General features: G+C 38.5%; 1 protein-coding gene and 1 pseudogene across 3 annotated transcripts; one reads left to right on the forward strand and one right to left on the reverse strand.

The window, feature by feature from the left end:
• Nucleotides 1–12,703: 12,703 nt before the first annotated feature.
• Nucleotides 12,704–16,218, reverse strand: LOC307053186 (SIN3-HDAC complex-associated factor-like; annotated as a pseudogene). Its single transcript has 2 exons — nt 16,212–16,218; nt 12,704–13,443 (listed from the first exon to the last, which is right to left on the reverse strand). The product of its transcript is annotated as an SIN3-HDAC complex-associated factor-like (transcript).
• Nucleotides 16,219–16,696: 478 nt separating this feature from the next.
• On the forward strand, nt 16,697–53,927 carry SLC25A36 (solute carrier family 25 member 36; the record flags this gene model as incomplete). 2 transcript variants are annotated; one of them, XM_079704937.1, is made up of 7 exons in its annotated part: nt 16,697–16,783; nt 34,080–34,244; nt 38,200–38,277; nt 40,338–40,438; nt 48,476–48,542; nt 51,431–51,720; nt 53,734–53,927. In XM_079704937.1, the coding sequence occupies exons 1-7, from the start codon at nt 16,743–16,745 to the stop codon at nt 53,925–53,927; spliced, it is 936 nt and encodes a 311-aa protein (XP_079561063.1). In that variant the 5' UTR covers nt 16,697–16,742. The 2 variants fall into 2 exon arrangements, with proteins under 2 accessions (XP_079561063.1, XP_079561064.1); XM_079704938.1 differs by having other exon boundaries at nt 53,737–53,927.
• Nucleotides 53,928–72,089: the final 18,162 nt, after the last annotated feature.

Genomic DNA, 72,089 nt, shown 5'->3' on the forward strand with positions numbered 1-72,089 from the left:
CACCCACTTTTTGATCCTTATGGTCAGTCTTGGAACTGTCATGGCGCCTGTGGATGTGTCATTTAGTGTGCTGATGTGTTACAGTGAGCATATACTCTGAGGCTCAAGGTCTAGTGGAAGTCGACTTGTCTGCCATCTTGGACCCATTTGGTTCTACTCAGTTTATGTCATGTTCTTGGGCTAGTCATTCTTTCAAAGGTTGTGCCCTGCCCCCTTCCCTCCTACTTCAGCTGTACCGTTTTGCATTTTCATCAGGAATGAATGAGAGTTCCTGTTGATCGACATCCTCATCAACATTTGGTATTGCCAGTGTTTTGGATTTTGACCATTCTAATAGGTGTGTAGTGGTATCTCATTGTTTAATTTGCATTTCCCTGATGACATATGTTGTTGAACATGCCTATTTGCTATCTGTATATCTTCTTCAGTGAAGTGTCTGTTCAGATCTCTTGCCCATGTTTTAATTGGATTGTTCATTTTCTTATTTTTGAGTTTTAAGAGTTCTTTGTATATTTTGGATAACAGTCCTTTAAAAGATATGTGTTTTGCAAATATTTTCTCCTGAACTGTGGTTTGTCTTCTCACTCTCTTGACTTGGCTTACCTTTCTGTATTTAAATATATCTGGAATTTAATTTTATCTAAGGAGTGAGATTGGAAGCCCAAGTTTTGTTTGTTGCAAATGGGATAATCTAGTAATCCCAACATGTTTTATCAAATAATTCATTTTCCCCACTAATCTGCAATGCCACTTTTATACCAAATTCTCATATGTATCTGGATCTAAAAAACAGAATGGTTTTTAAAGTCTGTGTCTAATGGCTACTTAAAACAAGTAGCCTATATATAACCTAAAACTTCTTCAAATGTGACAAAGTACCTAAGTCATTTTCATGCATGTGTTCACCATTTCCTGTTCTTTATTGGAAACGGTGGTTGTATAAACTACATTGGGCTGGAATTTGCCCAGGGACAAATCAGGGGCTCCCTGAGAACACAGACCATGAGCCTGGGAGCTCCCTGACCCGTCTGTTTTCTCAGACTGGTCATTCCCTAAGGGCAGCAATCCAGTTACCTACTTTATCAGCAGGTCAAACACAGTAACATGTTTCCTCCTACTTGGGGGGAAAAGACCCTTTTGCTACTATTATGATGAGGATGCCCCGGGGCAGAGGCTGTACCATCTCTGAAAATCACTGGATACCCACCCCACATACTGGCCACTCCCTTCTTCTTGTTAACTGTTTATTAGACCTGCTCCTAGCCCTGGGGACACCCGAAGAGAAGGTGGCAGTGTGTGCTGTGGGCTGAGTAAAAATAAAGACCACCTCTGTTGGGTGTCCATTGCTGACAATCCTCCCAGCAAGCAGAAAACCACTTGGGGGGTGGAGGGTGGCCTAAGCTCAGGTCCACGTCCCCTTCTCAGTGGTCCACGCTGGAAGAGGAGGTCTTCAGCTTGACCTTGCGATGTCCCACACCCCACCTCCTCCTGGACGGCTGCTCCCCCAGCATTGCCAGCTGCCGACCTTCCCACCCTGGGCTTCTCCCTCCCTTTCTCTCCCTTTGAATATTTTGTTTTCCTTTTCAGAAGAGAGGATCATGAGATAGAGCTCAGCTCTGGAAACAGAATTCGGAGGGTGGGGATGAGGGGAGGGCTCAGTACTTCCCTTTTTTATTTATTTTTTTTCTTTTTGGTGCGGGATAGTTCCCCAACCAGGGACTGAACCTGCTCCCCCTGCAGTGGAAGCAGTCTTTTTTTTTTTTTTTTTTACATCTTTATTGGAGTGTAATTGCTTTACAGTGGTGTGTTAGCCAAGTGAATCAGTTATACATATACATATGTTCCCCATATCTCTTCCCTCTTGCGTCTCCCTCCCTCCCACCCTCCCTATCCCACCCCTCTAGGTGGTCACAAAGCACCGAGCTGATCTCCCCGTGCTATGCGGCTGCTTCCCACTATCTATTTTACGTTTGGTAGTGTATATATGTCCATGCCTCTCTCTCACTTTGACACAGCTTACACTTCCCCCTCCCCATATCCTCAAGTCCATTCTCTAGTAGGTCTGTGTCTTTATTCCTGTCTTACCCCTAGGTTCTTCATGACATTTTTTTTCTTAGATTCCATATATATGTGTTAGCATACGGTATTTGTCTTTCTCTTTCTGACTTACTTCACTCTGTATGACAGACTCTAGGTCCACCCACCTCACTACAAATAACTCAATTTCGTTTCTTTTTATGGCTGAGTAATATTCCATTGTATATATGTGCCACATCTTCTTTTTCTCTTTTTCTTTTTTTTTCTCTCTTTTTTTTTTTTTTTACTTTTTTCCACATCTTCTTTATCCATTCATCCGATGATGGATACTTAGGTTGTTTCCATCTCCTGGCTATTGTAAATAGAGCTGCAATGAACATTTTGGTACATGACTCCTTTTGAATTATGGTTTTCTCAGGGTATATGCCCAGTATTGGGATTGCTGGGTCATATGGTAGTTCTATTTGTAGTTTTTTAAGGAATCTCCATACTGTTCTCCATAGTGGCTGTACCAATTCACATTCCCACCAGCAGTGCAAGAGTGTTCCCTTTTCTCCACACCCTCTCCAGCATTTATTGTTTCTAGATTTTTTGATGATGGCCAGTGGCCATTCTGACTGGTGTGAGATGATATCTCATTGTAGTTTTGATTTGCGTTTCTCTAATGATTAATGATGTTGAGCATTCTTTCATGTGTTTGTTGGCAACCTGTATCTCTTCTTCAGAGAAATGTCTATTTAGGTCTTCTGCCCATTTTTGGATTGGGTTGTTTGTTTTTTTGTTATTGAGCTGCATGAGCTGCCTGTAAATTTGGGAGATTAATCCTTTGTCAGTTGCTTCATTTGCAAATATTTTCTCCATTCTGAGGGTTGTCTTTTGGTCTTGTTTATGGTTTCCTTTGCTGTTCAAAAGCTTTTAAGGTTCATTAGGTCCCATTTGTTTATTTTTGTTTTTATTTCCATTTCTCTAGGAGGTGGGTCAAAAAGGATCTTGCTGTGATGTATGTCACAGAGTGTTCTGCCTATGTTTTCCTCTAAGAGTTTGATAGTTTCTGGCCTAACATTTAGGTCTTTAATCCATTTTGAGCTTATTTTTGTGTATGGTGTTAGGGAGTGTTCTAACCTCATACTTTTATATGTACCTGTCCAGTTTTCCCAGCACCACTTATTGAAGAGGCTGTCCTTTCTCCACTGTACCTTCCTGCCTCCTTTATCAAAGATAAGGTGACCATATGTGCATGGGTTTATCCCTGGGCTTTCTATCCTGTTCCATTGATCTATATTTTTGTTTTTGTGCCAGTACCATACTGTCTTGATTACTGTAGCTTTGTAGTATAGTCTGAAGTCAGGAAGCCTGATTCCTCCAGCTGCAGTTTTCGTTCTCAAAGTTGCTTTGGCTATTCGGGGTCTTTCGTGTTTCCATACAAATTGTGAAATTTCTTGTTCTAGTTCTGTAAAAAATGTTGTTGGTAATTTGATAGGGATTGCACTGAATCTGTAGATTGCTTTGGGTAGTATAGTCATTTTCACAATGTTGATTCTTCCAATCCAAGAACATGGTATATCGCTCCTTCTATTTGTATCATCTTTAATTTCTTTCATCAGTGTCTTATAATTTTCTGCATACAGGTCTTTTGTCTCCTTAGGTTTATTCCTAGACATTTTATTCTTTTTGTTGCAATGGTAAATGGGAGTGTTTTCTTGATTTCACTTTCAAATTTTTCATCATTAGTGTATAGGAATGCCAGAGATTTCTGAGCATTAATTTTGTATCCTGCTACTTTACCAAATTCATTGATTAGCTCTAGTAGTTTTCTGGTAGCATCTTTAGGATTCTCTATGTATAGTATCATGTCATCTGCAAACAGTGACAGCTTTACTTCTTCTTTTCTGATCTGATTCCTTTTATTACCTTTTCTTCACTGATTGCTGTGGCTAAAACTTCCAAAGCTATGTTGAATAAGAGTGGTGTTCCTGATCTTAGTGGAAATGCTTTCAGTTTTTCACCATTGAGGATGATGTTGGCTGTGGGTTTGTCATATATGGCCTTTATTATGTTGAGGAAAGTTCCCTCTATGCCTACTTTCTGCAGGGTTCTTATCATAAATGGGTGTTGAATTTTGTCAAAAGCTTTCTCTGCATCTATTGAGATTATCATATGGTTTTTCTCCTTCAATTTGTTAATATGGTGTATCATGTTGATTGATTTGCATATATTGAAGAATCCTTGCATTCCTGGAATAAACCCCACTTGATCATGGTGTATGATCCTTTTAATGTGCTGTTGGATTCTGTTTGCTAATATTTTGTTGAGGATTTTTGCATCTATATTCATCAGTGATATTGGCCTCTAGTTTTCTTTCTTTGTGACATCCTTGTCTGGTTTTGGTATCAGGGTGATGGAAGCACAGTCTTAAATACTGGACTGCCATGGATGTCCCAGGTTCAGTACTTTGAAGACTGCCCTAAGTCAAAGTTACTCACTGCTTACTAAACCTTGTGTTAGCAGGAGCTCATGATTAATATTTCACAGAAAACAAATGAATAAAACATGCCACTAAATGTTCCTTTTTAGCAGCTCTATCTCATTAAAGGCCTGCGCGGCAGGTCTGTGAGACTCCCTCTGCTGGCAGATCTGAGATGGGCTCAGCAGCTCAGAGAAGGTAAAGGAGCCAGCAGCCCTCCTCCGAGCCCCACAGTGAGCAGTGAGCAAAGCATCTTGGGAGGGACCAGAGCAGGGGTAAAAACAGGGTACTGGGGGTTCAAGGGTGCATTTCCAGCTCTGATGCTCACCCGTGGTTTCACTAGAGCTTGTGTTTCCTCATCTCTACAATGATGGTGGTAACTCCCTCAAGGGGTTGTCATGAAGATGAGATGAAACTACACGTAAAGCAAGTATCCATCACATAGTCAAGGCTCAATGAATAGCACCAATCAAATTATCCAAGACTCATTGGAATAACTTTGCTCTATTCGTGGAAAGTGTTCTTAAATTAGCAACTTCTACTCACCCTGATGATGAATCTTGGTTGAAAACTACATTTTAATGAAAGGTATCATGGACCTTCTTCATTCTCCCCATTCACCTACTCTCCCCCGCACCCCAGCCTACTCATTACTCCTCTGAGAGTGCGCACTCAGTCCAAGCCACCAACTGCAACAGCCCCCTAAGGCATTTCCTGTTTCCTTTCTTGCCCTCCTTCCACCCAGCCTCCACACATTACCAGAGTGATCTTTTGAAATTGAAAACTGGGTCCCTTAACAGATACACACTACTATATATAAAATAGATAAACAACAAGGACCTACTGTGTACCACAGGGAACTATATTCAATATCTTATAATAACCTATAAGGGAAAAGAATCTAAAAAAGAATACATAAATAAATATATATATATATATGTAACTGAATCACTTTGCTGTACACCTGAAACGAACACAACATTGTACATTAACTATACTTCAATTAAAAAATGGTTAAGAGAAAAACAGAAATAAAATACAACTGATGTTTCAAAATAATCTATATAGCTTTCAGTAAGAAAATTATTCAGTGTATATTGATTGTGTGCTTAGTTTAGGGCAATTACTTTAGGAGGCATAATTGAAATGATCATGATGTAAGGTGAGTATTGATATTTCAATTCTACATTTGAAATAGCTGAATGTCACAGACGGTTAATTAACGTGCTTGATATCACAAAGTGGCAGAAGTATAATTCAAACCCAGATTTTTCTAATTCCAAAGTCTGTATCTTTATTATTTCCCTAACCAAGTGGCTCTATTTGTAAGTTTGCAGGGTGGGGCAATGGGGCAGGGGAAAGTTACATAAAAGATAGGAAACTGACTATTCAACTAAAATGCAGCCTTTGACTCTGAGCCAAAAGAAAGAAAGGAAAAGAAAACTGGGCCCTTGCACTAGGGTGCTTAAAAGCCTCCAGTGGGTTTTCCTCTCACTTAGAATATGCAGACAAAAAAATGTCGCCTGCCATATCAGTAAACAAAGGATGTTGCAGCCATCAAGCCAGCAGCCACTACCCCCAATTGTGTACCCTGAGGGGATTCAGGATGGAAAAAAACAGGAGACTGGCCCTAGATAGTTAAGGTGCTTATCAAAGGAATGATTTCAATCAGCCCAGATTCTTGCATCTTCCCATACACAGGAAAGTGCTAAATTCATTAAGATGCCCGGTTTTCTTTCATTAGCAGTCATCTTTTGATGTTTGACTACCTGTTTTTTGTTTGTTTGAACTCCTGCATATCCTGGCCCCTCCCTTATCTTTTCGGAGCAGTTCCTCAGAACTATCCGAGAGGCTGAATCCCCAGGCTCACGTCCTCAGTAAGGCTGCTGAATAAAACATAATTCTCAACTTTTAGGTTGTGCTTTTTTTTTTTTTCCCCCGGTCGCCAGACCTACAAGTGCCGGCATGAGCTGGCTCCTGTCCACCTGTCCAACTCCCCCCGCAACCTGTCTTGTCTTGATCCCTCTGCTCTGCCACACTGCCTTCCTTTTTCCTTAAACTCACTCAGAGCCTTTTCACTTGCTCTGCCTAGAAATGCACTTCACCCCTGTTACCGGCTGAATCGTGTCCTCCCAAAATGCTTATGTTGAGGTCCTAACCTCCAGTACCTCGGAATGTGACTGGATTTGGAGATAGGGCCTTTGAAGAGGAAATTAAGGTAAAATGAGGTCATGTGGGTGGGTGGCCCTAATCCAATAGGACGGGTATCCTTATTAGAGGAGATCAGAACAAGGACACACACGGACTGAGATACATTCATACGAGGACACGATGAGAAGGTGGCCATCTGCAAGCCAAGGAGACGCCTCAGAAGAAACCAAACCTGCCAGAACCTTGATCGTGGACTTCGAGCCTCCAGGACTGTGAGAAAATAAATTTCTGTTGTTTAAGCCACCCAGTCTGTGGTATTTCCTTATGGCAGCCCTAGGGAACTAATACAACCCCCATCCTCACACAGCTGGTTCTTTTTTATCCTTCTCAGCAGTCAACCGAAAAGCCATGTCCCCAGAGAGTATGTCCATCACCACTCAGTCTAAACTACATCTTCCCATCCCTTAATTTTCTTCATGGTAAAATAGTTCCACAGCATGAAATTATTTGATTTGTTGACCAGCGTATTGTCTGTTGTAAAGGGGAATATAAACTCTGTGAGAGCTGCCACCTTGTCCGTCTCGTTGCTCTGCTAGGACAGTACCTGGCCCAGGGTAGGCACGTGGAAAATATTTATTTAATGTCCACGATGCCAAGTGCCCAAGAGGCTACACAGACAAATATGAAATGGTTCCCAACCTGGGGAAGTGTGGGGCCCACGGTTGGCCAGGAATCCTGGCTCTCAGGGAGTGCACGAGCCTGCGGGGTGGACAGGGCATGGTCTGGAGAGGCCAGCACAGAGCTGTGCAAGCACACAGCAGAGGACGGAGGTGTTGGGACATTTCTGAAAGCCCAGAGGAGTGAAGCAACTGTGTGAACGTGGGCAATGCCAGCAGTTCAGTTGGCTTAGAGGGACCTGCGCTTCTAGGAAGGGGTAGGAGAGTGGGGGCGGTAGACAGGGACTTCAGCATTAAGTGCCAAGCTAGGGGCATTGAACTTTCTTCGCTCTCCTTTCGCCTCCGTCTCACTCTCTTCCTCCTTCTCTGTCTCTCTGTCTATCTCTCTGTCTCTCTCTCTCTCTTTGCCTCTCTCTGTCTCTGTCTCTGTCCCTCTCGTTTTTCTTCCTCTTCATCTTCATCTCCTCTCTCCCCCCTCCCTCCCTCCCTCCCTTCCCCTTTTCTTTTTTTTTCTTTTTTTTTTAAATAAATTTATTTATTTTTGGCTGCATCGGGTCTTCATTGCTGCGCGCGAGCTTCTCATTGCGGTGGCTTCTCTTGTTGCGGAGCACAGGCTCTAGGTGCGTGGGCTTCAGTAGCTGTGGCTCGCAGCCTCAACAGCTGTGGCTCACAGGCTCAGTAGTTGTAATGCACAGGCTTAGTTGCTCCGCGGCAGGTGGGATCTTCCCAGGCCAGGGATCAAACCCGTATCCCCTGCATTGGCAGGCGGATTCTTAACCACTGTGCCACCAGGGAAGTCCCCCCTTTTCTTATAAGTAGAAAAAAATACAGAAATCCAACCTTATAGGTGTGCTGTGAGAACAGAATGATATAATACATGTAAAAGCATCCACCAACGTGTCAGATCCCTAACTGATAAAAATTTGTTGAATAAAAGTTAGTTGCATAACTGTAATAAATAACTGCATAAACTGTAATAACTATCTAGGGGACCGTACATCCAAAAGCACAGAATGCTTCCAGCTTTTTTCCATCCTGAATTCCCCTCACGGCACACTGGCACTGTGGGTTGTGACTTAATTCTCTGTAGAAGGGGATGATGAGCAATGCTCTTTGTTCTTTTTGTTTACAGTTTTATATATTTTGCCTGGATTTTCATATTTCTGATCCTTGTTACTCCATTTTGTTTGAAAGTGAAAGTCTTACAGAGCCAAAATTATGGAAAAGCTGGGAAAACAACTTTAAGTATTTCCTAATCAATGAAAAGAGGAAAAACAGTTTCGCTGTGGCCAAGAAATTGGATGGCGATGGTTTCACGGACATCCTGAAAGAAGACATTAAGGGATTAATTGAGGAGCAGAGAGAAACACAAAGTAAAAGAAGTTCTTGGCACCTCATACTTCTGGGAGATTTAAAGGCTTTTCCAAGGTAATTCTGACTACAGGCTGTGGGGCTTTCCCCGACACTGATCTTTGACCCTAACTCCAAGGTCAGTGAGACTTCCCAGTCCTGTTTTCTGTTTCTCTTCTGTTCACCCAACTACTAAGCAGGGTAAGAGGGCATGGCCTGAGGTCAAGGATGGAGAAGGTGGAAAGCTGCTGAAGCAGTTCTGGGGTGGGGCGTGAGGGGGACCCCGACTCAAGGGAATCGGCCACCTATGAAATAAAACTGTTATCACCCTCTTCGCCACCAAATATTTGCCAAGTGCTGCTTTGCACAGCATTGCTGCCAAACCAGAAGTCTATCCTTTTAACTTTTGGCCATTGACTCTGGGTATTGACCCAGTGCCAACTTCTTGCCAGGTACTGTTCAGGGGAGAAAAAAATCAACGATGCTTTTTGGCTTTGGGGGTTGAAAGACCCAAACCAGCACACATGGAACCGTTAAAGAACACGCCAAGGGTGAATTCTAGTTTTCATTTACAGACTTAAAAGGCCCACAGGGTACCCAGCACAATGAATGAACAGACTCCACCACCATCATGGTACTTTGTGGTGAAATTTCCCAAAACCAGGGATAAAAGAAAGATCCTAAAAGGTTAAAATAGCAAAAAAACATGTTCTATATAAAGACCAGAGCTACAAATGGAGTCAAGCTTCTCAATATGAGCTCTGGATGCTAGAAACCAATGGGGCAGTGACTTCAAAAGTCAGAGTGGGGGAACTTCCCTGGTGGTGCAGTGGTTAAGAATCCACCTGCCAGTGCAGGGGACACAAGTTCGAGTCCTGGTCCGGGAAGATCCCACATGCCATGGAGCAACTAAGCCCGTGCGCCACAACTACTGAGCCTGCGCTCTAGAGCCCGCGAGCCAAAACTACCGAAGCCCGCGCGCCTAGAGCCCATGCTCTGCAACAAGAGAAGCCACCACAATGAGAAGCCCGCACACCACAACGAAGAGTAGCCCCCACTCGTCCCAACTAGAGAAAGCCCGTGCGCAGCAACGAAGACCCAATGCAGCCAAAAACAAATAAATAAAATAAATAAATTTATTTTTTTAGATGTATAACTAAATCACTTTGCTGTACAGCAGAAATTAGCACAACATTGTAAATCAACTATACTTCAATAAAAAAAAAACAGAAAAAAAAAAAAAAAAAAGCAGGGACCCTTGGTAAGGCCCTTAGATGGTTTCTTAAATGGGAGGCAGGGCACAACTTTTGCATTACCACACACCGTTGAGGTCCCAGGCATTGTCCACACAAAAGTGTGTTACACCCTATCTCAACAAAATCTATGCATTTCTTTGCAAGGTGTCACTACCCTTCTAATACTCCTGTCCTGGAGGGTAGGAAAAGTCGTATTTTGTTTTCTGGGTTTTTTCTCCAAGCCACCTGGGACACATTCCTAAATTGCTCCCTGGTGGACAGTGTTTCCAACAAGCTAACTGAATCCTTCTGGGGGAAATCCATTTTTTACCAGCTCCTTATATATTTCCAGTGCGAGCTCTGCTTATCACCTGTGTATCTAAGGAGAGCCTTTAACCATGACTGAATTGAAATGTGACACAGAGTAACTGGTGTTGCTGATGGGAGAGGTGGCTCAATGGGACATGAAACCTGCATTTGGGAGCCACTGCCCTCATGGCTCCATCTGGGGCTCAGATATAAGTATACATTTCGTCCTCCGGGCACCACATCTCCTTAAGTTCTCTCAAAAGCCCCCCTCCCCCACCCCCACCCCTTTTTTTTTTTGAAACTATAGCTAATTTCTCATTCCAATGAACAATTGAGATGGTGTAGAACAGAGGATGAGAGTACAGATTCTGTAGCCCGACTCCCTAGGTTTCCATCCCAACTCAGCTACGTGCTCGTTGAGTCACCTTGACAAATCCTCTAACCCCTCTGTATCTCAGTCTCCTGGTCTATAAAATGTCCTTCATTGGGTTCTACAGTTAAAATACATGAAAAGTGCTTCCAACAAGGCCTGGCACATGGTGAGTACTGTACACATCTGAAGCTCTTTGAGATGATTACCATGAAGGCATCAAGTACCCAGGAGGACGCTTACCCAACTCTTACCAATGATGTCCTCTGAGGAGTAGGATTTAGGAAGGGAGGCTGAAGTGACGATTTTAATTTCTAACTCATGCACTTCTGTATTGTTTGAATGTATTACTTTCTATTAAAAGCAAAATAAGAAAAAACATTTAATGGCATCTGGCTGAGAATATAAAACAATCTCTCCAAACCTCCCACTAAAAGCTAAAAAGACACAAAGATTTTTTTAAAAACCTTACCCAAATATTTAAAACTAATGTTGCCAATCTAGAGCCCATATGAATTTTCTGTACCTACAAGACCAACAAAGGCTAAGTGGGGGAAAAATGGCATCGGTTGTCCATCTGTGCTCCACTTCCCAACAAATAGCTATTAAGAACTTTTCTTCAGCCCATAGCAATTAAAAAAAAATTTTAGTAGAATTTTACTTTAATATAAAATGAAAAAAACCCACAAAACCCCAAAGCCCTAATACGTTAAAACAAGTCAAACAATCATTCTCCACAGATAAAGCCTTCGCAAAGGTCAACTGAAGAGCTAAAAGTGAATTGTGCAGATTTTCAAGGAAGTCACCAGTCATGTAACATAAACAAATTATGTACACACTTGCAAGCCCTCTAAGAAATGTGCCCCAAGAAGTATTAACTTTGTTTTTTCGTGTGCCATCCTGAAGACTTGCACATTTTATTTTTCAGATAATTTAACATTTTTAATAGAGTGTGTTCTGTACCAAGTGGTAGTGCTTTGGTACTATTCATATAGGACTGCTTATCCTAAAGAGTTGACATTTCCCCAAGAGGAGCTTCTGCTTTAGAAGTTTCATATAAATTAAAATCTTTATCAAACATCAATATGGAGGGAGGTGACACAGGATGCAACATATACAGTCAAGTTACCTCTGTATATTTAGAAATTACTCTTTCAAGATATTCACATCATAGAGCTTAGTCTGTTCTGCTTAATATTCAGTAGTACAGGTTTGAATCATCAGAACCTTGGCAAGACCTTAATATTTCAAAGTTATTAACAACTATAGGGGCAAGTCCATGTTTACTGAGTTATGACAAATTTATTATAACGAAGGAAAACAAGTATAGCCAGCCATCTTAAAAAAATGCTCTAACCACTGCTTCTGAATATAGAAAGACTAAAACTACATACATTTATCATACAACAAATCCCATCTCTGTCCCCCAAATTCCCCTAATTTCATTCATTAGAAGGGGATTTTTTTTAAATAAATGGATACTAGGAAAGCCCAAGGGGATTTTTAAAAAAGACTTAAAAGCACTTTACAGCCGCATTCAGCTTTCCTATGAAATACTCAGCATCTTAAATATTGGGTTGGCCAAAAGGTTCGTTTGGGTTTTTCCATGACATCGTACAGAAAAAACCCAACCGAACGTTTTGGCCAACCCGATATTATGTACACTTTTTTTTTCTTTTAGTAAGCTAGACACTGGCTTCAGAGTTTGTGGAACTGAAGGAAAAATAACCCAGTCAAAACTATCCTAAGGGCTTCCCTGGTGGCGCAGTGGTTAAGAATCCACCTGCCAAGGCAGGGGACACAGGTTCGAGCCCTGGTCCGGGAAGATCCCATATGCCACGGAGCAACTAAGTCCATGAGAGCCTCCGCTCCGCAAGAAGAGAAGCCACTGCAATGAGAAGCCCACGCACCACAATGAAGACCCAACGCAGCCAAAAATAGATAAATAAAATAAATTAATTTAAAAAAAAACTCTATTAAAAAAAAACTATTCTAGAAATCGTCATTTGGCAGAATAGCAGGTATCCAAGTTAAAAATGGGAGGGTCATTTTGTTGCTTTGTTTTCCAAAATTTAAATTGTTTTTTGTTTCCTTTCTACATAAACCTCAGTCACCACGCCTGAGTGGAGATGGGCAGAGGCTCTGGCCCCTGCGCCTCCAGCTTCTCAGCAGCTGCTTTCTTATTGCTGCAGCAAGACTTGAATAGATGTGTGTCAGATGAGGACTTCCCCAAGACAGCCTTTATAGATAATGCCACAGCATATTTTCTGTCTTATCCAGTATGTGAGATCCAAAATGGAAAACACTGGCGTTCTGTTAGAGCCAGAAGCTGTCTCTGTATCCGAGCCATCATCTGACTGGTTACTATAACAAGGAGATTGAGCTGGAAAGGCACTTGAGGTGGTACTGTGAGCATCAGAATTACGACGTTTAAATTCCTTTGGCAGTTTGCTGATCTGGTTGCTTTTTAGCCTGTTTCCAGATAGAGTTTTCACTTTCTCTGGTTTCAGTGTAGTTTTTAGACTGGGTCCTGCCCTTGCATCTACCACGTGATTCCAGTTTTGTTTTTTGGTTTTTTTTTTTTTTGAGTCTGCTGGTAATTTCTTCCATCTTTTCACAGCAGGACACGGGCATTACAGATGTCTCCTGATCAAGTCTCATGTAACCGAAAGCAGCTCTGGAAGTCCTTTTCATAGAGTTTACTGTCAGTGAATCGAGAACTGGAGGATTTAGCTCTGCAAATACAGCCGCCCTCTATACTTTGGTATATCTTTGGCTTGTGAAAACCAAACACCTCTTCTCCTGGGCAATAGTCTTCCAAAAGCAGCCGATGCACATGCAATAACGTTCCTGAAGTGTGGAGTGCAGGAGTGCATGCCAAACCAATCCCCCTCCAATCGCTCCCTCCTCAACTGCCATGTCTAAAACGATTGTCTCCTGCAGTTCAGCAGCAATTAAAGTTTGAGGTTAGTACCAATCAGGAAATAAAGTAGCAGTCCCCTCTACTTCACAATGAGCTTATTTGTTTGTTTTGAGCCAAGCAACCAGTTGTGGCCACCCACAGTTTCCCCATCAGTTTCTCTTCCTACATTCAGTTAAAAACTACAGCTCCCAGAAGACCCCTCGGTAGGAATGGGGGTCTGGAAGAGGTACAGGTGTGCCTGACACTAAAGCAAGGTCGTTTAGCCCCACCCACCCGGCCTTAATATCATTCTGGAAAAGCACCTACAAGCTTGTTTGTTTAAGGGGCAAGGGTTCAAGAAACCTCATCTTGCGCTGGTCCTGAAGGAATCACTTGAAGACATTAGCCAACAGCAATGAGGAAGGAAAATTATAAAAGAGCTGGCAGATGACACAGTACAGTGGAACCTCAACAAACATGACAGCCAACTAACCCTGGAATCCCCACAACAATGAAGGCATCATCAACCACACCCCAGTGGGCAGCCCCAGGGGCTACCGGATGGAATGTGCAGGGGGCAGAGTCTCCTTCCACGATGCCATCTGAATGAGGTTCCAAAGTAAACGGTCACATTATGAATTGCTATTGCTCTTACGGGAATAATTTACTCCACATAAGAACTTGGGCTCCCTCCTTACCAGTTTCAGAAGCTTCATTAAATGTAATTACCACAGCATTCACTATGCCAAAAACATGGAGCTACAGCCATTGTCTTAAAAGAAATACATCTAAAATGGTGCAGGCACTTTGGAAAACAGTCTGGCAGTTACTCCAAAGGTTAAACGTTGAATTATCATATGACCCAGCAATGACACTCTCAAGTATATTCCCAAGAGAAGTGAAAACGTATCTGCATGCTAAAACTTGTACACAAATATTCATGGCAGGATTATCCATGACAGCCAAAACGTGGAAACAATCCAAATGGCCATCAATTGAGAATGGATAAACAAAATGTGATATAGTCATATGACAGACTATTATTCAGTCATAAAAGGGAATGAAGTACTTGATGTGGGCTGCAACATGAATGAACCTTGAAAACATTATGCTTAGTGAAAGAAACCAGACACAAAAGGCCACATATTGTATAAGTCTATTTATATGAAAAGTCCAGATTAGGCAAATACATAGAAAGTAGACTAGTGGTTGGCAGAGGATAGGGAGAGAGGAGAATGGGAGTGGCTGATAACAAGTGTGGGGTTTCTTTTTGGGTGAGGAAAGTGTTCTGGAATTAGGTAGTGGTGATGGCTCTACAACCATCAGAATATACTAAAAACCACTAAACTGTACACTATACATAGGTGAATTTTATGGCATGTGAAAGATCCTTCAATAAAACTGCTGTAAAAAAAGATAGAACTAACACCCCCACACACACCAAAAGTTAATACAAGGGTTTGGGGGAAGTATGGCCAGGGTGTCAATTTTTATTTCTACTTTTTGGAGTTTCATTTGTTTGTTTTTTTCAAAATTTCCCTCTCTAATGTGCAGCTATTACTTCACTAACTGAAGCTCTGGGATCAGAGAGATTCTGCTGGATTCAAATCCAGTCTCTTTCTGAATGAACTGGATAATCTTGGGCAAGTCAATTATTCTAAATCTCAGTCTCCTCATGAAAAATTGGGGGAATAATATCAATGGCCTCATAGGGCAGTTGTGTAAGAGAATGCTGTAGATCAGAGCCTGGCATATTAGTAAGTGCTCAAGCAATATTAGCTGCTGCCAGTTTTGCTATTAAGAATACAATGCAGTAAAATAATATTACTAATTATCGTAGGTAGCACTTACATAGCACTGTCTGTGGTGCTTTACATAATTTTAAGGTGTTTAGTCCCCACAACTGCCTTGTGAGGTAGGTATTCTTGTGCCCATTTTACAGATGAGCATTTACTGTGGAGTGGATGCACACTTGCCAGTGACATGCAGTCTGTACATTTTGTGGGCATTTAGGAGCAGGTAATGAGCATAGAGAGCTAAGGCAATCAGGGAGGACTTCGTGAAGGAAATGGCCCTGGAAGGAAAGGAAGGTGAGCCCTGGATAACCCCACATGGGTGGGAAAGTGTAGCGAGGACCCTGCCGGTGAAATGGAAGTTACCAAACAAAGAGGCGGGAAATATCAACATTTGTTCATTGTGGGTGATGAATACAGATTATGTTAGATTATTTCCTGCACTTCTGCACCTTAGAAATAATTACTAATTAACAAAAATTTTAAATATTTAATCATGTTGTAGAGGGATAAAACATTTTCTTTCCCCCAGTCTTTGACTTTCTTGTATATACATACAAGAAAAAACTTGCTGGTTAGAAAAATGAGTAAATGCCAGTTTTCTTTATTCTTTCTAAAATAAAGAATATTTATTCTACACTAATCGTATACTACACTAAGCATTGTCTGTAAACACCGTACTGTTGTTTGTGATCCTGTACGAGTGTCTACAAGCCTTTCCATGCACTGAGTGCTACTCTGAGGTAGACACCAGGAAGCATAAATGCTGGGTCATAGATCCAATTATTAAAACGTGAATCAAGCAGGGGCCAACGGGAAATTTCACAATTTTGCTGTGAACGTCAAACAGCTCTAAAAAAAAATAGTCTAAAAAAAGTACATCAGAGTCTGGGCAGACTCGTGTCCCAACTCCTCTTGCTTACCGGGCATCCAGGTCGTTTCTCACGTGGCGTGAAGTTCGAATCCGCTTGTCTGCGCGGGCCCAGGCGGCACCCGGTGCAGCCCTCGGGGCGGGAGGACTAGGTGCGAGGACCTGGTGACCCACTACCCTCCGGGCACGCGCTCTTGCCCCGCCTCCCAGCCCCTTCCATTGAGAAACCCCTTAGCGATCACGTGAAAGAGGCATGCCGGCTGCTTGACGTCACGCAGTGCGTACCAATGGTAGCTTCTGTTTATATCGCGGGGGGGGGGGGGAGGGTCGGAATATTCACGCCCCCGCTGCCACCGAGTTGCCCTCTAGCGCGGGTGGTGAAAACCTAGCCAGGGTGGGAGGCGGCGTGGCTGCAGCGCGGCGGGGAGGGCCGCGCTGGTCGCCTTCTGCAGCCGCGTCTCCGTCAGTTCCCGTCGCCGTCACTGGAGCGCCGTGAGGCTCCAGTCCGGGGCGGAAGCTGCGGCCGTCGCGGCGGCCGGATCCGCGTCCCGCCTCAGCGCCCGGAGGACATGCGGGAGAGAGAATGAGCCAGAGGGACACGCTGGTGCATCTGTTTGCCGGAGGGTACGTCCCAGGAGGGGCTTGCAGACTGGGGCTGAGGGCGGCGCTGGGCTGAGGCCGAGGGCCGTGGCCTGAGACGCGGGCGAGAAGGGAGAAGGGGCTTCAGCCCCGGGGACCGAGAGAGTGAGGCCTGGGCGGGGAGGGGTGAGGGGACTGGAGCCGGGGGAGCTGAGGGAACCCATGGGACTGAGGCCGAGGCGGGGAGGGGTGGGAGGGCGAAGCCGGCAGGACGTCAGGCTTTGGGCCCGCGGAACCGGAGCGAGGCCTAGAGAGTGGCCGGCGGGGCTGGTGTCCACGCAGGCCCAGTCCACGCGCCGCGGCCTAGCGGACGTCGGGGATGCGGGGCCATGGAAGGCCAGTAACTGCAAGCCTCACGTAGGTTGCTTGGCCGGGGCGGCGTGGTGGGGGGGGCGGGTAAAGCGGGAAGTGCGGAGGCCGAGGACAAAATGGGCGCCGGGCCTCCTCCTCCTTCCGTCCCTGGCGCGCGGGCTGCGGGGCTGCCTCACGTCGCTCACGCCCCGCCTCGGATCTCCGGCAGCTGATTTCCGGGCCCTCCTCGGCCCCGGTGGGTCATCTGGGGGCTTCCGGCGCCAGCTGGAAGGCTTTGGGGTTCAGTCGCCCGCAATAGCTGTAGGTTTCTAGGTCTTGGAAATTTTCCTTTCTCCAGGTTGCGAGATGCGCTACAAAGCGATAGTGCTTCTAGGGTCGGATTCTATTCCTGAGAACCAGGCGTCTTGCACACCCGCTGCTTTTCGTTTGCTTAAAAGGAGAAAGTGGAGGGTAGGGGAGAGGTCAGAAGCTTTGGCAGTAGTTACTGTGCGTACAAGATTAAGACTAAACTTGAAGTCTCAGTCCCCTGATTGCCAACTTGAGTGCTACAGATCTTTTGTTCACCCAGTTTAGTCTCCTTTTTAGGTGGTTCTTTCCAAATTATTTGGAGAGTCGTAGCAATTTTAAATTTAGGAGTTACTTCTTATCTGTAGGATCATAGTCGTATCAAAAATGGCTACGGTGAATTATGCTGAGGCTCTTTGCTGCCATTATGACCATATAAAGTCGCATCCCTTTAAAGCATACAGTTTTTTTTAAATCGACTACTTTAAGAATATTAAAGTAATACACAGGCGGTTCTATTCACAGTGGCTTGATTGGAGTTAAACGTGTGGACTCTATTGCCAGTGATGACAGTACTTTCCTTGAGTTGGCACATTCATTGAACAAACATTTATTATACACCAATTATGGGCCAGGCACTGTTCTGACATTAAAATACTTTTCATTTAATACTGTTCATTTATTCGTGAGGGTTTAGACAGGGTTTGCTTTCTATATTTCTGATACGTAAGAATAATCTTGGCAAATTAAATCATTTTTTAAAAACCATTAGCCATGTAGATGTTCTTATAAAGATGTCTTGTGCAAATAATTGGGTTCCCTCCTGTAATTAGATCATAAGGTAATTTTTGAAAGTTAGGAGACCACACATCTACCTCTGGCCACTATTTTGAGCAAAAAATGGACACACTCTTTGATTTTAATTCATCTTCATCTGTAGAATGAGGAAGTCGTACTAAATGATCTCTAAGGCCCTATTCTAGGTCCTAACATTTTTATTGCTCTGCATTCAAGATTCAGATGTCAAGTTTTGTTAAAAATAGGGCATATTTATTTGAAATGTTAGCTTGATTGCACTAACTTCCCAGTTTGGATTAGGATCATCATCCACGTTGTCGTTAGTAATGCATGTCAAGGCCCTTATGGTTAGTGTTTTCTTTAAAAACAGAAATGGGGCATTTTTGCAGCATCTAAACCCAAATAGATTTAGGAGCCCCCTACCCCCCAAAAAAGAACCTAGCATATGCAGGTTTTTTAGAGTATTAAATGAAGTACTTGTTTATAGGTCCTGACACAAGATAGGTACTCAGCCTTATAAATTTTCTTCTTTTGCATCCCATCTCGATTTCATGTTTATATGTGGTCTCATAAGTCATTTCAGTAAAACTTGGCTTACCTTTTTTAGAGAAACAGTAGAACTAGGAAGGATGGTAAAGATCATCTGGTTTAGCCCCTTCAAAATATGGGAAAATACCAAGGTATAAAAAATTTCTTACCCAACATTAAACAGCTTTTCATACATGTAAAATGAGAGTTAAAATAATCTCTGAAGAACCTCCCAGCTCTATATTAAATGAAATCATTTAGAATAGATTATGAAATTTCTATTTCTGTATGAAATTTCTATAGAATATTCTGGAAATCTGTATGCTAAGCATTATGGAAATGCAAACTGAGTTGTGGGTAACATTGTTCTTAATTGAAAATGTCTAGTATATCTCAAAGTTGCATATTTAGGCAATCATTTTTTGGACGTTCTTCATAGAAAACTAGATTTCATTTTTTTATCATGATAGAATTATGTAAATTAGGAGTTAGGAAACTTATATTTTACTTTAATAATAACAAGATAGAGAAAAGGCGAGAGATCTTTTTATTAGCCGTTGTGCAAGAACCAATAACCTTTCACAGTGGCATTTAATCTTTAGACAAAAATTGTCTTAAGATGGAGCCTTTGGATTGTTTTCCTGATGGTTATAATTGTATTTATTCAAATATGTGTTTATCAGGATCTCACATTTCTAGTAGCCTTATAGATGTATTATTAAATCAGGAAAACTTGAAACAGACTAGCACTGGACCTTGGGTCTGGGTGACCGACTCACATGCATAACTCGTGCTTTCTTTAACACACCCTTTGGTCCCATTATGTTTTTGTCAGGGTTAATATTCAGAGTTTGTAAGGTCATCGGTTAGGTTGATTGAGTTACGGAGGCTACTCACAACTGCCCAAAAAGGGTGTAAATATGATTTAATTTTAGCTATGCTTTTAATAACACTATATGTTTAGGTATGAAGACATAAGCAGTATGTTTTTAAATTCTTTGATAGATCTACATTGTTCAGTTGTGTGTCAGCTGCATATGTCCACCAAGAGGCAGTTTGGGCTTTTTTCCATTCGAGAGAGAGAGATTGCCTCAAATGAGAGGAATAAACCTTCAACCTTTAAGTGGATGAATTTCCTTCCTTTGTAGCTCCTGTGACAGTGAGAGCTTAATACATATAGTTAGTAATTTCAGATTATCTAAGAAATGGTTTATTTTTATATCCTGGAATTAATCAATCCATTCATTTATCAAACCATTTATTTTTCATTTATTCAGTAAGAAACTCCGTTTGGGTGTCAGATCTACGTTGATTCTGTAGAAATTTTGTCATAATATTTGTTAAATTACTTGCACCTGTTTCCTTGTAAAATCAGGGCAGAAGTAGACTACTTAAAAGTATAATGTGGTTTATTTACACTTTGTCTACATTTTTTATTAGCCTTATTTCCATAATTTTTATAACCTTTTCTTTTTTTTCTTTTTAAAAATACATTTTAATTCTTACTAATAGATTGCAAGACTAAGGTAATTTGCTTATCCTGATGTATTCTCAAACTTATTTTCCTGTAAGGGGATTAGTGTAGTATAGCATTGTGGGTCAGGGACGCCTGGGAGTTTCCAAGACCTTTTTGGTGGTCTGAGACGTTAAAGCTCTTCTCATAAAAATACTAACACATATTTGCCTTTTCACTATGTTGACATTTGGACTGATGGTGCAAAAACAATGACTGGTGACGCTTCTGTTACCTTAGCATACATCAAGGCAGCATCACCAGACTGTGCTAGTAGTCACTAGCACTTGCAATTTAAAAACACAGAGTCTCTTAAGAATGTTCTTGAAGCAGTAAAAATTAGTGTTTTAAATCTTGATTCTTGGGATTTCCCTGGTGGTCCCGTGGTTAAGACTCCACGCTTCCACTGCAGGGAACGTGGGTTCAGTCCCTGGTCAAGGAACTAAGATCCCACATGCCACGTGGCACGGCCCCCCCAAAAAAAATCTTGACTCTTGAGTACACATCTTCATTTCATATTCTGTTTGGCAAATGGGAAACATGAGTAAAGCATTTCTACAATTGTTTCAGCCTCACGCTGAACTAGCCTCTTTTTTCATGAGAACCACTCTTGAAAGAACAGTTGATAGACTATGACAATTCAGACTTGAATATTTGGCAGACATTTTCTCAAAAAATGAAAGAAGTGGGCCTGTTGCTTCAAGGAAAACCACAACAAATGATAACATTTGTTGCCATATGATAAAATTTGAGTTTTCAAGCAAAAATTAGAATTTTTGAAATCTTTTTTTTTTAATCGTTTATTTATTTATTTATGGCTGCGTTGGGTCTTCGTTGCTGGACGCGGGCTTTCTCTAGTTTCAGTGCGCAAGGGCTGCTCTTCATTGTGTTGCGCGGGCTTCTCATTGCTGTGGCTTCTCCCGTTGCTGAGCATGGGCTCTAGGCACATGGGCTTCAGTAGTTGTGGCTCGCGGGCTCTAGAGTGCAGGCTCAGTAGTTGTGGTGCACGGCTTAGTTGCTCTGCAGCATGTGGGATCTTCCGGGACCAGGGCTCAAACCCATGTCCCCTGCATTGGCAGGTGGATTCTTAACCACTGCGCCACCAGGGAAGTCCCTTGAAATCTTGAATAGATAGAAAATGTAATTGTATCACAAAACGTACCTACACTTGGAAGACCTGTATAATCCAGTGAACCAGTAGTTTTCAAATAACCAATGCATGATGTTATAGAGTAGTGCATAGGTAAAAGATTCAGAATGTAAAATAAAACAATGGATTTTAATGTAACAATATGAAAAGTTTATTGGTATAGTTCAGATTCCATATTGCAGCTAATTTCAAGAGCCTACCACATGCCCAGTTTTAATGTAATATTGAAAAATATCCATAGTTATCTGAAAGGGGGCGTTGAATTGTTACACTAAGTAAATTATATCATTAATTAAAAGGTTTCAGTGCCATGGTTGGGAAAAAAGTGGAGTGGGATAAAGGAGAATAATGGGGGTGCACTGTAGTTCTAAGTAGGAGGATAATAGAGTCTTTTTGAGAAGGTGACTTTTGAACAAAGACCTGGAGAGGAGAGAGTTAACTATTCAGAGGGAACAGGCAGTGAAAAGACCCTAAGTAGGGTAGGAGCACTGAAATGAGGCAAGTATAGCCAGAGTAGTAGGCCATTGTTAGGCCATTGAAGATCTTTGGCTTTTCTGAAATGGGAAAAGTCATTGCAGGAGTCTTAAAGCCAAATTCTGGTCGCACCATGCTTAGAACAGACTGTACGTAGGGGCAGGGCCAGAAGTAGGGAAATGATTTGGCTACTGGAGTAATCAAAGTGCGAGGTAACGGTTCTTCAGAGAAGGTTGTAATGTACTGTATGTGGTGTGTGCAGAAGAGTCAAGAATAACTCCAAGGTTTTTAGTTCAGGCACCTAGAGGGAGGGAATTGCTGTTAGAAGTAGGGAAATGATTTGGCTACTGGAGTAATCAAAGCGAGAGGTAACGGTTCTTCAGAGAAGGTTGTAATGTACTGTATGTGGTGTGTGCAGAAGAGTCAAGAATAACTCCAAGGTTTTTAATTCAGGCACCTAGAGGGAGGGAATTGCTGTTAACTGAGATGGGAAGGTTGTGGATGGCATAAGGTTGGGGTGGGGGAAGATCAGTATGTAGTTCCATTTAAGACGAAAATTTGAGAAGTAGAGAAGTCCAAAAGCCAGTTGTTTAGGTGGATGGTTGTATTAGGTAACTCCAGGAAGGAGCTCTGGACTAGAGATAACACATTTAATAGTTAATGGAACATAGATGATGCCATGAGCCTAGACGAGGTCACTAAGGGAGTGAATATAGAGCAGAAGAGAGGAAATTTCAGCAAGAGATCAGAAGAAGAGCAGGAACCACAAAGTAGACTTAAAAAGTGACCAAGGGGCTTCCCTGGTGGCGCAGTGGTTGAGAGTCCGCCTGCCAACGCAGGGGACACGGGTTCGTGCCCCGGTCCGGGAAGATCCCACATGCCGCGGAGTGGCTGGGCCCGTGAGCCATGGCCGCTGAGCCTGTGCGTCCGGAGCCTGTGCTCCGCAACGGGAGAGGCCACAGCAGTGGGAGGCCTGCATATCGCAAAAAAGAAAAAAAAAGTGACCAAGAAAATGTGTTCTGAAAATACAAATATACAGTATTTAGGAAGGACATATGTTATTGTCCATTAAGATGAGGTCTGAGAGCTATTAATTATTGAATTTAACAATTGTGGAGACCTTTGGTTACCTTGATCAGCAGTTTCCAAGGCAGAGCAAGGGGAGGGAAATCTGATGGGAGTGGTGAGAAATTAGAGACAGTAAATAGGATTTTGAGATTTGTTGCAAAGGGGGATCAAAGAAACAAAGCAGTAATTTGGGTGTGGGGGAGTTACTTTTACTAAAACTACCACATACCCTCAGCATATTTTGCTTCTGTAGTGAATTTTAGTCCTGATATCATTGTTTTTCCTTACATTAAAGACTATACATCTACATCTTGGGCTGTATGATAACGGCTTTCCTCTGTGTTTCCATGTTTATCAAAGTTGTTGGTTAACATTTTCTTTTTTTTCAGTTTAGCAGTGTTTTGATTTTGCTTTAGCATTTCAAATAAGCCTAGCTTGTTAATTGTTTTCCTGCATGAGAAACACTACATGTACCCCCCCCAGCCAAATACCATTATTTTCAACCACTCTTATATCTGACTTTTCATAAGTTAGTCTGTCAAGTATGTAGAATATGTCCTTCATTCTTCAAGAATTTGTTTCTTGCCCGAACATTAAAGCTTCAGAAGAAATAACCTCTACAAATATACTATCAGAGAAACAATCTTTAGTAAGACTTCGTAAATGATTTTTATGGAATTTCAGAGACAGGCTACATGTTTTGAGATTGCAAAACTCTATAGCTAACATTTCTTTTTTTTTTTTTTAACTTTTTAAAATATTTGTTTATCTAATTTTGGCTGTGTCGGGTCTTAGTTGCAGCAAGAGGGCTCTTCATTGCTGCACGCGGTCTTCTCTCTAATTGTGGCGCCCAGTCTCCAGAGCATGTGGGCTCAGGAGTTGCAGCACGCGGCTTAGTTGCCCCGTGGCATATGGGATCTTAGTTCCCTGACCAGGGATTGAACCCTTGTTCCCTGCATTGGAAAGCAGATTCTTAACCACTGGACCACTAGGGAAGTCCCTCTAGCTAACATTTTAATGAATCTCTTTCTTAGCGGTATTTCTTAATTTGTGTAATGCCCTAATTAGGAAATTACAGGGGAGTGTTACCTGCAGCAGAAAAATGACAAAATATTTTAACGTATTCACTTTGCTTTACAAAGCTAGACACTGCAGTTGTCTGACAAAATAGTTTTGTTTAATGTTAACAGAAATATATTTCTAAAGTACCTACATATACATATATATGTGTGTATATACATACACACACATACACACAAATATTGTGGACCCAATCAGAATAGATTTTGTCCATTTATAAATTAACCTTGCCTATTCAAAACAAGTGTCCTGATCCATACATGCCCAAAAGGTCAGAATCAAAGATATATGTGTAACAGCCACAGTCTTAGAATCCCGTTTCTTTTCCTTGAGCCATCCTTTCCTTAGCAGAAACCTGGGGCACCTTAAATTACTCCATAGGTGTGGCTAGTAAAGTTCTCTAAAGCCAGGGGAACTGAATCTAGTGGTTCAGGCCCTTGGGGTTATCCTGCTGATCAGGTTTTGCATTTGCACTGACCTAGGGATTTATGACTCTTGGTATCATGGCTGAACTGATCTGCTTGTTACTCATGTTTACTTAGTGAACAATTTCTTTTTCCCCTTCCCTATCTTCCCCCAGCCTCCCACATTTCTGATTCTTGTGTTGCTGTAACTTGGGTGAGGGAGAGTATTTTAGGGCCCTCAGAGTTCTTTCTCTTTCTTAAAGATCTATTTTCCCAGATTTTTTTGTTTTGTTTTTTTAACCAGTTTCTTTGTTACATTGTGCCTAGCTTCAAAAAAAAAAAAAATTTCCATTCTAAGCAGCTTTTAGCCATTGCTTTACTCAAGGGATCCATAGCCCTTGAGTAGTCAGAACCCCTGGCATGTCAAAAAATGTTACCTTCATTATATACAGTAAACAAGTAGAAGCAACACTTGAAAGTTCTGAGACATTTACACTCCCAAATTAGCATAGGCTAAAAATGTGTCTACATTCCAGTAAATTCCTGGGGTGACTTGATTTACTTATTGTATAATTTCTCAAACATGAAAATAGAATAGTTTTAAATGTCTTGTAAAGGTGTTTCGTGATAACCATGTTAAACAATTCTTAAATATTCTCTAAAATCAATGCATAGTTATATGATAACCTGACTCTCACCAAGCAGCCTTGGCCTCATATCTTTAAAAGGTATGACATTTGCCTTTGAAACTTTAAAATTAGCATTGATCCAAATAGTTTTACGAAGAATACATAGTTGAGATTTTCTAACGTGGATATACCAAGGGTATAGGGACATTTAACAGTTTTATTTGATTCATAACCTTAGAAACCCCCTTTCTAGATTTTTTTTTTTTAAACAGGATCTTTTTTTTTTTTTTTTTTTTTTGGCTGCATTGGGTCTTCATTGCTGTGTGTGGGCTTTCTCTAGTTATGGCGAACGGGGGCTACTCTTAGTTGCCGTGCACGGGCCTCTCATTGCGGTGGCTTCTCTTGTTGTGGAGCACGGGCTCTAGGTGCATGGGCTTCGGTAGTTGTGGCACGCGGGCTCAGTAGTTGTGGCTCACCGGCTTAGTTGCTCCACAGCATGTGGGATCTTACCAGGTCAGGGCTCGAACCCGTGTCCCCTGCACTGGCAGGCGGATTCTTAACCACTGCGCCACCAGGGCAGTCCCCTTTCTAGATTTTTGATGTTACAGAATAACACATTTATATGCTCTTCTGCAATCAAACTTGGCTGTTCTATCCTTGGAATTCTTTGCTCATCAAAGCATTTAAAGCAAATGAGTGAGAGACTTTGTAACTTTTTCTTTTAACAGTAAAGCATCCAATTTAGTACTTTCGTTAGTAGCAAATTACTTTGGTGACACCTTGCAATTGATCTTGACACATTGGCCACATCACTGGATCAGAAGGGACTCAGGACCAGCTAGAAGGCTAGAAATAAAATGAGGCCCTGCTTTAAGGCACTTGCAGTGGGGATGGTGAGGGGAAATATAAGAGGAAGTTTAGAATGTAGAACCAGTGAGACTTGAGGATAGTCGGATATCAGAAGGCCTCTTTATCCTTTGATCTCCCTTCAAACTGATGATTGTTAGCCTCCAGTACCACAAGAGCATGCTTGGTGTGTTAAACTCTAATAATTAGAATTAGAGCAGAGGCCAGTATGGTTGGAACAGAGTGAGTGAGAAGGTGGATAGTAGATGAGATCAGGAGGAATCAGGGAAGATCAGATTGTGTTAGATCCTGTAGGCCATTGTGAGGACTTGGGTTTTATTCTGAATGACACAGGAAGTCTTTGGAAAGCTTTGAGCAGAGGAGTGACTTGATCTGACAAGATTTTAATACAGTCACTCTTATGTATTGAAGATACATTGGAGGGAATGGGGTAAGGGTAGAGGAAGAGGGACACTAATTAGGAGGTTACTGCAGTGACCTCGACAAAATGTTGTGGCTTCGACCAGGGTGGAAATGGTGAGCGGTGGTCAAGATTCTGGATTTATTTTGGAGTTCTGAGTCAAAGACACTGGCGCAAATACATCATTTTCTCATGGAGTCCATTGGGTCCCAGAAACATCCACCACATTCTCCAGTTAAAAACCCGTGCTGTTTTTAAAGGATACTTACTGCTAAAATTATGATTAAACATTTATTTAAAGAAATGTATATGTATAGTTTTTAAAAAAGCTGCTGAAAGACAATAAAAACCAACGTTTCCCTGCTCCCTTCCCCCGTGTCTCCTTACCAGTGGGAACTTCTTATTTTATCTGCTTAATAGTTAGGTTTGGCATAGAACTCTAGAATAAGTAATTTTCTGCAGTTGTTGAGTAATGTGATGCTATTATGACTTTTCCTGTGTATGCGACCTTTTGTTCTTTCTAGAAATTCATGAGATCTTTGTCTCCAGTATTATGAAAGATGGCAGTATTGTAACTTGATGTGGGTTTTTTGCATCCATTGTACCCATTAAACCTGAGCTCACAGTTTGAGTTCATGTTCTTCAGAAAATTAGGCTTTTGCCCTGGAATACAGTTTTACCCATGGTGGGGAGGAAGAGAATACCACCTGGGTATCCTAGCTTTGCTACATTACCTGTCAGCCAGTCCTTCTGTTTTAAATTCTTAGCCTTCAGCTTGAGTACTTGGTGCCCTTAGTCATTAGGCCTGTTGTAAGGAGTTCAGCAGGGCAAAACTGTTTGCTTCTCTTTGGTATTTCCTTCTGCAAGCCTTTCTTCCTCTTTTCCAAGGCAGTTAATCCTTCCCATTTGCTTCATTGCTTGAAATCGTGTTAATTTCTCCTCTCTTTGTCCTTGTGGCATTTTCCTTTAGACAGTGAGATTCTTGACATGGTGAAGGGATAAACTAATGTAATTAATCCTGCTTTCATACATAGAGATTTTTAAATGTTTATTGACAACAGTAGTTTTGTTCTCTACATCAGTTATGATGATTTCAGTGTACAAAATAATTACTTTAAAATGACTAAGATAAAAGCAGCATGAGAAACACTGGAGTGTCACTCCTGTACTACATACCTATTGCATTTTATAATGTAAAACTGCTTCAGGACAGTGTAAGTGCTTGTGTATACACCCACTTACACCGCCCTCCCCCCACAGCTCTGTACAGTTTAGATCGTCATGTATTTTATTTATTGAAGTGGTTTTTTTAGGAATCATAGTATATGTCTGTGCTCTGCCATAAAGTATTTGTAAGAGTTCTGTTAAAAAATTTAGTTGCTATAATCAGTAATAGATGCTGACAACTTCAGTAGCTAATGCTTATTGAGTACTTTCTATGTGTCACATCATGGGTTATATCATGTATCGTATATTATCCTTACAACAAGCCTGTGAGGCATAGATACTGTTCTTCCCTGGTAGGTTGGCTGGTTGGTTTCTTTGTGTAATGTGTTTATTCTCTCAGAACCAGGAATGACTGAGTATGATATAGGTAGTCATTCCTGTGAATGTGATAACTTTGCTTTTTGCTTGTTTTTATTTATTTTAATTATGGAAGTAATTTATGTTCATTGTGAAAACCAAGGACATATTCTTTAGGTGTTACAGAATATAAATTTGCATGTTTATTACAAATTTGGGGTCTATTGGGTTTTATGTTCAATAAGCTTACAAAGTAAATATATTAAACAGCTTTCAAAAAGCTAGGCAAATTTGAATTAAAAACAAATATGAGTTACTATAAATAAATCACTACTATAGTGTGAATACAGTGTGGTCTACCATGTAGGCTCTCTTGAGTTCTGCAGTATATACTAAAGTGTATACTGTGATTCATATCTCTTACTACTTAGCCTCAACAATTAACATAAATAAACTATGGCTTTGTTTTTAAGATTCTCCTTGGGCCTTATATATAATTAGGTTGTTTTTTGTTTTTTGGGTTTTTTTTAAGATGTTGGGGGTAGGAGTTTATTAATTTATTAATTTATTTTTGCTGTGTTGGGTCTTCTTTTCTGTGCGAGGGCTTTCTCTAGTTGTGGCAAGCAGGGGCCACTCTTCATCGCGGTGCGCGGGCCTCTCACTATCACAGCCTCTCTTGTTGCGGAGCACAGGCTCCAGACGCGCAAGCTCAGTAGTTGTGGCTCACGGGCCTAGTTGCTCCGCGGCATGTGGGATCTTCCCAGACCAGGGCTCGAACCCGTGTCCCCTGCATTAGCCGGCAGATATTCTCAGCCACTGCGCCACCAGGGAAGCCCTATAATTAGGTTTTTAAGCCTATTTCATAGCTATTTAAAAATATCAGTTTGTGATTCATTGAGTGTAGAAGTCTCCCTTGGCTTGCTTAATTTTGTTTCAAATCTTTTATGGCCCTACTATTTGTCTAATTGACCCTTGATTTCTGAAAATATAATCATGGTTTTGATCTTTTATTTTGGGGATTAAATTTTTCAATTTCCTATTTAAAGTCGTAAGTGGAATTTTTGAGAAATACTAATTTTTTGGTTTCCTAGTACATATAAAGGTTTGCTTATACTATACTTTACTGTAGTCTATTAAGTGTTCAATAGCATTATGTCTAAAAAAAACAACGTATATACCTTAATTTAAAAACACAGATGACCCGGGAACTTCCCTGGTGGCACAGTGGTTAAGAATCCACCTGCCAATTCAGGGGACACAGGTTCGATCCCTGGTCCGGGAAGATACCACGTGCCGCGAAGCAACTAAGCCCACGTGCCGCAACTACTGAGCCTGCGCTTTAGAGCCCGCGAGCCACAACTACTGAGCCCAAGCACCACAACTACTGAAGCCTGCGTGCCTAGAGCCCGTGCTCCACAATAAGAGAAGCCACCGCAGTAAGGGAAGCCACCGCAATGAGAAGCCCACACACCACAACAAAGAGTAGCCCCCGCTCGCCGCAACTAGAGAAAGCCCGCGCACAGCAACAAAGACGCAACGCAGCCAAAAATAAAATAAATAAGTAAATAAATTTATATAAAAATACAGATGACCCTTGAACAACATGGGTTTGAACTGCACAGGTTCACTTATAGGCAGATTTTTTCAGTAAATGCATACCATAGGACTACACAGCCCATGGTTGGTTGAATCCACAAATGTGGAACCACGGATACAGGAGGGCTGACTATATAGTTATACGTGGATTTTTGACTGTGCAGAGGATCGCCACCCCTAACCCCCAAGTTATTCAAGGATCAAATGTACTTGATTGCTGGGAATTCCCTGGCTGTCCAGTGGTTGGAACTCCGCGCTTCCACTGCAGGTGGCATGGGTTTGATCCCTGGTTGGGGAACTAAGATCCTGCAAGCCATGAGGCGCTGCCAAAAAAAACAAAGAAAAACAAATGTATTGATACTTGATTGCTACAAAATGTTAACCATCATCTAACAACACAGCGTTGCCACAGACCTTCAAGTTATAAAAAAAATGCAGTACTTGTGAGGCACAATAAAATGATGTATGCCTATACTGTAATCAAAACATAGGACATTTCTGTTATCCCAGGAATTTCTCCATGCCCTTTGCTGTCAGTTATTCCCACCTCAGCTGCCTCTTGGTGACCACTGATCTTACTTCTGTTCTAGTTTTTTTGCCTTTTACAGAATGTCATAAAAATGAAAATGTTATAAAATGAAAGCCTTTTGTGCTGGTTTTTTTCAGTTAGCATAATGTTTTTGAGATTCATCCAGGTTGCTGCTTTTTATTACAGAGCAGTAATCCATTGTATGAATAGACCACAGTCTGTTTATCCTTCATCGGTTGATGGACATTTTGGTTATTTCCAGTTTCTGGCTATTAAGAGTAAAGCTGCTGTAAACGTTCATGGACAGGTTTTGTGTGGACATATACAGGCATAGCACGTTTTATTGCACTTGGCTTTATTGTATTTTGAAGATAATGCCTTTTTTAAAAAAAAAACAAAGGTTTGTGGCAACCCTGTGTTGAGCAAGCCTATCAGAGCAATTTTCCCAACAGCATTTTTATTTCTTTGCTCATACCCTTTTTCTGTCCTGTCACATTTTCCCACGATTTTCCATTCTTCATCAAACCTAGCATAAAAATGCTCAGTTTTAGCCACTTCTTAGGGTCTTCGTTTTCTTATAAAGTTTTCCACATAAAACTTACATTAAATAAAGTATATGCTTTTCTCTTTTTTTTAAATTGAAGTATAGTTGATTTACAATGTTGTGTTAGTTTCTGGTGTTCGGCAAAGTGATTGTTATTTATATATATATCCTTTTCAGATTCTTTCCCATTATAGTTTATTACAAGATATTGAATATAGTTCCCTGTGCTGTACAGTAGAACCTTGTTGTTTATTTTATATATACTGGTTTGTGTCTGCTAATCCCAAACTCTAATTTATCCCTCACTCTCCCTTTCCCCTTTGGTAACCATAAGTTTGTTTGTAAGTTCATTTGTAGCATTTTTTTTAGATTCCACATAAAAGTGATATCATATATTTGTCTTTCTGTCTGACTTCCTTCACTTAGTATGATAATCTCTAGGTCCATCCAGTGTTGCTGCAGATGGCATTATTTCATTTTTTTTCATGGCTGAGTAACATTCCATTGTGTATATAATACCACATCTTCTTTATCCATTCATCTGTTTATGGACATTTAGGTTGCTTCCATGTCTTAGCTATTGTAAATAGTACTGCTATGAACACTGGGTGCATGTATCTTTTTGAATTAGAGTTTTCTCCAGATACATGCCCAAGAGTGGAATTGCTAGATCATATGGTAACTCTATTTTTAGTTTTTTAAGAATCTCCATACTGTTCTCCATAGTGGCTGCACCAATTTACATACCCACCAACAATGTAGGAGGGTTCCCTTTTCTCCACACCCTCTCCAGCATATATTATTTGTAGACTTTTTGATGATAGCCATTCTGACTGGTGCAAGGTGATAACCTCATGGTAATTTTGATTTGCATTTCTCTGTTAAGTAGTGGTGTTGAGCTTCTTTTCATGTGCCTGTTGGCCCTCTGTATGTCTTTGGAGAAATGTCTATTTAGGTCTTCTGCCCATTTTTTGATTAGGTTGTTTTTTTTGATACTGAGTTGTATGAGCTATTTGTACATTTTGGAAATTAATACCTTGTCAGTTGCATCATGTGAAAGTATTTTCTCCCATTTCTGTAGGTTGTCTTTTCATTTTGTTTATGGTTTCCTTTGCTGCGCAAAAGCTTATGAATTTGCTATTATATATAGAATGGATAAACAACAAGGTCCTACTCTTATAGTACAGGGAACTGTATTTAATATCCTGTGATAAACCATAATGAAAAAGAATATGAAAAAGAATGTAAATATATATGTATGACTGAATCACTTTGCTGTACAGTAAAAATCAGTACAACATTGTAAATCAACTATATGTCAATAAAATAAATTTAAAAAAGAAACTCATCTGTTTTTTCAAAGCAAAAAACTTATGTTTGATCAGCATTTTTAAAAATTAAGATGTACTTTTTTTAGACATAATGCTATTATTGCACACTTAATATACTACAGTATAGTGTAAACATAACTTTTATATGCACTAAAAAAGCAAAAAATTCATGTGACTCAATTTACTGTGGTAGTCACTGTATTGAGATGGTCTGGAACTGAATCTGCAATCTCTCTAAAGTATGCCTGTATGTGTGATTTTTCCCAGGTCAACACCTTGGGAGTGGGATTGCAGGGATGTACAGCAGTAATATGTTTAACTTTGTAAGAAACCAGACATTTTCTCAAACTGTAACTTTTTTTTTTTTTCTCCGAAATCTACCATTTTGCGGGAATTCCCGGTGTTCCACTGGTTAGGACTCTGCACTTTCACTGCTGGGCCGGGGTTCAATCCCTGGTTGGGGAACTAAGATCCTGCAAGCCACACAGTGTGGCCCCCCCAAAAAAAAACAATCTGCCATTTTGCATTCCCACCAGCAGTGTTTGAGGTTTCTGGTTGCTCTGTATCAACACTTGTTATTGTCAATCTTTTTAATTTTATCCATTAGTGGATGTGCAGTGTACCTCACTGAGGTTTTAATTTGCATTTTCCTGATGAAAAATGATTTTGAAAAATCTTTCTGTGTTTATTTGTATCCATATATCTTTGTTGAAGTATCTGTTCATCTTTTTTTAGTTGTTTTTATTTTTGAGTTTCTGAATATAAGCATTTACAAGATAAGTGTTTTGCAAATAGTTCTCTCAGACTGTGGTTTATTTTTTCATTTTCTTAAGTTTCTTCCAGAGTGTGGAATTTTTAAACTTTGGTGAAGTCCAATTTATCAGTTTTTTTCTTTTATGATTCATGCGTTTGCTTTTTGTTGTTCAATCTAAGAAATGTGTGCCTAACCCAAAGTCAAAAAGATTTTTCTCCAAATGTTTCCTTCTAAAAGTTTTGTATAGTCCATTTTGAGTTACTTTTTAAAATATGATATGAGGTAAGAATCAAGTTTTATTTTACATGTGGATGTTCTCTGTTTTTCATTTGTTGTGTTAATTTTTCGCTTTTATTGCATAAAGTTTGTTTCAATTTTATTTTCTTGATGGCATGTACTGTTAAATTAATATGAAATACTCTTATTAATGATTTCTTATCTTAACTTTTTTTGGAATGGTATCGTTTTCATGCCTACTTTCCTTTTATTATATCTTTTGTATATACACATTTTTAAAATTCCATATGTAGAATTGTTTAGTATCTTTCTGTGGTGGGCTGTTTTTCTTCTTGCTCTAATGCCTGTTTTGGAGGTCCAGGTTACTTCTGACTCAGTCTGCTTTTCTCTTTCAATGCAGTAAGAGGTCTCTTGAGTGATTTTCCTCCGGTTAGAAAACAGTTCTCAGAACTCCATTGAGTAGCTATTAATGCTTTAAGAGAAAATTATTTTACAGTCTTGCATTTAAAAAGAATAATTACTAAAGAAAACAAAACAAAAAAAGAATAATTACTCAGCCTGTCTCTCATATACCTTTAAAAAGTTTAAATAATATCATTTAAGAGCTTTTATTTTGTTGTTGTTTTGGTGATCAGTCCTTATATTTAAATTGGATTCTTCTAGCTAAGCCTACCTACTTTGCACAGATTCCCACATGATGAGCCTAACATACAGATTTTGAGACTCAAATTCCTTATTTATTTGTAGGTGAAATGCCTCTGAGTATTTGGATATTTAAAATAAGGGGACATGTATGATTATCCATCAGTGGTTTATTTCGTATTGCTCTCAAGACCATTTCTTGAATTTTGAAAGATAGGATAGGAGTTTGAAAAATAGGTTATACGTCAAATAATGGTCTAGGTTTCAACACACGTAATATCTGGGCAAGGAGGACCAAATAAAGCCCTAGAACAGTGTTTAAAAGCTATGATGTGACGTACCAGTAAATTTCAGTAGTAATACCCACTGTTTGGAATCTTCAACTAATTATTCTTGCTAGGTAGATATTAATCTCAGTTACTTTTAACTACTAAAGGTGTTTGTATACAGTCAAATAAGTGAAACATTTAAAAAATTATTTCGTCCTCTAAAATCAAAAATCGTAAATTTTAGTACCTTCGCAAAGCCCCAGTTGTTCATTTGTTTCACAGCTCTGCGCATGTGTACTAATTTGTGAATTAAGTAGATAAGTTTTGTTCTTTGCATTTTTTTGTAGATGTGGTGGTACGGTGGGAGCTATTCTGACATGTCCACTGGAAGTTGTAAAAACACGGCTGCAGTCATCTTCTGTGACACTTTATATCTCTGAAGTTCAGCTGAACACCATGGCTGGAGCCAGTGTCAATCGAGTAGTGTCTCCTGGACCTCTCCATTGTCTAAAGTGAGAGCACAGTATTCATGAATTTTTTCTGTCGGCTTTACCTTAATGATGCCCATGTTTGTTTATTTATATTCTGCCATATTTAAAAAGGTTTTTACAAACTTAATGACAGAATTACTCCCATAAATTCAGTAGAAACAATAATCCCTAATGGACAGGAACAGTAAGTTGGATAATATAAAATGTAATATCATTTCCAAATCATGTGTATTTGGAGTATTTTTCTACATTTATCCAGTGGATTTATTTTCTCAAGACATTATAGGTATTTTGCTTTGTTTAAATAAATTCATTTATTTTTGAAATGTGATCATGTTAAATGCTAACTCTATGTGTATTTTTAATTTTCAAAGTGCTCACACAAGTAAGTACATCCAATTAATGTCAGTCTGATTTTTATATAACCTAAATATAACTAAGATTTAAAGCAGAGTTCTACTGATTTTAAAATGTACTTCAGTGTTCGGCATTTCTTAATGGCTTGAAAAAGATGTGTTTTTACATTTTACCATACTTCATTGTGTTACAAATTAGATTTGAAATTTCAAAACTATTGAAATTGAGTTTTATATGTTTAAACTTAGGTATGTAACTGAATGCCTTGTGTGTCTGTCTTATCAGCTCAGTTGGGACATAATCTATTTGAGCTTAGTTCAGTAGTGTTTATTTTGTAGTAGCAAGTAAACTCATACTGTGTGTTTTTCACTACCAAAAGATTTCATCACTCTTCTTTTTTCAAATTTACTTAAGTACATGAGTAGGTAGAATAAAATTGTTAACAATTTGGGGTTAAAATGCCATTGTTGTAGATATATACTTCTATCTGCTTAATAATAGAGTATTTTAATATCATGACTTTGACAGTTATTACCGAATGTAATGCTCCTCTTCTTAAAATTCTTCCTTTGACCTTTGTGACAATACTATATTTTTTTTATTCTATTTTTCAGTGGTTTTGCCTTCTCTGACTTTCCTCAGAGGAACTGTAGGAATCCCTCTGGGTTCTGTTTTAATTTCTCATTTAAGAGACAGTTTAATGTTTCACCTGTCATCGGTATCCAGATGGCTTCCAACTCTGCATTCTCTTGCCTTAAATTCTCTTGACTCTTATTCCCATTTTTTCCCTACTCTGGGGCTCTGTCCTAATCAATCTGTTTCATGGTTTCTTCCTTTGGTTTTTAATTTCCCAACATCTCTTGAGAGATAATTTACATACCATAAAATTCACCCATTTAAAGTGTACAATTCAGTTGTTTTTAGTATATTCACAGAGTTGTTCAAACCATCACCACACTCTAAATTTAGAACATATTCATCACCACCACAAAAAGAAGCCCTTTCCTGTTAGCAGTCACTCCTGTTTTCTCCTCTTCCTCTCCCCCTAGCCCTAGGCAACAACTACTAATCTACTTTCTGTCATTATAGATTTGTATATTCAGGACATTTTACATAAATGAAATTAAATAGTATGTGGTCTTTTACTGGTTTCTTTCATTTAGTATGTTTTCAAGGTTCATCTATGTTGTAACAAATATCTTTTTATTGCCAAATATTCCATTGTATAGGTGCGTACCACATTTTATTTATCCACCCATTGGTTGATGAACCATTTGCATTGTCTCCCCTTTTGGGGTATTATGAGTAATGCCGTTATAGGAACATGTTTTATTTTTCTGGGGGATATACTAGGAGTGGAATCGCTGGGTTGTATGGTAACTATATTTAACACCTTAGGGAACTGCCAGACTGTTTTCCAAAGCGGATACATCATTTTACATTCCCACCACCAATGAATGAGATTTCCAGTTCCTTGCCAAAAAATAATAAAGTATAAAATAAAATTCCTCACCAACCTTTGTTTTACTCCATCTGTCTTTCTGATTATAGCCATCCTAGTGGCTATGAAGTGTTTCATGGCTTCTTAACCAGGAACTTTGGGAATTCCCCCCAGGCTTTGTCAATTTCTTAGGGGCTCTTGGATGAGCTTCAAGAGGTCTGTAAATTAGGTGAAATTGTATGCAAAATTGTGAGTGTTTGCAAATGTGTTTTTTTTTAAAGGACACTTACCTTCCTTTACTTCTCAAAGAGATTATTAACAGAAAGGGCTAGCAAACACGGAAATTTTCAAAATGTGCTCTACAATTTCTCATTCTTAATTCTGCTTCTGTCTAATCTAGTTTTATCAAAAGTGCTTCTGGGGACTTCCCTGGTGGTCCTCTGCGCTCCCAGCTCAGGGGGCCTGGGTTCGATCCCTGGTCAGGGAACTAGATCCCGCATGCATGCTGCAGTGAAGATCCTGTGTGCCGCAACTAACACCTGGCACAGCCAAATAAATAAATAAATTTTCTTTCTCTCTTTCTTTCTTTTTTAAGTGCTTCTGTATCACCTGTGTCAGTCATCTGGTGGCGTGGTAAAAATGTAGATTGCTGGGCACTGTCCTGTACCTATTGAATCAAGAATACTTTGAGGGTGGGATCTAAGAAATTCGCATTTTGAACAAATGTTCCACTAATAATGGTAATAGTAAGAGTTATCAAGTGCTTACTGTGAGCCAGGCACTCTTTTAAGCTCTCTCTTTTTTTTTTGCAACGAGCGGGGGCTACTCTTCATTGCGGTGCGCAGGCTTCTCTTTGCGATGGCTTGTTATGGAGCACAGGCTCTAGGCACATGGGCTTCAGTAGTTGTGGTGCTCGGGCTCAGTAGTTGTGGCCCACGGGCTCTAGAGCTCAGGCTCAGTAGTTGTGGCGCACGGTCTTAGTTGCTCTGTGGCATGTGGGATCTTCCCGGACCAGGGCTCAAACCCATGTCGCCTGCACTGGCAGGCGGAATCTTAACCACTACGCCACCAGGGAAGTCTTAAGCTGTTTTTTTAATTAACTTATTTATTCCTTATAGTAACCACCACCCTACCTGCCCCCTTCCCCCAAAAGTACTGTTTTTCTCTGTTTACTGCTGATGAAAATTAAGGATAAGAGAAAAGTCATTACTTACCAAAATTGAGCTCTTTATATTGGGAAGTCCGTCCCCACAGTTCAGGCCCTTAATTAACCATTCTGCTCAGCTGCCTTTGAAGAGCTCATTCTTAAGTATATAGGTGCTTCAGAACCACTGGCCCAGTCTGTTAAGTCTGAATTAAAATACTTACTCTTCCTCAATCTTTGTTTCTTACTCCAAAACTTCATTTAATAACTCACCTTCAGAAAGCCTTCCATGACTTGGACATGCCTCTGTTCCTTTTCCTACTGGGCATATATATCTAGCTTGTATAGTATTTGCTTACTGATATGGTCTGTTAAATTATTTATTTCAATATCATTCTTTTTTCCACGACTGGATAGCAAACTTCTCAGTGGCAGGGGCCTTACCCTCTTTTCTGTCTCCTTACTCTGCTTAGTCTTTATACAGTACCTATTCAATATAGTAAATGTTAACTAAGTAGAGGAAGAAATAGTAGCAGACTAACCATTTTAGTACCCTAAAGGATGTTAGGGTGATACATTTTGCCATGGCATTTCACTGGAATGGTTGGATAAGATAATGCTGCAGTATGAGGGAGTTGTCCAATATCAAGGAAAGGACCTCAAATTCTAGGAGGGAACTACATTTCTAATTGGGAATTGAATTTGCTGGTAAAGGTAGTAAAATGGAGGAGATTGAACGTAAGAGTAGCATGATCATATGAAAATAAATGTAGAAATCTATATTGATAATTATGTCTTGAAAACTTTGAGGAAAGAATCTGAAAGGTGTTCTTTTTATTATTGCTACAAAATCTGTTATCAATCTTTATTAATTTATACTTTGTCAAGAAAAACAGATTTTTATAAGTGAGCAACACTGACAAAAGAGTATTTATAACATAGTGCAAACATGGGGAATTTAGACTCTACATTTGCTATATAAATAAAGTAGCACACTTTGAAGGACATTTCTAAATACTATTTTTCTCTTTCAGGGTGATCTTGGAAAAAGAAGGGCCTCGTTCCCTGTTTAGAGGATTAGGCCCCAATTTAGTGGGGGTGGCCCCTTCCAGGTAAAAAAAAATTCATTTAAGTTAATCAAATTGTGGCAGTCTTTCTTGTTTCAAGCTTCATGAGGGGGGATCCTGAAGAGAAATCAAGATAAAGCACTCTGGTATAACTAATGGGTAGCAGTAGCCATCTGAAAGGATAGGCAGATTGTACCGTGTGCAGGTGCTGAGGACCTCTTAGTGAGAGCATTGTGAAGCGGTTTTTGCACCAAGTTCAAGAAACCAAGAAGGCCTTCATACATTCACTTGTCATTTTTCTATGATTTCTTTTTATCTTAGATTGACTTCTTCCATGATAGAACACTGCAGAGTTCACATTCAGAGTGAAAATGTGTACCCAGCTCTCTGTATTCAAACAGTGTAGTAGATCCATATCTTATTTATTGGGTTTCAACTTTTTATGGGCTCTTTCTTTTTTTAAAATGATCCAAAATTTCATTCTTATTGTAAAGACTAAAAAAAGTGTAAAGCTTGACATGTTACCTTAAACCATCACCTCTCACTGTGTGCACCTGTCCACACAGTTACTCCTCTTCCCTCCCCGTACATAACCACCATTATAGTCTTCCATTAATTTTTCTGGCTTATGCACATAAAAAGCATAATATGTAGACTTAGTATTATTTACGTAAGTTGAATCATATTTCACCAAATTTGTTTTGAAGCTCTTTCCATGAAAATAAGTGAAGCTTTTAAAAATTGTATAGTATGACTGATCCCTTATTGATAAACCTTTAGATTTATTTCCAGATTTTTGCTGTTAAAAACAATGGTTTTGTGAACATAGCTGTACCTTTATCCTTGAGTATTTAAGCAAGTATTTTTCTTTAGGATAGTTAACGAAAAGTAGAATTTCTGGATAAAAGGGCGTATGAACATTTAAACTTAGTGAACATTGCTCAATTGCCTTCTGAAAAGGCATGCCATCTTTTTATTCTCAGATAGTGAATTAGTTGCTCTTTATCCACATATTACCAATGTTGGCTACTATCCATGTCTTTTAGTACTTGCCAAATAGACTAAACATGATTTTTCACTGTTTTATTTTTAAGTATACATTTGTTTTATTTTGGTGCTTTCATATCCTCCTTCCTGTAATTATTTGTCATTTGTATCTCTCTTCTGTGAATTACCTATGTATATTCCTTGCCCATTTTCTCATTAGGATGCTTTTTTTTCTTATTCATTGCTAGTAATGCATTATTTATTCCCCTTGCTAATTTGTTATCATTCAATGTATCCTTTTTTTTTCTTTTTCATGAAGTAGGATGTTTCATTTTCAGTCATATTAACTTCCTTTTTTTCTTAAGCACATTAAAAAAGCACAGCAGTGATACTCTCCCCATTTTTACTTGTTTGTTTACTCTTTCCCTTATTGGACAGATAATCAGGATTGTTGGGCAATAGCAGGATATTTGATACAGCAAACAAGTAACTCAGTGCCTGGAAAGCTAAACAGTGAGGAGGTAGTTGGGATGCATGACGTCACAGTCAATGAGTTAACAGGGAAAATATTTACAAATTTAATGGAATGTTTACAAATGTTAGAAAACAAGATCTGACCTGATGGGACTGATTTCTTTTGCAATTGTTCTTTTAAAGGGTGCTGTGAACTACTCTTTGTGTAGTATAGGTTGGTATATAGCACAGTATCTCAAAATTGTTTAACATATACTTTGATCACTTGAGTCAGTTCTACCTTCCTCTCTTCAAAAAAACATAAAGTACTCATATCACGTTTCCTTAACTCAAGTGTATTTAACTTAGCCTTATTAGCATTATAGAGGCCTGCCAAAGTCTTATACTTTTTCAGTTAGTTGCTGTCAAATTATTGGGGTAGGACTATCTGAGGATGCTTTATCTTTAATGAGTTGATACAAAAAGTACTTCATGGTCTTCATGAAAAAATATGTATGTGATGTTACATGAAAATGTAAATAAAAACTAAGGCATTATGTTTTTATATTTCTGGACTCTGGAATAATAAAGATCAATTTATATGTCTTTTAAATCTTATGAATTAAGCAATATGTTTATTGACAAAATTTAAATCTTTATTTTAGAGCAATATACTTTGCTGCTTATTCAAACTGCAAGGAAAAGTTGAATGGTTTATTTGATCCTGATTCTACCCAGGTACACATGATTTCAGCTGCAGTGGCAGGTATGAGTATATGATATTAAAAAACAAAAAATTTTCTGACACCTAGAGACTTAGTATTGAATTTTGATGAATTTAACCTTGTAAAGTTAAGGCAGTTAATGTGCTTTTCATTGATTAGCATCTGTAAACATGATTTTTACATTTATTAGTATACAATAAATTTGATTAGGTGGTATATGTAAAATCTGTTGTCAACTGGCATTTTTGTATTTAGGAGTTTGTGATAGCATGCAGGTAATATAATATTTACATTGTCTTGTGTAGTCCACTGAATATTTAGTGATCACTTTTAACAGTTTTAAGAATCCAACCATAATTACACTTACAAGTTACAGAGCTGTAATTTACTCTTTTCTCCTCAATTTCTGTTAGTGCCTTTTCCCTTTTTGCTGCATGTTTTGGCTTCTGTCTGAAATGTGCCGGCAGTTCTTGGTAAAGTATTCATTTTGTCCTGTGCTCAAATGCTGAAATTTTTGTGAGTGATATATTATTGATAATTCAGAGTTATTGTAACATATGTATTGAAAAATATGTTTATCATTCCACATAAATCGCACTAAGATAACACTCAAAATGTAGGCACCAGATATGTGTACATGCTTGCTCTAGAAATGTTTCCAGGAACTCTTGTATCATCATTGATGAGACTATATGATTCTGAATTAAAACAACTAGTCCTGGGCCTCTGCACTGCCTTAAAGATAAGCTGGGAGATTGGTTTGACTAGTGCGGTTCTGGAATCATTTGCTGCCCTGCATGTTAGACAAAGCCATGACCTTTGGTTCTCATTAAAAAAATTCTCTATAGTTTTCTGAGATTTGTTGTATATTTAACCATGTCTCACATTTCCAAAATATGCTGTGACTTTATAAAGCAAATTATAACTACTTTTGTCAACTGTTGATCAGTATATTGAGTTTCAATTAGATGCTTAATAATGAGTGCCTTAAACTGTTAACCATTTTCTGTTTAGAAATAAATGGATCAATTTCCACCACTTACTTAATGAACTAAGAGTAAGTTTGAAATACTAATTTCTGAAAGGTCAATAGCCATATAATAAATCTAGCATGTACCTTAAAAATTATTTTCATGGCTTTTTATATTTAGTAATTGTTGACTGACTCATTGAAGTTTTAAAGCTGGAAGGTAAAGCTTTAAAGGTCAAGGTGGTGAAATACTCTTTACCAATGAAGAGAGATCTTGGGCAAGTTAGGTAATTTATGTGAATCTCCATTACCTTATTCTTGTAATGAGTGGGTTGCTCTACATAGGTTTATGTTTTGAGAATTAGTTCTTTAATACCACAGAGATCATCTAGTTTCAACTAGAATTTTTTAATGTACTTTTACAGATGTTGAATACAACTAGGTATGATTTTTCCCTCTACAAATTTGAGTGTAAAGTTAGTGGCTAATTTCAGACTACATAACCACTGTATTAGGGTCTTTAAGAATATATTTCTGGATTACCAGTGTTCATGTTTTTGTTTCTTAACCCCAGAAAATTGTAAAGAAATGTTAATCTTTCTTTTTTGAAAGAATTGATGCCAAGAAAGTAGGTAAGCAATTATTTTAAGTTGAGGATAGTTATATATTCAGTATTACAAATTTAGAGTTTCAGAATATCTTAATTCCCACTGGAACATCTTTTTTCATTGGCATATCTAATCAGAATTTATTACTGTATTTGTATCACATTGCAGAGAATTTCAGTGCAATTGTCATTTTGTACTTTTTTTCTCAAATGTGTACAAATGTTAACTCATAGTTTTCAGTTTTTATTTATACATTGATACTATTTCCCAACTTGAATTTCTTGAATTTTGGTAAATTGATAGTCTTATACTTGTTCAGAGAGTCTTGCACTATTCATTTATTGTGTAATTTGAAAATACTTCTTCCATTTGTTTGCAGTTAGATTTTTCTGAGAACTATGCCTTCAGAGCTTCCTTGCACTATTCATGAGCAATAACATTTAGCTTTGCAGTTTTTATACATAGCTACATGGTTTGTGAAACTGAATGGTCCCATGCAGACTTGTTAAGGTAGCCTTTTGCTCCCTTCATTCTTGTAAGAATCTAGACCAGACTGCATTGGTTTTTCTTCAGGATAATTTTTAGAGGTCTTCAAAATATGAATTGGGGGTGCAAAGTGCTTAGAGGCAGTCATGTGAAAACTTGTTTTCTAACTGGCTATTCAAAAAAAAATGCTAACCTTGTCACTTTATCATCAAAAATGCACTAAAATACACCATTAATGATAGTGTCTGCAAGATTTTGCCACATCAAATAGCACATGCATTAAGCTTTAATAACATACCTTGTATGTAGTTTTTATTCCAAGTAACCTCAATTCAGTTGCATTTTGTATTTTATTAATATGAACTTGAGTGTTTTAGATACTAAACCTTTTTAATTAAAAGGACAGTTTGTTTAAAGGCCATCTTATTTTCTTTTGTTTTAGTATTTCAAGGGAATAGTATAAGAATTTGTAAACCTCTCAATTTGAGCTATGAATTTTCATACATTGAAAAATTTTTTTCCAGTTGTGAGGCTATTTAATCAAATCAAGTAATGGTGACTCTGTTTTACCTGCCTTCCCCCCACCCCCTCCCCGTATGACATTTGCCAGACTAAGCGTGTCTTAGCTATTGAGGGTATTTATTTTCTTGAGAGTTTCTGTGTGTTTTTGTTAAAATGAATTTGCGTATCCCTCTGTATACACCTGGACACAGGCGTGTATACAAAAAAAAATAGTATTACATTTCTTCTTTATAGTAACTCCCAATTTTCAAAAGTTTTTATCTGGGTTGTATATACTTTTCTATACAACAGTACAGATTTAAAAGAAATGAATTTTGGTTTTTATTGGATTATATATTCACACAGTGATTGCTTAATTTTTTCAATACCAACAATGTAATTGTTTAACATTTACTACATACCTAGTGGGTTTTATTTGCTTATAGCATTCACTGTTATTTTTCAGGATACATTTTCTATTTGACTTATTATTAAAGGTTAAATTTTTACTCATTAAGTAGAAATTTTGTCTTGCATTATAAAATATTCTTTTAAATAATTTGTCCATGGCAGTTTATTAAATAGCCAAATGGATGGCTAGACGTTTTATGTGTTTGTATGTAAACATTCTTCCTGTTTTTTATTTTGTAGAGCACAAGAAACTGAATACAAAATAATCCAAAATATTTCATAAAAATGGATGTGCAATATTACTGATCATAGTGCAAAAGGTGAAAGGTACTATTGTAGCCACCTATACTTTATTTTTTTTAAAAAATTATAGTTACAAAATGAAGTTACTTGAATTTTCTATTTTTGTTTTATTTATTTATTTATTTATTTTAATTTTGATATTAATTCTTTTGGCCGTGCTGCGCAGCTTGCAGGATCTTAGTTCCCCCACCAAGGATTTAACCCGGGCCCACAGCAGTGAATATGTCAGTCCTAGCCACTGGACCACCAGGGAACTCCCCTGTTTTTGTTTTTTTAGATTTACTAAGTAGGCTGATTGTTAAGGAATAGAAAGTTGTGATTTCATCTCTGAGCATGGTAGATAATGGTAGGAAAATGGGGTATGATAATCCCCTCTAAATATTTTCTTAGATTCCCCTTTGACAAGGTTAGCATTTTTTCTTTAAGGCAAAATTGATCTTCTTTTAGGTAAGTATTTGGACTCTGAAACTGCTACAGATGGCAGAATTTTCAGTACTCGGTACTTTTTAAAAAAAATTATGGCCCATTCTTATATTCCTTTCTTTTTCTTTTTTAACTTAAAATTTTCAAAAAGTTAGATCTCACAGTAAATATTTCTCAAACCCTTCCAGTGGGATTCATTTTGTACACATGTTTCTGATGAGGTCACTGCTTGTTGTTATGATACAGAAAAGCCTGTGTCTATTTTAGGCATTTACTGTACATTTCTCCCGAGAAAAGAGTGAGATCGTGTCATCTCATGCTCCCCATCCGCAGGTCACTTCCTGTAGAAATATGGACTAACTTAAACCTCGTGAGTACTGATCTGAGCATCTCTTGCAGCCTCTAGTTATAAGAAACACACCCTGGGAATTTATAATAGCTGTGGAATTAATAGAAGGCGGGAAATGAATTTTTATTTCCTGAATTTGTGTGTGCATTATCTGAGTATTTTATAAAACTTTAATTCTGATTCCTTTATAATATTCCTTCTAGAAGGAAAAATTGGGTAACTTTTCAGTTATCGTGTACTAAAAGCTTGGGGTCGTTAGCTTGGCCATAGTAGCCTTGACCTCCAAAGAATTCCTTAGCAGTATTTAAGATTTACATAGCTATAAATGGTATCATGCCGTCCAACAGCTTTTAGAAAAAACAGTAGTTCTCTTCGCTTAGCATAATGTATTTTAAAAGTCTAATACAGTGCTTTCTATTCTCTTGTCTGTTGATACTTGCCTTTCTGCCTTCTTGCAAAAACATTGATCTTAATACCTACCATTACTTTCCAAATATGGGACAAGAATATATGGGATCTTGTTTGTTTTAGTTTTAATTAGGTTTTGGGGGGGTTTTTTAGTAGTTTTAATATATTTTTCTTAGAAGGTTAGGTGGGCTTTGTTCTTACAGAAGTTAATTGAAATAAAAAGTACTGAAAATGCAATACTACAGGTATCACTCACTTAATGAAATAGACATTTTCAGCAAGTTTACTGTAACCAGGATTTCTGTTAATCTGGTTTTTAATTGGTTTACATTATCAAATGGAATATTAGATGAAACAAAACTTTAAAAATTGCATTTTAAACTTTTTTTTTTAACTTTCTAATAAATCATTAACTGTACTACTAATAGTATGGCCAGTATACTGCCATTTTGCTTTAACTAACTGTGGAGCAGCAACATTAATTCTTCTTAACCTACAAATAGATTCTTCATATACTTCTAAATAGTTTTAATGTTTAATGGGGTACTCAGAATATTAATATGAAATAGCATATTATCAAACTGTCACAAAATTTAAATGTCAAAATAAAAAGTAAGAGGAAGTTTCTAAATTTCAGGGGCACCATCCCCAGTCTCTTTGTTTGTCTTAAAAGGAGTAGGAAGATATGTTTAACTTTGACTGTTGGTCAACTTCAAACTGCCTTAACCATATATCATTCTAAGCTAGTAATAAATTTTTATTTCTTCCTGCTTGTTTCATGTTTTGAATTAATAGATTATATTTTTCTAGATTTAATTAGCCTAATACTGTCTCCATACGTTTATAATTAGAGTGTCTTTGGTTAAGAGGATGTAATAGCATAAAACCCAAGGACCAGAACTGGTAAAGGACCAGTAGCTAAAAACCTGTGGATTATGCCTTGATTCTTTTGTCTAACTTAATGGTTTGCTAGCAGTTAGGCTAGTGTCTTTATTAAGAACTAGCTTGTTACTGGGAGAGTTGAGCCTCAACTGTAGTAAGCACAAGCTGTATAGATATAAGATGATGACATTCTCTCACTTACCTAAATTTTAATGTGTCATGTTCCATAGGTCAATCTGTGTCTGGAAATGAATTTTAGTTAAGTGAGAAATACCTGTTGTTTGCTTCGTGTTTAGTTTATTAACATGTACAGAGCATTATGGGTATTTAAATTTTTATTCCTAGTAATATTTATAAATATGTATTGTAATATTTTAAAGTTTACACATACGGGGGTTTTTTCAGCCTCTAATTGAGGAATTTGAGACTTGGAAGAGTGTTAATAAGCTTGGGTCCTAAGCTTATATTTTTAGACATAGAACTTTTATTTTCTTAAAAAAGAAAGCTTTGATGCTCATCTTCTTTTCAAGTAAAGTATAATGAATGAGATTTTTATCTAGACAGACTGCTTTTTTAAAAGTTGGATATAAGCATTCCCAGTTTTAGGCTTTCAAAATTTAAAAAAAGCAAATGTTTTTTTTCCTAAATTTTCCACATAATAATACAAACCATTGTGAGTAATGCAGAGTGTTTTGTTAGTTTGTGCTGCTAAGCAGCTTTTTACTAATAAACTCCTAATATTACTGTATAGTTATAGACATTTAGCTAATGCACATATTTAAGTTTAAAATAAAGAATCATTAAATTAGGCTTATGACCAGAATTCTGATGTCAGGTGCACATTTGCTTTAGAATATAATTTGAATATCTTTAGTTTGACATTTTCACTGAGAAGAATGGGGTTCAAGAGAAAAAAAAATTGAACTCCATAACTTTATTCTCAGTTAAGCCAACATGCAAGAAAAATCTTTTCCAAACAAAATATTTAAACTGATCTGGTTTCATATTTTTCTTCTCTTTCCTTTTCTCAAGAATATGTGCATGAAAAGAACCTTTTATTTGAAACATCTTCCTGACACCCTGTCCAACACATTAAATTTTTATTATTTTAGTACTGGCTGATGCTTACAACATTGTCAGTCCCTTTCTAGTTTTATATTATGTATGTATGTAGTATTAAAAGCACTTGAGAAATGGAGACTATATAATCATTACAAAATTATTGAAGGAGTTACTAAACCAAACTTATTTCAGTTATTTTGCTTGATAATAGAGTCAGTTTGAGCATCTCTTTGTGAAACATCTGGCTGTTTCCACAGTATTAATATAGTGGATTAAGGGAGTAAATTTTGAGTTAGCTGATTATCTGACATTATAGAAGGGAAAAGAACCTGTGAGACTAAATTCTACTTTGTAAACAATTTAGTAAAATTATTTTGCCTTTGTAGATATACCCATACTAACTTTGAAAGCGAAAAAAGGTTTATGATTAGTTCTCCACTATACGTTAACTAAAAAAACAAATTACTCCTAAGTGTACCACAGCATTTTTGTTCCTGAAAGTACTTTACTAATATTAAGTGTGCTGGTTATATTTCAAAACCTTTCTAAAAATAATGTGCTTGACCCGCTAGTATTTGACAGCAAGTATTAAAAATTAAGATCCTTAGACATTTCTACATGTAAGTTTTCACTGAATTTAAAGGCCACATGAATAAATGTAGGTTGATGTAAGTTCTGTCAAGTTTGTGTAGTGATCTTAAGTGTTCACAAGTATTATATGAAAATCCTGTTTTGTATAGATGAAGCAATCTTCATAAAATTCCATCATCAAGATTGCATTTCATGTGCTGCTATTTTCCCACAACGCTAGGAAGATAGCAAGTAAAAGGTGTGCACTAGCCTAGAAACATACTGTTCCAGAGATCTTACTTTACTACCTGGAATGAGCCATCTTAGGGGACCACCCTTCTGCACTGATAGTTACTAAATAGTACTTTAGTTTTAAAGTAAGATAGAACTACCTTCTACCTTAAGTTTCTCTCTTCAGTGTCTATAAAAGTAAGAGGGAAGTTCTGATTTGTAACTTTTTGGACTTTTAAGTTTTTGTATGTTTTTAAGTGGATGAAAAATAGATCTGTCCTATTAACCCTAACAGAAACCTTATCTCTGTGATACCATTATTTTAACAGTATTAGTAATTGTGTGCTTATAAAAAGTATTCACAAGGCCAAACAACAATTCTTTCTGTTGTACAATCAACTTAAGATCAGATATTGGTAAATGCTGACGTTTATGTAGACTCCATTTTGAACATAGTGATTTGTGATTTAGTTGGACCCCAAGTAGCTGTTGTAGAGTTTGCATGCTAAAAAGCCCTAGAATACACAAAATTTCTATGTTTCTTTGTAGAAATGGGTTTCTGAATTTAGCTTAGAGAGTAGAGAGTGCCACCCATAGGATATTTTGAATATATTGGAAGAGAAGTTTATATATAATCAGATTTTGCTCTTAAAAGAATCTTTTAGTTATGGTCAGAATTTGAGACTGATTTGGAAATAAAAAGTACAAATGTTCATGGTTGAATAGATTTGTAAAATAAAAGTGTAAAGCATACATCAGTTGATAGTTTAAATATTTACTTTCTTTAATATAGATTTATATAGTTTTAAAAATCTTGAAGTTAATAGTGTGTTCTTCATTTTTACCAGAGTTCATTTTAAACATGTTTGTTTAGGTTTTACTGCAATCACAGCGACCAACCCCATTTGGCTTATAAAGACTCGGTTACAGCTTGATGCAAGGTATGTTAATTCATTAAAACAAAATTTGTTAAAGTTGCCTTCAACTAAATTTCTTCTATAAATTTGTATCAGTGAGGTCTCAGTGCCAGGTATCCAAACATTTTTTCCCCGCATTTGCTGCTGATTTTTTTTGTTTTGTTTGTTTTTTGGTTTGGTTTTTTGTTTGGTTTTGAAACTTGGATGTACCATCAGAGGCAAAAGTGACACTAATAGTTGGCAGTATGACAGTTTCTAGGAAAGAAAGTATATTATGCATTGTGTTTTTCAGTAAAGGAAGAAGAAAGAAAAAGGACTTATTAATCTAGCCTGAGCTGTGATACTTTCATTCACTCCATGTGTGATTATAATCGGCCTCCTAACACCTAAGTAAACAGCATGATCAATGAGTCTAGACTGAGTCTTTAAGGATCATTGCTCAAACTCATGAACCTTGTACCCAGAGCGTTCTGGCGTGGAATTTAGCTCTCGTGTATTCATGGACTTCATCTGTTACCGCCAGCCACTTTATAGCAGCAAGATCATTCATTCAGTACATCTATAATGAGCAGGTACTGGTAGGTTCTAGAGATATCCGAGGAAACAGTTGGGTCCAGCTTTAAATGGAATAGTCAAGGGTTGGTTTTTTGAGCCCATTTTTAACCAGAGGCAGTAGTGCAAATCTCACATATCCTAAGTTTAGGGCCTCTGACGTGTTCTAGGAGCTGAGAGAAAGCTAGAAGCAGTGTGGCTGAGAGTCCTGCCATCTCAGCTCCTGTTGGCCTTCAGAATGGAGGACAGGGAAAAAGTAACACTTTTAAGTAGAGAGATGACCTTATCTGATGTATTATAATAATAATAATCACGTTGATAGTTTTGAAACTGTTTATCCTTTCAGTCTGGAGTAGACTGTGTATAACAATTTTCACTGTTTTTTATATTTTAGGGTTTGGGAAGTCTAGTGTAGATATCATAGATTATAAATAAAACTGATCTAAGAAATTATTAACAATTATGCCTGCTTAAAGCTCTGTTTCCCACGTCCTGTCATGTGGAATTGTATGCTATTTGGAGACTTGAAAAGCAGTGTCTAATTCTTGTTTCATCTAGAATAATTTTTAATGAAATCTTAAGTTGAGTGTTGCAGCAGGACTCAGAGTTTATCTCCTAAAGCCAGAGATCTGAAAGGTAATGGTAGGTAAGCCAACCCAGAGGTTAAAAAGTGTGAGATGCCATTCCCTACTGTACTGTGATAAACTACCAGGGGCTTGCTTCAGTATGCTATAGGGTGGATTGTAGGTGATCCCAGAAGAGCATGGATTAAAACTCTTTAATGTTGTAAGTGAAAAAAATAATAAGCCAGCACAATTTCCTAGGCTTAGGGGTGGGGAAATGGGATGGGGCTGGGGTAGTAGTGAAAGGTTGATTTGAGGACGCTCCCTTACAGCACAGATCAAGAACAGGGCTGATGTGTTTGCATATTGACCTTGAGGACTCACAGCCCTTGACTTCCTTGTAAGAAAGGATTTGATAGCAGAAACTAATTACAGTTGGTTGCATGGATCATTCAACTAAGAAACTATTTATTCAGTACCATTAGTTGAGGATAGTCATTGATTCAAGACTATTATTAGTTTATAAAATTGGAGGAATCTGTAGGTTATCAGGTAGGTGTCTTAGTTGTGGTTTTATTTTGTTATGTTATCCAGTTGTATATAATTTATAAATAGTTAAGTTTTCTATTTCTTTTCCCGTGGGTGGCATTTAAACCCATTTCTTACAGATAAAGTTCTATTGGGGGAATCATAATGAAGGTAATAAATATTTTTACAAACTCAAAATTATATACTTGTAAAAGAGTAGATGCTGCACCCTAAGTAGCACTAAGAAAGCTTACTTGGGCACAGTGCTTCATAAATACTTGATAACTGTAGAAGTCCTCATTCACTATTTACTGAGGTGAAAGGTACGGCCATTACCTTCAAAGGATCATAGGAAATTTGATTTAAAGTCACCCAGTCACTTTTGGGGAAGAACTGGGTGGGCTTGGAAGAATCCCCCAGGTACACAGAAATTAGCTTAATTATACTCCTTGCTATACTCCTTGCTTTGTGATATTCTATTATCATTGGTGTCTCATTTTTTTTTTTTTTCCCTGTATTGGGTCTTTGTTGCAGTGTTCAGGCTTTCCCTAGTTGTGGCGAGCAGGGGCTACTCTTTGTTGCGGTGTGCGGGCTTCTCATTGTGGTGGCTTGTCTTGTTGTGGAGCACGGGCTCTAGGCGCGAGGGCTTCAGTGGTTGCGGCACACGGGCTCAGTAGTTGTGGCTCGTGCGCTCTAGAGTGCAGGCTCAGTAGTTGTGGCGCACAGGCTTAGTCGCTCCGTGGTATGTGGGATCTTCCCCGGGACACGGGATTGAACCCGTGTCCCCTGCATTGGCAGGCAGATTCTTAACCACTGCACCACCAGGGAAGTCCCAGTCATTCTTTTTATATATTATTGAATGCAAAAAACTCAGCTTACTTAGAACTACATTTAATATAATGTGAGGGGTTTTTGTTTATTTTGTTCTGTTTTTATCTTGAGCTGCAGTCACAGTGTGTTTGAACACAGTCACAGTGGATTTTGTTGCTTATTCATACAGTCGGACTTTAATGAAACTGAAGATTCAAAGTAGTTATTTTGCATTCAGTAAAATAAACTACTTATATGTTACCTATTTAATATGACAAATTTGGGACAGAAGAATAGGAAATCTAAAATGAATGTTTTAAAATCTGATTTTACTTCCTCATGAATTAAAGAGGGTTATTCTTTAGTAGAGTGGCATATTTCTATATATTTTATTTACTTTATTTAAAAACCTATACTACTTTATTTTTGTTAATAAGGTTTTTCCCTTTTGCTTTTCAGGAACCGTGGGGAAAAGCGAATGGGCGCTTTTGAGTGTGTCCGTAAAGTGTATCAGACAGATGGACTTAGAGGATTTTATAGGGGCATGTCTGCTTCATATGCTGGCATATCAGAGACTGTTATCCATTTTGTTATTTATGAAAGTATTAAGCAAAAAATACTGGAATATAAGATTGCTTCTACGATGGAAAATGAAGAAGAGTCTGTAAAAGAAGCATCAGATTTTGTGGGAATGATGCTAGCTGCTGCCACCTCAAAAACGTGTGCCACAACTATAGCATATCCACATGGTAAGAGGACTTGAATGTGTATGAGTAATCTTCTATTAAATCAGAAATATTTTCCTACCCCAGCCAATGGCCAACTTATTAGAGTATGTATAATTTTACTGAATTACAGTATAACTAAGTACAGTTCACCGTAATGGGATTAAACCTGTATGAGTAACATAAGGCTGTTTTAATAGGTCAGTGTAGGTATGCTATAGTAGCATGGTGGTGATTTAGCATGGGCTCTGGACAGTCAGATTTCAGCCCAGAGTCAGATTCCAGCCAGGTGACTTGGGCAAGTTTCTGTTTTTTAAAGTATGGATGTAGGTGCCATACTAGATACTTTATTATTACATACATATATGCAGTATACATTATTGCTAATCTGCAGAAAAATTGTGCAAAGTACTTATAAGTCTAGAGATATGCCAGAACATAACCAGAATTGTCTTCATTTTCAGATAGGAAACCAGAAATGTTAAGATTAAGTAACTTGCTCAAGGTCACATAGCTTACTCAGTGGTGGAGCTCAAATTTGAATTGAAGTCTATAATCCCAAAGACCAAGTTATTTTACATTGTTTCATGTTGGCAAATAAGTATATATTAATGATTTTTAAAACTTCTGTTTTTTAAGTTTTATAATATTAGCCTTTTTCATTAATAACTAAGAAAACCACTTAAGAATTTCTCTGTAACACGCTGAGGGGTTTTTTGTAACATTTTTGTTGTTTTGTTAAAGTGTAAACTTTGATTTTGGTATGTTTGAGGGTTTAGTTTGGTTTGGGTTTTTCATCTAAGTGCTTCACTTTTGTTATGCTGATTAATGTTTACAGTCACCTTTGCAAAGCTAAGGCTATGTGATTAAAGCTCTGTCAGGAAAAATGAAATACAGCTAGAAAATGAGTATTTGCTCTAAAACGTAATTTATGAATAAAACCAACTCTTGAACAAAATTGGACTGTCAGCTTACCTCCAGTTTCCTGAGGGCCATTCCTCACTTCTTTAAGAGAAATCAAAAGAGGACAGTACCAGCAGCACTGGGTAGGTTCTGGCCTCGTATGGGATGGTGACCTGCTCAGGTGAGAGAGAGAGAGGGTTTTGGAGTTGCAAGCACCCTGTCTCTTCAAGTGAGATGATGTCATTATAAGAAGAGGTACAGTTTATAAACAGTATTTTGGAGTGAAATATATAAATGACATGGATATTTAAGACAGGACATAGGAGATTTCAAATGTTAACATTTGCAGTGAAAGTTACTTTCGGCCGTTTCCCTCAGGCCCATCGGGAGCATTGTGTTGAAAAAGTTTGAAAAATAATGGGCGTGGAAAGAAGAGATTCTTAAGTTGAAACTCTTAATTCTTGTCCCAGCCTCTGCCTTCAGCTGACTAAAACTTCTTAGTAGCCCCCATTTCTTTCTTTACCTTTTAAAATAAAGAAAAATTAGACTAACCTTTAAGATCCTTTTCAGCTCTAAAGGTTTATGATTTTTGCCTGGTTGCTTCCCAGATGTGCCCTTTTAGCTGACACTAGTATTTTAAACATTTTCAGACTTATCCACATGAAATTTCATGTTGGTGTATGTGGACCATTGTGAATAAATTAATAATTCTATTTTTTCATTGTAATGTCCACTTCTTAAAAATCTTTCCTGCTTGTTTCTCACTGTATCTTTCTGTATTCATCTTTGATACCACCTCTATTCTCTTTCCGGTTTACCTTTATTTATCACATCTATTCTCCCTTTTATCTATATCCAGTATACAGCTGATACTTTTGTTTATTCTGTCTTTTACCATTCAGGAACCTATGAAATTTTATAATTAGTATATGTGATTTTAGCCAGCTAGCTTAGGAGTTTGGTGAAAGACATGGCTATGGTAACTAGTTTCAATAAGTTGCACATTAAAAATTACTCCTCATTTATCCTAAGCTTACACTTACAGTCTGATAAATGGGATGTGTCCAGTATTAGGAGGGTATAAAGATATCACACTGGTGTTTAAATAAATGACTTTATTTTTTCCCCATACAGAAGTTGTAAGAACAAGACTGCGTGAGGAGGGAACAAAATATAGATCCTTTTTTCAGACACTGTCTTTGCTTGTTCAAGAAGAAGGCTATGGGTCTCTTTACCGTGGTCTGACAACTCATCTGGTGAGACAGATTCCAAACACAGCCATTATGATGGCCACCTATGAATTAGTGGTCTACCTGCTCAACGGATAGCACCACCAGGCTGCTGTACTATAAAGAGGGAAGACCAAAAGATACAGTGGACCATGGAGTACCGAAGCCAGCTTGGTGGACAGAAGGAAAATAGTGTGGGAACACGGAACTATACCTAAGTGGAAGTTTGGTTGTAGGAATTAAAGTAATCATAACCACATTACTTAGTCTTTTTAGTAATGTGAAGAAAACCCTTGGCTGCCTCCAAGAGAAAGCCTTTAGAAGCGCTCCTTCTTCAAAATTGCCATTTTCTCTTCCATGTCCACAGGACACAGTTGGCATTTTGTTGAGTTATGGCAATCAGAGTATAGTGTTTATTCCATGAGCACTTTTCCAGTCTTCTAGACAGAGCCATCTGTAACTATATACTATACTATAACTATCCAAAGATAGTATTGACAGTCATAAATTTCTGACTTCTGCATAATTCCTATAAAATTGAAAAATAACAATGATAGTAGTATTTTCACATTTCCTTGAGAGGATCTGGCACTATATTTTAAAGTTAATCATTTGGCATTAGTATTCACTGTTTTTGATGACAAATGAAGTAGTGTCTAAACGTGTTTATTTTTAGCTTTAAAATGTTTGGGTTTCCACTGCTCACAGGTGCTTTATGTGAACGCTTAAATTGTTTGTTAATGTATCAACTCAAATGGTAATAGTTTGGGACACAATAAACCGGTAAAATGTTGATTCTTGGCCATTTCAGTGACTTGAGCATGTCCTCTTATCTTTTCTAACCTAATGATACATGAATGAATGCAGTGTCTTTTCAGTGACTTATTAATTATGAACTTGAATTATCCCCTGTCATACCTAAGTATCATTTCCTTAAAGTGGAAAAAATTTACTGCTTCTGAATCTTTCTCTGTTTGGTTTCACATTAAGAATTTGAACCTTTGAATTATTTCCAGAACCTCTGCATACATTGCATTTATTTAGTAGAGAAAATGGTAATTTTCAGCTTTGTCCTTACAAGGTGTTTTCTTTTTTTTTTTTTTTTTTTGCGTTACACGGGCCTCTCACTGCTGTGGCCTCTCCCACTGCGGAGCACAGGCTCCTGGATGCGCAGGCTCAGCGGCCATGGCGCACGGACCCAGCCGCTCCGCGGCATGTGGGATCCTCCCAGACCGGGGCACGAACCCGCATCCCCTGCATCGGCAGGCGGACTCTCAACCACTGCGCCACCAGGGAAGCCCCGTGTTTTCTTTTTTTAAGGTGACGTTATAAATATCTGGGGCAGCGTAAACATTATAGAAGAAGGGCCCTCTGCAATCTGATTGGGCAGGTAGTGATGCTAATTAACTTACAGGTTTATAAATGAACAAACTGCTTTGGACAAGGAGTTTATTCCATCCAAATTTCTTGAATGGTAAATCATAGAAAGATTCAAGTTAATTCAGATTAAGCGTGTTAACAGGATATAGCTTTTACATTTTGCTGTTGAGTTCAACTGTACCTTTTAATACTTTAAATGTATTATATGTATGGCCCTTATGAAGATATTTGCTGTAATTCAATTAAAAGACTTTCGCTTACGGATGTTGCTATACTGGTGTATGAAACTTATCCAATTAAACTCCAGTGTGGTAGTCATTTCAGTATACAGGAACTGTACATTTTGTGCAATGGCTTTATCTTAAGAACGACTTTTTGTGAATGCACTTTGTGGCCTTTTGCGGGGGAGGGTGAGAGTAGGAGAGAATTCCCGAGTTAAGATTACTTTTTTTAAGTATCGGTTATGTATTAGGCAGAAACAGTGTTCATAACATTCTTCTGGGATTTAGGTATATTTTGGAGATCTTTACTATAAATGTTTTAAGTATTCTTATGTACACTGTAGTGCCCCTAACATATAAAAAATCATAGCATGTCATTGCAAGCTTTCTCCACTGTCACCAGTGAGACACAGTGCCCTCTTAAATTCCTACACCTTAACTTCCTTGCAGTCAACAGTAACTGGATGTTTTTGAGGTGCTTCGATTGGAATTTAAAATATTCCAATCTCTTTGGAGACCAAAGGCAAATTCAGTTTCATTACCTTTGGGATTATTCATACCTTTTATGGTGAATTTCAGCTTTGACATTTATTGTGAGGAACATGCCCCCCAACCCCCCCAAAAAAACAGTAATGGGGTTTCTAACTTAAATCTGTAAAGAAAGTGTCAATATATAGTGTTTTCATTTTCATGTGCCATTTATACCGCCTAATACAGTGCAATTTGCCTTGTGAAGATCTGTAAACATTAGTTGTATTGAATGTCAGACAGAGACTTTCTAATCTTAGTGATCTGAATACCCCACAAATGATTAAGAATGATATAAAAACCAGCAGCTAAGGAACATCTTATTTAGTTGTAGCAAATTCATAACAAGTGTCCTTCAAGGATGAACTCGTATTCTATTCCCGTTTGTATTTGTATTGACCCTTTAGTGCATTTTTTTTCAGCTTTTAAAAATGAGTATATTTATGTGCTGGAAGGAAGAGATCTTAGAGTCTCAGACTTTCTTTGTGTGACAACTGGAAAGGAGCAGTGAAGTTTATTTTGTTTTCTCCCCCCCCAAAGTACAATCTGCCGTAGTTTATGTATGACAAAGATAATTTAAAAAGAAAACTTTATATAAAAATTGTACATAACGTTTGTCTTTGAAACATTTCTTTGGAGATTTTTTTTTAATTGATGCAAACGTTTAAAAAGAAGAAAAGAAAAACACTTAAAAAGCATTGGACTTCTTTTTTAAACTGTGTTTTATTTTCATCTGTTTTTGTCAGATAGCTTTTTATTTCTAGTTTAGAGGTAGTCAGCACTCTTCAAATTGGTATGTACTTTTATTGGAGAATTGTCTCAGAAAATTGAACTTTTCAGGTTAAAGCGGTACATACGGAAAGAACATACTCATAGAGCAGCAGATAAGAACTCTGGTACTTGTGGCTCACAGAAACAGTTTACTAGATTTCAAAGTCAAAAATCTGATGATGACCAACCTGTGATTGCGGGTTACCATACAGTGCTTTTAAATCCAGGGAAAAAACTGTATCACCAAAGCTTTTGTCTTGGTTTTCCTTATGTTTGTAATTTCGTGGAACCAATCTTACTAGATGGGACCCGCAAACAATTGATTTTTTAACTCTGACACCAAGAGAGAATATCATTACATTATTTAATCTAGCCTTTTGTCTCCTAGAACCAAATGCCCATTGTGGAATAGCATTATTCTGTTAGGGCCAGCTGAGTTTGGGTTGTTAAGAAGAATGAGTGTTTACTCTTTTACTGGAGTGTAAATACGTCAGCATTTTTAGATTCTGTTTTAGATCACTAAAAATACTGGTTTGATCTTGAAGGACTTAAGTGCTAGGAATCAGTTTATCCTTTACCCTTCCAGCGTTGTTCGTGCTGTCGTCTGTTGTTTACATGCTCTTCTGCCTGGACTGTTAGCACTATAGGGACCCCTTTGGGGCTGGCAAATAATAGTTCAGCCTTTTTCTCCTCTAGTATTGATCATAACTTTCACATTCCTAAGAATATAGATGTTTCTAAATGATTTAAATTGGAAGGGGATTTTAACTATATAAAAGTGTTTAATACAATGTACTAACTTTCGGCCCACACAGATCTCCATTGTGCCCTTATATTTCTCAATCTACACTCTGCTTTTTATGCTACCCCTTTTAGAAACTGAAGATTCTAGTTTTACTCAGTTTTTGTGTTATTTTGAATGTGTACCCCTGCATATGTGAACCATTAAATTATGACCTGTCAGTCATAGCTAAATAATCAACTTCAAAGAGTTGATATCCTTTGACCATTTATGTGAGGTTTGCTATTGAATTCCTGTATGTGGCTGTAAATTATGTGCATTTACTCTGTATTTATGTTAACTAGCTGAATTTTATTTGAATTGTTAAAATTCCAAAAATTAAAATATGCATATGAAAATCTGGTGTTCGTTTTTCAGTTTTTCTGTAATGTATCCTAATACTCTGGTATGGTGAGAATGTAATCGTAGTTTCTTAGGATTAATGTGTAGAACAAAAGTGCATTGCCATTTTTTTCAAGTTAAGTGTTAGGGTCCTACCTGCTATATCTAGTGATAGATGCCTCTAGCAATTGAAAGGTCAAATAATCCCACTCCCTCATAGTTCAGGAAGAAATTTCTGTTCTTGCATATTTTCCACAGGTTTGTTGATCTGTAAATCCAGTACTTTTCATGTATCAGAATATCTAATTTGCAAAGAATATTTGAAAAATTGGAGCCTGATTAGGTTATTTGATTGATTCCTCCCTAGCTTGTAATTTTTTTTAAACAGTAGGAGCTTTTGTTTGTTTTAATTTCAGCCTTTGGGAAAGCTAAGAATATTAAAGGTAAAGAGCTGGAAACTTGTTATAATAACCAAATGAATCCACATATGATAGATTGAAATAAAAGTGACACAGTGTTATGTAGTGCCTACCCACTTTATATTTTGTCTGTTTTGTTTTTTTAGGTTTTCCCAAATTGTAGCAACCATCAAACCACCTAGTTTTGTTAGTAAGGAAACCAGGACAAATTTGTCATGTTCCATTTCTCAGCATCATGCTGAAATTGGCCTCCTGACAGTACTCTTTCCACTGAAGACTGAAATGGTGGGTAGAGTGAAGATATTGGCAAAATAATGGTCTGACTTGGCTCAAGTGTCCCAGGTTTAAATTGTGTGGATGTGTGTTCATTACCAAATATCAGGAGCTGTGATAGAAGAAGGAATCTGTGAGTTAATGATTTCTTAAGGTTCAAGTGTGACATCTGTACAGCTGATACTCAGGCAAGCAAGCAAAGTGTAGTTAAATGATTTCCTTTGTTAATTTTTTGCATTGCACAGACCAGCTGACTACCTTGCTGACAACTCAGCAAATTTGTAGAGTGCTATGTTTATACAGTGATTTCATGTGATTTCCCAACAGCCTATATATTGGGTGAATAGACACATGATATTTAAAGGGTTGTTAGATAAAGCTGGTCTTTTTCAATTTGGGTGTTCATGTTTACTGACTACACTAGCTTATTCATCAGCACTTGAGATGACCCTGAGATGATTTAAAAAAAAAAAAAAAAGATAGATGGGGATTGGCTTAGAATGAAACATTGGGGAGTGATGAGAAATGGAGCTCAGTAAGTAAACTGGAACAACATGGCCTGTCTTTGAAACTGATCTATATAGAGGTTAGATTACATCCTGAGGCTACTGGAACAGCAGTGGATTTTTTTTTCCCCAAAGCATCATAGAAAATCAGACTTAACAAATAGGTTCAGTTTGTCTTAGATGGGCAGCCCTTAATTATACTACCTGCGAACCTCAGGGATGTCGTATTTTCTCTGAAGTGTCATGGTGATTAATTCTGTTAGAAAAATCTGGAAAGGCTGCCTGGAAAAAAATAGTATTTTTACCCAGACTTTGAAACAGGGATGGAAATATGGACTGATACAGGGAGGGGTGTTCCTTGAAGTAAAGATCAAAGTTTTCTAATAGCCCATTAGGAAAAATAACCCATTTTCTTTTATTCTTTCCTGGGAATTGATTCAAAAGTAACTGTCTTGACATTTTGAAAACTAGTGGTAGATCCAGGATTCTAAACCTAGTCAGATTCAAAGGAGCTCATTACATCTAGCCCAACAAAATTTAGTGCTAGACCCTCGTTTTCTGTTACCCAGTTCCCTACTCTTAAAAGCACCTCATAGGGGCTTCCCTGGTGGCGCAGTGGTAGAGAGTCCGCCTGCCAATGCAGGGGACGCAGGTTCGTGCCCTGGTCTGGGAACATCCCACATGCCGCGGAGTGGCTGGGCCCGTGAGCCATGGCCGCTGAGCCTGTGCGTCTGGAGCCTGTGCTCCGCAACGGGAGAGGCCGCAACAGTGAGAGGCCTGCGTACCGCAAAAAAAAAAAAAACACACCTCATGATTCCTCCTTGAGTCTCATTGTCAAGAATAAATAGCCCATTTTCCACTGTTACTTCTGAACCTTAGCTTTCAAGATTATCCAATAAGATTAATGAAAACTGCATGAACTGCGAGTTTTAGTGGCCCAAGTTATTTGATATATATCTTCCTAAACTATATACTGATTTTTTGTTTTGCTTTTTGTCTCCACACCCCTGATAAGTATGCTAGGGCAACTAGACAATAATAAGAATAAAAATGAACAATTACTTCACCATACACAAAAGATGGATGATGGGTCTAAAGGTAAAAATTAAAATTGTAAACCTAGAAGAAAATATCTTTGCAACCTTGGAGTAGGCAAGGATTGAAATTTACCAAAAAAAGGCACTAACCATTAAAAAGAAGAAACATCAAAATTAAAAAGACACCATTAAAAGTTAAAATGCAGCCACAGACAAAATATTCACAGTATATCTGACAGGACATTTAATAAGGAAAATTTTTAAGGTAAAGACCTGAACAGCCACTTTACAAAAAAGTAGGCATATGAGAAGATACTTAACATGATTAATGAATTAGAACCAAGGAAACACTACAGTGCACCCTGTACAATGACAAGTAGACATCATACCGAGGATGTTCAAACAACTGGGACTCATACATTGTTTAGAGTGTAAAATGGTACAGCTACTTTGGAAAGATGCCATTTCTAGGAAAAGTTAAAACTATATCCACTCTATCATCCAGAATTATTACCAGGTGGGGAGGAAACATTTCCCAAGAGAAATGAAAAGTTGTCCTCAAATGTTCATAGCTTTATTACTAAAGGTGGTCATCAAGAGAAGGTCACTTTATGTTCATACAGTGCAATACTGCATAGCAAAAAGCAAGATGGGAATTACTGATACATGCCATAGCATGGATGAGTATCAAAAACATGTTAGATGCAAGAAGCCTGGCACAGAATAGTATATCCTCTATTCCATTTATGTGAGGGTCAGGAACAGGCAAAACTAGTCAACATGATAGAGGCCAAATTAATGTTTACTGGAAGGTGTGGGGGAGGAGCTGACTAACAAGGGGGCCTAGTGGAACTCTCTGGAGTAATGGCCATCTCTCACATGTTGATTTGGGTAGTGGTTAAATAGGTGTGTACACAATATGAAAATCATTAACTGTACATTTAATATTTCACTTTAAACATGTATTTTAAAAGTAATAACGTGAAATAAAGATACTTAAGGAAAAGAGTAAATTTTGAGTGAAAGCTACAGAATGAAACCCATGAAGACTTGAGATACTGGAAGTATCAAAGTACAGTTCATAAAGTAGTCATGCTTAATATGTTTCAAGAAATATATAAAGTGGAGGTTTTACAAGTGAATATCTGATTTGGGTATCATGAGTAAGCCGGACCTCTGAGCAACTCACCACTTCTGTGACAGCTAATCTTAGAACATGCTTCTTAAGGCATTGCTGGCAAAAAAAACAGAAGGGTTCCCCAAGGACTTTTTCCCCTCCTCTACCGCAAGCCCAAAGCTCAACAATTAGAGTAAATCTGGATTAATCAGGGTAGGGACTGGTGCTGCAGCTTAGATGACCAGGAGCAGCTAGTTATATTTGGGGTCTGGGGCTGAAGAGTAGAGGAGTCAGAGCAGGCTGAGGTGCTTCCAGGATGGGGATACCAGTAGAAGTAGAATCAAATCGTTAGAGGAAAACTTTCCAAGTTAGGCCTACAGAATTCTCATAGCATTACTTGATGATCACCAAACACGTAAGACCAGCCACTATGAGTGATTACAGAAACACGGAAACAACACATCTAACACTGTCAAACACTTAATAGGTTCTAACTGTCAAGAGAGAAAATGCAGAGTAGCTGTAATTACTAAGATGAGCATACAATAAGAAACAAGGGATAAACAGACCAAAAGTTAAAGTACAGGAACTGACATCAACTCAATAGATAAGTCAAAAATGGACTAGACAGGGGCTTCCCTGGTGGCGCAGTGGTTGGGAGTCCACCTGCCGATGCAGGGGACACAGGTCCGTGCCCCGGTCCGGGAAGTCCCACATGCCGCGGAGCGGCTGGGCCCGTGAGCCATGGCTGCTGAGCCTGCGCGTCCGGAGCCTGTGCTCTGCAACGGGAGAGGCCACAGCAGTGACAGGCCCACGTACGCGCAAAAAAAAAAAAAAAAAAAAAAAGGACTAGACATAAGTGATTTAAACTGTAAGGTATATCTAAATAATTGACCTAGAAGACAGCGAAGAGAGAGAAAAGGACTGTATGAATGAGAAGTTAGGAGACATGGAGGATGGAATGAGAATGTCTAATACTACATTATATTAAAGTAATGAAGAGAATAGAGAAGAGGCAATATTTTAAAAGGTAAAATTCCCAGAGTTGATAAACATGAATCCATAGCTCCACGAATCACAGTATCCTAAGTAGGATTAAATCATGCCTATACACATAGCGAAACAAGAACATCAAAGCAAGGTGAAGATCTTGATTTCTGCTACCTGCATAATGGGCTATGTTTTAGGGCCAAAGTTTCTAATGAGTGCAATTAAAATGCTAGATAAAATACTTCAAAAATCTTATCATCCTAGAGTTAATATAATAATGAGGAACAAGCAGGCCAAAATCCAAGATACAGCAAGAACCTATAAAGTTAATAGGCACTTAGATGTGTTTGCTGATCTAACTATAATCTTGATAGCCTTTCAGAACAAGGGAGACAGAAGCAGATGACCAAGCAGGCCTCCCCTAAGTTGAGGAGCCTAGTAGACCCTTCCCGTTAAGTTGGGACCCCAGAAGTACATCTGGATTCTTTTTTCTGCCCCCTTGGGACTAGACAAAGTTTCCTTGGTGCTGAGCAGAACTGAGAAGAAAAATTGAAAGAGGAAAAGAGCCTATCCCTGAGACTGTAGATCAAGTACTGACCCTTGAGCAGAATTGAAGCCCAAATCTGCATTATTAGAGTGGGGAGGGGGACCCTCGGGTCATGAATTAAAGTGGTTCCAGAAATATAAATCTCAAGTGCACAATAGAAGCAAATCTGATTCATTTCTGGAAAAAGCAATCCTCATCCCTCATCCCAGGTCGTGGTAAAACCACATCAAGAGTTTTTCAAGGCCTATGGGCAGCACACAGTGAATAATAAGCAGGGAAGGAGACCACTGGTGAAAACCCTCAAAATAGAAGCAAAAACAGCCTATCCTCCCCTCACCAAAAAAAAAAAGATTCTGGAGTTATCAAATAAAGATTGCAAAATGCAAATTAGTACATTTTTTAAAATATAAGGCCTACTTGAAAACAGAATGGGCCACTTAAAAATGGTAGAACAGATTTGAAAACCAAATATAACTTCTAGAAATGAAAAATAAAATTTAAACCGCAGTTGGACAACGTTGAAGGAGAATTGTTGAACTGAAAGATGGAGCAGAAGAAATGCAGAATGCAGCAAAGAAGGAGAAATTACAGACGAGAGAGTAGGATGCAGGCAGGATACACAGCAAGTCCAATAGATGTTTGATTGGTGTCCCAGAGAAGCAGAGAGAAAATGGATCATAGAGATCATCTGAAGCTACAAAGGCTGAGAATTTTCTCAAACTGATGAAGAACAGTACTCCACAGATTCAAAATCCCAGGTAATCCCAAAGAGAATAAATAAAAACAGGCCCCTATCTAGACACAAAGTCGTGAAATTAGATAACCAAAGGCAAAGAGAAATTTTGAGACAAAAGCATCCAGAATTTTACCTTTGACAGAACCTTCAAAGCAATGACAGCTAGGCTGACAACTAACTCCACATTAATAACAGAAGACAATGGAACAATTCCTTCCAGGGTACTGCCATACTAGGATTTTATACCCAGTAAAAATCTTTCAGAAATGAGAATAGAATAAAGAAATTTCAGAAAAATTAAAACTGGGAGTTTGCTATCAACAGAAGCTCACCAAAGGAAATCCTAAAAGATTTAGGCAGAAGGAAGCTGAGACCAAATGGAAGGCCTAAAATGCAAGATAAAATGGTAAACAAAAAAGCAGTAAGTTAGGCAGGCAAATGCAAAAGGTGTTTAACCATATAAAAGATAATTGTGGCATTTTTTTAAATAACAGAAAAATACAGCACATTACAATTTTTTTTTAATGTTTTAATTTTTGGCTGCATTGGGTCTTCGTTGCTGTGTGCAGGCTTTCTCTAGTTGCAGCGAGCGGGGGCTACTCTTTTGTTGTGGTGCACGGGCTTCTCATTGTGGTGGCATCTCTTGTTGCAGAGCACAGGCTCTAGGTCTGCAGGCTTCAGCAGTTGTGGCATGCGAACTCAGTAGTTGTGGCACACGGGCTTAGTTGCTTCGCGGCATGTGGGATCTTCCCAGACCACAGCTCGAACCTGTGTCCCCTACACTGGCAGGCGGATTTTTAACCACTGCGCCACCAGGGAAGCCCTGAGCACATTACAATTTTATGAAAGCGAGGAAGGAGGTAAGTGGGAGTTTGAACATTCTGTGAACCTTGTATTAACCAGAAGGAAGACAAAGATTTTGATTCATTTAAAATTTTAAATATACATTGTAAGACATAGGATAACCAATGAAAGCCCTCTTCCCCTTACTAGTAGAGGGGGAAAACATTAAATTCAGTTAAAAAGAAGGCCAGAAAGGAGAGAAAAAAGCCTGAAATAAGATAGTTTTAAATCCAAATATATCAGTAGTTACATTAAGTGGAAAAGGACCAAATGTTCCAGTTTAAAGATTTTCAGGCTGAATTTAAAAACAAACAACAAATTTGTGAAAGACATGGCTAAACCATAAGGACATGCTAAGGTTGAAAATAAAAGAATTGGATAAGGTGTAAAAATACTACCCAAAGGAAAATAAGTGTAACTATATTGCTACCAGAGAAAAAAGGCTTTCAGGCAAGAAAACATTCCTAGAATTCAAGAAGGTTAGTCACCACATATTAATAAAAGATTTGTTTCACCAAAACACAATGATTCAATGATTTAAAATTTTCATGCGTCTAATGACATTTCCTCATTGTATAAAGCAAAAATGGAAAGAACCACAAGAAGAAACAGACAAACCCACAGCAATAGAGGTAGTTTTTGACAAAGTTCACTCAGAAATTGATAGAACAAGCAAATAAAAACAGTAAGCATATAGATTTCAACAAGATGGTTAACAACTCTGACCCAGTGGAAACACATAGAACACTGCATTTCAACATCTACAGAATATGCGTGCTTTTTCAAGCATACATAGAATGTTGATAAAAATGGACCCAAGCAGTCTCATCAAACTTCAAAGTATTAAAGTCATACAGAGGAGTTTCTGGGACCACAAAGCAATTAAACTGGAAATCAACAAGAAGACTGAAGAACTTTGTAAGTTTGGAAATTGAGACACATGCTTCTAAAGAATCCACAAGTCCCCTCAATCAAATGGACAAAATATTCTAAACTGAATGATAATCAAAAGTCTAAATGTCAAAACTGATAACTTTTTAAGCAGTCCTTAGAGAAAATTTTACCTTTTAAGTCCATATATTATAAAAGGAAAAAAGGCTGAAAATTAATGAGGTAAGCATTTATATTAGTTAGGGTAGGCTAGGGCACAGTAGTTTAGAGACTCAAATACATAATGGCTCAACCTAATAGGAATTTATTGCTTGCTCATTTAAGGATCTTGGGCTGAGAACAGGTTGGTTCTGCTCTAACAGTCCTTTAGAGACTCAGCTGACTGAGGCTCTGTGATTCTCAAAACTCCCCTTCCAAGTGTACACTGGGGCTGTGCTTCTCATACTTCAGCATGTTTCCAAATCATGCAGACAGTTTTGTTTTGTTTTGTTTTTCTGGTGTTGTCATTGTTCTTTAAAGTGCAAAATGTTACCTATCTTAGAGAAGCTAGAAATCGGTAGGCAAAATTCCATCATTTGGGGAAATAGTTCAGAGAATAGAACTTTTAGATGTATTTTCCCCATACTATTACAAAAATATTTCCCCCCAGCCTTATTGAGATATAGTTGACATATAACATGGTATACATTTAAGGTGTACAATATGATGATTTGAAAGTACACTTTTGTGTGCAGAATTGTTGCAGGAAAGAGAGTGGGGCACGAGAGGATGGTCACATCCCAGGTCACGTCTGAGTCCCTGGGATGGCCACCAAGTGTGGGTTCTTGGCTTCACACAGGAAAGAATTCAAGAGCGAGCCATAGCAAAGTGAAAGAAGGTTTATTCAGGGAGAAACACACTCCATATGTCAGAGTGTGGGCCATCTGGGAAAGTGAGAGAGGCCCCAGGGTATGGGGTGGTCAGTTTTTATAGGGGTGGGTAATTTCATAGGCTAATGAGTGAGAGGAGTATTCCAGCTATTTTGGGGAAGGAGTGGGGATTTCCAGGAATTCGGCCACTGCCCACTTTTGTGGTCAGCCTTGAAACTGTCATGGTGCCTGTGGATGTATCATTTAGTTTGCTGAAGTGTTACAATGAGCATATACTGAGGCTCAAGGTCTAGTCATCTGCCATCTTGGACCTATTTGGTTCTAATCAGTTTATGTCATGTCCTCGGGCTATGTCATTCTTTTAAAGGTTGTGTCCCGCTCCCTTGCTTTCTCAAAATGATTACCACAATAAGGTTAGTTAACACCTCCATCCCCTCTCATAATTACCATTGTGTGTGTGTGTGTGTGTGTGTGTGTGTGTGTGTGTGTGTGGTAAAACATTTAAAATCGGACTCTTAGCAACTTTCAAGTATATAATACAGTATTGTGAATATCGTCACCATGCTGTACTTTAGATCCCCAGAACTCATAACTGGCAGTTTGTACCCCTTGACTAAGATCTCCCCAGATCCCCTCAATCCCAGCCCTTAGCAACTACCATTCTATTCTCTATTTCTATGAGTTCAGCTCTTTTAGATTCATATGAGATCATACAGAATTTGCCTTTCTCTGATTAACTTACTTCAGAAGATGTTTTAGTATGATGTAGTCCCACTTATTAATTTTTGCTCTTGGTGTCATATCTAAAACATTGTTGCCAAGACCAATGTCAAGGAGATTTTCCCCTATTTTCTTCTAAAACTTTTACATTTTCAGGTCTTACATTTAAGTCTTTAATCCATTTTGACTTAAATTTTAATCCATTTTGACTTAATTTTTGTGTAAGAGTTCAATGTCATTCTTTTGCATGTGACTATCCAGTTTTCCCACCACAATTTATTGAAGATACAATCTTTTCCATATTGAGTGTTCCTGTCTCCCCTGTCAAATACTAGTTGACTATATATGCATGGCCAGTATCCTGTTTTTCTCCATCCTGAATCCCCTCAGGGTACACCAGGGAAGAAGTGGGGGGCAGCGGCTGTAGTGGCTGATAGCTTCAAGACCTCCAAAACATCCTTTGTTTACTGAAATGGCAGGCGACCTTCTTTGTCCACAGTAGATTATGACCAAATTGGGATAATCCCAACAACACAAGGGTAGTTTAACATTAAATAATGTATTAATGCAAATTTATCACATCAGCAGATTAGTGAAGAAACACCATATGATCATCACAGATATGGAAAAAGCCTCCAGTGAAATTTAATATTCAGTCATGATAAAACTCTTTACAAACTAGAAGTAGAAGGTGAGTTTTTTAACCTGATAAGAAATATCTTCAAAGAACCTATAGTAGCCATCGTACTTAGAAGTGAAATGTTACTATAGTTCCTTTGAAATCAAGAACAAGTCAAGAATGCTGCCATTACCACTTTTTGACATTGTACTTAAGATCCTAGCCAGAAACAATTAGAGAGGAAGAGACTAAGTTATTATGATTATCCACATGGAAAATTCAAAAGAATCTATAGATTAATTTTTAGAAGTAACATATGTTTAACAATGTTGCTAGGTATATAGAAATAATTGTGTTTTACTGAAGCAACAAACAAAATATTACAAACTTTAAATAATACCATTTACAATAGCAACAGTGAAAAATAACATAGCTGGACCTAAAGCTCAGAAAATATGGAGAAAATGATACAAAATGATACACTCTTGTGGAAAACTATTAAAGAAGTAAGTCCCAAATAATTGTAGAAATACAACATGTTATGGGTAGGGAAACTTAGAGCAATAGCAATTGTCTCCAATAGACCTATGGATTCTATATGATTTAAGATCAACAGCATTTTTCTTAGAATTTAATTAAAGTAATCATAAAATGTACATGGTAAAACAAAGGACCAGAATAACCTAGATGCTTCTAAAGAAGGCTAAGATAAGGTCACATTTTTATTATAAAGTTAGAGTAATTAGGACTTCTGGTATTGGCACAAGGATATACAGCTGACACAATGGAGCAGAAGACAGAGCCCAGAAACGGACACACACCTAGACAGAGACTTGATTGTGTCTGAGATAGCAACACAAATCATTGAGAACTGGATGGACCATTCAGCATGGTGCTGGCTCAAGGTTATCCATATGAAAAATTATAAAATTGGATATTCGTATCCAGTTGGTGGATACCTTATGCCATACTAAAAGAATCCATTTCAAATGGATTAGATGTAAATGTGAGAGGCCAAAATTTTACAATTTTAGGAAGAAAATATAGGAGAAAATCTTTATAAACTAGTGGGAGAGAAAGTTAAGCAAGACACAAAAAGTGTACATCGGACAGGAAATGATTGATACATTGGATTACATTAAACTTTATAACTTCTTTTCCTCAAAATACTTCAAAAAGAATGAAAAGATAATGCCAAACAAATATATTTGCAACACATGTGATTGACAAGGTATAGTATCAGAATGTATAAAGAACACCTGTGAATCAATCCGTTAAAGACAACCCAATAAAAACCTGGACAGAAGTCATAAATAAGCATTGTGCAGGAGAATAAAACCTGATCTGAAATAAACATGTGAAAAAATGTTCATCTTAGTAGTAATTAGGGAACTGCAAATTAAAATCACGAGAGGTCATTTTGTAACGATCAAAAAGGATGTAGAACAGAGGAATTCTTCTGCACACCAGTTGGGAGTGTAGAGTGGTATCATCCCTTTGGAAAACATTTTCATTATATTATAAAGTTGAAGATGCTTATATCTAAGCAGCCCTTCCACTCCTACGTGTCTACACCAGAGAAATCCTGGTTCACATGTTCCAGGAGTCATGCCCAAGAATGTTCACAGCAGGCTGGTGGCAATAGAAAAACGCTGAAAACATTCTAAGTGTCCAAGGACAAAAGAGTGGAGAAATTCACATCAGTGAAAATGAATGAACCACATGATCAGCATGGTTCAGTCTCAGGAGCTTAATTTTGAATAAGAAATGCAAATCACAGAAGCATACGTGTAACTCAATTTATATAAGATAAAGTTCAAAAACCTGCAAAACTCAACAAAATGTGTTTAGGCAAACATATATGTGTGTTTTTTAAAAAGCAAGGGATGGGTTTCCCTGGTGGCACAGTGGTTGAGAGTCCGTCCGCCTGCTGATGCAGGGGACACGGGTTCGTGCCCCGGTCCGGGAAGATCCCACATGCCACGGAGCGGCTGGGCCCGTGAGCCATGGCCGCTGAGCCTGTGCGTCCGGAGCCTGTGCTCCGCAACAGGAGAGGCCACAACAGTGAGAGGCCCGCGTACCACAAGGGGAAAAAAAAAAAAAAGTAAGGGAATGTTAAACAAAAATTCTGGATGGTGGTTACCTCTGGCAGGAGAAAGGGGAAGAGGGTGGGATGGAGAACAGGCACAGAGGAGACACTGAAGGAACTGATGCTCTGTTTCTTCAAGCTGCTGATGGGTCTGATGATTTAAAATTTTTTCCTTCCTATCTATCAACTGCATAACAAATGACGCCTAAACTTTAATAACTTAAAGCAGCAAATACCTACTGTCTCACGGTTTCTGTGGGTCTGCGTCCTTCATCCCAGGGACTCTCGGGGGCTGCAGTGTCAGCTGAGGCTGCAGTCAACTCAAGGCTCACCTGGGAAAGGATCTGCCTCCAAGCCCACTCGTGTGATCATCCGCAGGATTCAGTTCCTCACTAGTTCTTGCACAGAGGGCCTCGGATGCTTGGTAACTCTTGACCAAAAGCCACTCTCAGTTCCTTGCTACAGTGCAGTTCACAACAGGGCAGCTGGTTTCATCAGAGTGAGAGAGTGGAAGCAAAAGAGGTGAGCAAGCGGGAAGCCAAAGTCTTTATAAACAAATCTCGGGAGTGATCGCCCACTGTTTTTATTCTATTTAAGGAGAAGCAAGTCACAGGTCCAGCCCACCCTCACACCAGACGGTGAACATCAGGGGGCAGGTATCACCCACACAGTCGCTTTAAAAGCTGCCTACCACACCCATTTGGGGGCGCGTGTTTTCTCTCAGTAAATATTCCACAATAAAAATCCCTATTGTGGCGATTTCCCTGGCGGGCAAGTGGTTCGGACTCTGTACTTTCACTGACGATGGCACAGGTTCAATCCCTGGTCAGGGAACTAAGATCCTGCAAGCTGCGCAACGCAACCAAAAAAAAAAAATTCCCTATTGTGGGCCCCCCAGGAACTTCAGGATCAAAGCAGTTTCCTCATCCTGGTAATGCCATGCAAAGAAGCCCTCTTGCATGGCCTGCCCTTGTCTGCCCTCCAGCCAGCATTGTCCTCCCATCAGACCAATTGACTTGACTTTCTCAAACAGGGCATGCGCAGTCAAGCCTCCAAGCATTTCCCCACACTGTTCTCCCACGTAGGGTGTCTTCTCCTTATTGATCTTCTTCACCTGTTTACTAACATGCATCACCTCTCCCCAAAGCCATCTCTGCTCGCATTCCGAATCTCCCTGCCCTCAGGCCCGGGTTGGGTTTTGCTGATCTTACCGTGGCTTTGGCACTGGCTGCATTTGACTCTGGGCTCTCAGAGGGCAGGGCACTCCTGCCTGTGTTGCCCCCCAGGACCTAGCCCAGAGCCTGGCACGTGAGCCACCCCAGATGAAACAGCCCAGAGAGAGTGAAGGGATGCTGATGGACGTCCAGTCACAGCAAGGGGGTAAGAAGAGTCTGTGAAGAGCCTGTGATGGTTCAGGTGGGCCTTTGAAGTCAAAGGAATTATGAAAAATGGTTAGTTTTTAGAGTTTTTGAATTTCAGATAAGAGATTGTGGATTTGTGTTGTTTGAAATATTCAGCAGTATCGTGAGGAGTTTCTTTTTTAATTGAATTTTTTCTTTGGAAATTTTTTTTTTTTTTTTTGCAGTACGCGGGCCTCTCACTGCTGTGGCCTCTCCCGTTGCGGAGCACAGGCTCCGGACGCGCAGGCTCAGCGGCCATGGCTCACGGGTCCCGCTGCTCCGCGGCATGTGGGATCTTCCCGGACCGGGGCACGAACCCGTGTCCCCTGCATCGGCAGGCGGACTCTCAACCACTGCACCACCAGGGAAACCCGGAAAAAATTTTAAACCCACGAAAAGTTGCAAAAATATTGCAGTTAACTTCCATATACTCTTCATTTATGGTTAACTTGTTAACATCTTAACACATTTGCTTTCTCTCTCTCTTTATTTCAGTGTGTGTGTATGTGTGAATGATGGCCCCCAAAGATGTCTACATCCTAATCCCTGGAGCCATGAATATATTACGCTGCATAGCAGGAGGAATTAAGGATGCAGACAAAATTAAGACTGCAAATCAGCTGACTAAGATAAAGAGATTATCCTGGATTATCCAGGAGGGTCCAATGTAATCAAAAGAGTCCTTCCAAATGGGGACAAGGGAGGCAGAAGGGTCCGAACCAAAGAGATGGCGTCGAGACAAAGACTCCACCGGCCGTCGTGAGCTTTGAAGGTGGAAGGGTGTCATGAACCAAGGAATATGGGCAACATCTAGGAGCTGGAAAAGGCTAGAAAACATTCTTCCCTGGATCCTGCAGAAAAGAATGCAGTCCTGCAGACACTTTGAGTTTAGCCCACTAAGACCCATTTCAGACTTCTGACTTCCAGAGCTGTAAGATAAGAAGTTTGTGTTACTTAAAGCCACTAAGTTTGTGGTAATCTGTTAAAACCACAAGAGGAAACTAATACAATGTGCCTATAATGTACACATTCGCATTCAATTTTTTTTTAGTTTAATTTTTTTCAGTTAAGAGTGAGTTTCGGAGGTCAAGGACATTCTCTTATATAACAATAGTGCAATTATTAAATTCAGGAAGAGTAGCATTTATACAATACTGTCATCTAATGTACGGTGCATGTTCA

This window comes from Hyperoodon ampullatus, assembly GCF_949752795.1.
Source record: "Hyperoodon ampullatus genome assembly, chromosome: 5".
In the NCBI taxonomy this organism is placed as follows: domain Eukaryota; kingdom Metazoa; phylum Chordata; class Mammalia; order Artiodactyla; family Ziphiidae; genus Hyperoodon; species Hyperoodon ampullatus.